Genomic DNA, 61,794 nt, shown 5'->3' with positions numbered 1-61,794 from the left:
GTCTCTGAAGTGGAGAAATCGGCAAATTAGTTGAAACCTGTTGCGTGACATTGTTTGGTTGAAGTAGGGTGTCGCGATGAGGTCATCTGTCGACCAGTACATGACAAGCTCTGGCTTGTGGACAATAGCTGTCAGAAATAAGATACCTAGGAATGCTTTCATCTCATGCAGGTTGACAGGTTTCCATTTCAGAGCTCTGGCATGTGGCAGACTCTCAATCACAGTGGCAATGCACTGTTGTGCATATAAGTTTGTTTGTACAACTATGCCCTCCAGGAGCTCATCTGTGAGGAAGAGCTCGAGGAAGTGGACTGGATCTGTAGAGTCCAGATCAGCAGCAGGTCCACGAGGTCCAGGGTGTGCAGTGAAGGGGATCTCAGTCGGCCGCCAGTTCACCTTACTGAAGTCAGAATCCAAAACTCGACCAGGCTTGCTTCGACCTGTAAATTATCGAAATACATAATTACTATAAAATATATATTTTTTTATTTGTGTGGTAAGTGTGCAGAAAAATAAACTTCTGTCCTTACCCCTCTTGTCACTTGCAACAGGTGGTAACCTGGGGGCCTCCTCCATTTCCTCCTCTTCCTCTTCTTCTTCCTCCTCCTCCTCCTCCTCCCCCTCCACCTCATCTAAAAAACACAGTAATAAAATATAAAAGTTTGGTAAATAAAAATATGTCTCAGGCTGGTCCATGACTTTATGATGTAAATAATAAGGTAAAATTATTCTTACCTCTATTACTGCCAACACATGGACCACTAACTCCAGAAGTACCAGCCAACTCCTCCTCCTCCTCCTCCTCATCTGAAATCACAGACAGAATCATGTCACAGGTAGTTGGTAGTTCATATACAAAATCAAATCAATTTACAATTTAGGCATTTAGCAGATGTTCTTATCCAATTAGACTTACAAAAAGAAGTACATGCTTTTGTTGACAATGAAAAGGGAAAAATCCTTTGAAAATAGCAGATCTACAAGCTCACAACGCACCCGTTGTGAGCTTGTAGATCTGACATTTTTTGGGGTGATCTTTTTGTGGGGGTAGATCAAAGGTAACTATGGTCAGGATCACAGCGAGCTTGTAGATCTGCTATTTTTGGGGCGATCTACAAGCTCAAAGTGAGCTTGTAGATCTGCTATTTTCAAATGATTTTTATACATTTTATACAATAGCCTACATACAACCCCCACAAAAAGACCATGCCAAAAATAGCAGATGAACTATATAGCAGATGAATAAATAAACGCTCGCACACCAGGGCTCAAACTGGTTGTAGATCTGCTATTTTTGTGGCGGTCTTTTTGTCGGGGTAGATCAAAGGTAACTACAGTCAGGCTCACAGTGAGCTTGTAGATCTGCTATTTTTGTGGCGGTCTTTTTGTCGGTGTAGATCAAAGGTAACTACGGTCAGGCCATGTCAACAACAACCACCCAACAACAACAACGAGTGATCCTGTTGATATAACCTGACCTTCTAGTTCTTTGATGTATTTTATTATTACATCGCATGCAGAGGGGGGGGCTTCTGCACCTGTCCAATCCCCCTCCAAAAATTCTTTTTTCTTTTGGCCTCCCCAACATCCCTTTTCATGGCTACTGTCTCAATCTCTCTCTCTCCATTTCCACAACTCCAATGTCATACTTGACTCGCTACACTGCGTAGCTACAAAATTACCCTTTTACGTGAGCTTTCAAAGTGAGCTTGATTTTTATACATTTTATACAATAGCATACATACGACCCCCACAAAAAGACCACGCGAAAAATAGCAGATGAACTATAGCAGATGAATAAATAAACGCTCGCACACCAGGGCTCAAACTGGTGCAATACAAAATAGCAGATCTAGCTCACAACACGGCGGCGCAAGCGACGCGTTGTGAGCTTGTAGATCTGCTATGTTTTATTGCGCCACACAATACATCACATGCATAGATACAGTATATAAATACATTCATTTGATTTGATCTCAAACACGATACAAATATAAATCTTCTTACCACTAGCAATCTGGAAAAGAATAGGACCAGCGTCCTCCCTCAACAGAGGTTCCCAAAGTTCCTCCGATTCGGCGTCCGATATATCCGAGGACGGCTGAGAATTATACTCCGACTCCACAGCCTCACGTACACGGTCAATGCCTGTTCTGCTACTTCGGCGTAGTCCTGTAGCAGTCACGGTACCTGCAGTCTCAGTCCCAAGTACAACAGGTGGTTTATTCTCTGGCGGTTTACTCTCTTGTGGTTTACTCTCTGGTGGTTTACTCTCAGGTGGTTTACTCTCTGGTGGTTTATTCTCTGTATCAATCTGGTGATCCTCACCGATTGCCTCAATCTTCACACGAGTGGTGGGTTCCTCATCAGAGAGCTCACTATCAGTCTCAGGTAGAATTCGCTTCTTCACACTGAACGCCATTGTCTCCTCCAAAGTTTGCTGACGACAAAACGGTCCCGTTTCGCCAGCTGCTGCTCCGGTCCTGCTGCACGAACCGCGACGGCCGCCACGGGGACGGGGTCCACGGGAAGGTTGTCCACGACCACGAGACGGGTGTCCACGACCACGAGAAGGGGGTCTACGGGAAGGGGGTCCACGAGCACGCGAAGGGGGTCCATGGGAAAGGGATCCACGGGGACAGGGAGTGGAATTGCCCTGGGATCTAGGCATGGCTCAAACTAAACTAAACTGATCAAACTAAACAAAATATATCGACACGAAATCTACTACTAAATATAACTACTACTAAATAAAACTACTACTTACTACTAACTAACTACTACCAAATCTCAACTGCTTGCTGCATGTGTCTCAGTACTGTCTGTCTCGATCGATTTCTCTTGCCACAACACCAATGTCATACCTGACTCGCCACAAGATTGGCCACAAAATGACCTTTTTTTTTCTCTTTTTTTTTTGTCACGTGATATCTCGTGTTCTACATGACCCAGGAGGCCCAGGTTTTGGCAAAGGCTGGGGAACAGCGTCATCTGGTGGAAAACCACTGAAAACCCAAAAGTTCCGTTTTCCCGTCCACGGCCATTAGAGCCTTAGATGAAACGGACGGGAATTCCCGTCCGGGGCAGTCAAAGAGTTAAGAGTTCTAACACGAGGACGCTGTTCACGGCTTTTTTCACAACGCCACCAAGTCGTCTTTCAGTGGCCTGCAACAACTTTTCTTTGTCTCTGTTCAAACAGCTGACAAAAAATAACAGTCGCAATGTTTTCTACTCTCCTCTCAGCATCTCCTCCTCTCTGGCCATGGTGTTGCTGGGAGCCCGCGGCAACACAGCCACCGAGATGACAGAGGTCCTGCACTTCCACAAGTCTGTGGATGACGTCCACCTGGACTTCTCTAAACTTATGAGTGACCTAAACAAGCCAGGGAAGTCCTATGCCCTCAGCCTGGCCAACCGCCTGTATGGAGAGCAGACCTACCAGTTTGTCGAGGAGTTCTTAAAAGCAACCAGAAAACACTATGATGCACAGTTGGAGTCTGTGGACTTCAAGCGCAATGCAAAGGGAGCCACGCTGAAAATCAACAGCTGGGTGGAGAAGCAGACACAAGGTAAAATCAAGGACGTGCTTGCCTTGGATGCGGTGGATGAATCGACCAAAATGGTCTTGGTCAATGCCATCTACTTCAAAGCCAAGTGGGTCAAGTCATTCCATGAGGACAGCACGGTGAATGCTCGGTTCAGACTCAATAGGATTGAAAGCAAGCGGATCAAGATGATGTACCAGATATCCAAGTTCCCTCTTGCTTTCATCCCTGAGGTCAACTGTCAGGTCCTGGAGCTGCCCTACACGGGGAAGGACCTCAGCATGCTCATCTTTCTGCCCAATAAGATGGAGGACGATACGACAGGCCTGGAGAAGCTAGAAAAGGAGCTAACCTATGAAAAGTTTGTGGACTGGACCAATCCAGGCATGATGAATCAAATGAAGGTTTTCCTGGGTCTGCCTCGTTTCAAGATGGAGAAGACATATGACATGACAAAAGTCTTGATCAAGATGGGCATGGTGGACGCCTTTTCCGATAGACAGAGTAACTTCTCTGGGATGTCTCCATTCAATGACCTGGTGCTTTCTAAGGTGATGCACAAGGCTTTTGTGGAAGTGAACGAAGAGGGCACTGAGGCAGCGGCTGCCACTGCTGGCATTTGTGTCAAAATGTCATTTGACCATTTTGCAGAGACCCTTGCTCACTTTGTGGCTGACCACCCCTTTCTCTTCTTCATCCGGCACAACCCCACCATGAGCATCCTCTTTGCAGGCCGATACTGCTCTCCTACTTGAGCTGGCTCTCAAAACTCAACTCTGGACCTAAAAGTAAAAAGTACCAGAAGGTTTTTTTTTAACTGGCAGTCTTGACTGAGGGGTCGAGATGGTCCGGTTGAGGGGGCGACGCCCCTTGACGCCCCCCGTGACGCTGGGCTTGCTAATGACCCTCTTTAGGGGAGCCTTTTCTAATAGACATGCTTTTGTCTGCTGTTTAAAAGACCTCAGATTGGGGTTGGATAGGAATCATGTAGGACGTGTCTTGCAGCGGCTCCGCCTGAATGTGACTTTAAAACTACCTTTTTGCACTATTTTTTGACTGATACAAATCTGCATTAGTTCTTTTTTTCCCTTTTGATACATTTTTCATCTAAGAACGAGCAACAACTAGAAAAAGTGCTACTCGGAGCACAGGTCTCCGCCAGGTCAGGTACGTTATTGTGGCCTCCTGGTGGCGCTATAATAGGCCAATGGGAAAAGGGTGCCATTTGTTCAAGGGCTTTTCACTGCAATCGGACACTGCATTCATGATTTGAGGCATTTTGTTCCAAAAATGTGTTTTGCAAAATTAGACCTGCTGGTGGCGCTATAACAGGCCCATGTGAAAAGGGCGGCATTTCTTCCTCTGCCTAATAGAAATGTGCGTGTGAAATTTCAAGGAAATCACAAGCTACGTTCATGATTTGAGGCATTTTGTTCAAAACGGACCAATCCTGCAAACTTTGGAAGCCAATCTTAGGCAATCAGAATGGAAAATGGGAAATCGGATACATTTGTGTTGATCACATGACTATAGAGATACTGTGTACCGATTTGTGTGATGTTTGGACAAAATCTGTAGGAGTAGTATCAATAAGTGTGTGTTGCACATATCGGCCTCCTGGTGGCGCTAGAACAGGCCAATCTGAAAAAAATCTTACTCCTTCAGATTCTGTCCAAAAAACATGCAAATCGGTCCACAGTATAGTCATGTGATCAAGATGGATGTGTCCGATATTTCATATTCCATCCTACTTGCCTAACATTGGCTTCCAAAATGTGCATGATAGGTCAGTTTTGAACAAAATTCCTCAAATCATGAACGCAGTGTGCAATTTCCGTGAACTTTTGTACGCACATTCCCACTAGGCCGAGGAAGAAATGTCCCCCCTTTCACATTGGCCTGTTATAGCGCCACCAGCAGGTCTAATTTAGCAAACCACATTTTTGGAACAAGATGCCTCAAATCATGAATGCAGTGTCCGATTGCTGTGAAAGGCCTAAGAAGAAATGGCACCCTTTTCACATTGGTCTATTATAGCACCACCAGGAGGCCAAAATAACCTACCTGACCTGGCGGAGACTTGTGCTCCGAGGAGCACTTTTTCTAGTTCACCTTCAGGTACACCAATAAAAGGCAGTGCAACAAACAAAGAAACTGGCCAAAAATAAGAAAGAAACACTCAAAAGTTAACTAAGGAAACACAACAAACCAAGAACTCAAGATAACTGAAAATCAGGCTATGCCTTCCACGAAGGCCCTCCTGGCAGCTCTCCCTTGGTGTTGTTACTGAATCTCTAGCCCAAGTCTGACTGAAGCTCTTCACCTGGAGCCTCCATTTTATAAAAGATGGGACAAACTATTAACAATTAGTAATTGGCAACTCCTTAACTAAAACCCACCTTCACCCATGAAACCAAACACCCCTCCTCCTCTACAGTACTTGGCACCTTCCAATTAACACGTTTAAAATATTTGCAGTACTTCAACAATTAACAATGCATGCAGTATGTACAAATGTTAATGTCTATAGGGCACAGGCTGCCCTGTGACCATTTCCATTGTGAAGAAATACTGTGGAACCTTGGGCTTACAATCTGCTGAACAAATAAACAGAAACTTGACAGAGAAATTATGAAGCTACAAGTTTTATTTAGAAGAAAAAAATGCACTTTGTAGTTTGTTTGTTTTTTACCCATACAGCCTTGCATTATCCTCATCATGCATGACTGTGTTTCAACAAAGAATGATAAGAGTGGATTATTTGTCCAAATTAACATTTGATTAGCTTGTCTTTCAGTGAATTGTTACTTGGAATGAGGTGGGGGGGGCAGGAGTAGACAATAGATGAATAGGAAGTGTTTTACAAACACAGTGGCCCTCATTTATCAACGCAGCGTATAAACCGGCTTATATTTTTCCATATATTCGGCCGTACACCAACGTCGAAGTCACATTTATCAACGAATCCTACACAGCTGATCCGAACCTACATTTGGTCCCAGGCTTGATAAATGTCACGGCTGAAACCTAGCGTCATTTAAATAACACGCCCTTAAATATTCTCAAAACGCCCCGATTTTACGACATGAAGAAGGACCAGAATACGACCAAAGACATCAAAAGCCAATGAGAAAGAGTTTCCCCCGCCTGCCTCGCCACACACGCACACGCCCCCTCTCTCTCTCTCTCTCACACACACACACACACACGCCCGCCCAGCTGTGTTTTTCATGTATTGTAATCCGTACCGTAGCGGTACAATCTTTGTCACGTAGGCTTGTAGCCTACATGAATGACATATTATGATACCAATCACATCGCCATGAATGGAATACGTTTGTATATTAATTTATTTAACCCATACCGAGCAGTGCACAAGCAGTCATGTAGGATATTCCCCGTGAGACGGCAGTGGTTTCGGTCCGTCCCGTTAATAAGAGATTGGAGCGTCGGTTTTATATCCTTAACCCATCCAGGTTGTAGTCTTCAAAACTCTCTATGACATAACTCCATAACATAGGACAAGCTACTGTAAGTTTGTACACCTCACTGTCCATGAAAAGATCGTCGGCAGTCCCGACCGCGGGACTCCCGAGTCCCGACGCAAAAGCGCTTGTAGACTATATTTTGAAAATAGCAGATCTACAAGCTCACAACACGTCGCGATGCGACCCGTTTTTGAGCTTGCAGATCTGCTATTTTAAAATAGCCAATGCAACTGAATGACTGTTAAAGCAGTTTGTTTAAATTACTTTATAAAATGTGATATTTTCACAGGGATTATTTATTAGTGTGTAGATATACATTTAGGAGTGGATTATGTGTCATGATGCCTGTCAGACAGTCAGACAATGCTGCTCCGCAGGTCTAGAATGGAATAAACGGGCGCAGCCAACGTCAACAACTGGTCTCGACCAGACGTGAGATCTCAGCGTATGGTAGGATGAAGCCCACGTCAGGATATATTGATAAATGCCGAAAGGTGCGGTGATCTCGCCCTACGCCCATTATTTGGGCTGCACCGCGTTGATAAATGAGGGCCACTGTGTGTAGCCAATAACTGAGCATCCTCAGATGCACATTATAAAACCCTCTATACATTTATTAACAGGGAATGGCTATAAAACAACTATCATCTGACAATCATGAATATGTGTTCTACATGAAGAGTCTTGTTTTTATTAATGTAGCTTATTATCTATTATTATCGTCTAGTTGGTTTAGAATGTTTATACTGCAATACTGGCTTCAGAATTGGACCAGTATGTGATAATTGTCAAGTCTATTTAGCTTTTCATATGGTGAAGTCCATTCTGCCACTGTGCCGTATCCTTTGATTAATTGATAGATTTATGTTTTTATGAACAACAAATGCATACATGACCATATATTTGTCCACACCTGTTTAAAGGACACAAAAAGACACTAGAGCTTATTTCCTTTGAGTGCAAAATGTGTGTGTAAGGGCACGGTCACACCGCACTTTTAGTTTGCATTGACAAAGCATTGGCAGATTCCGCCCCAGAGGAAAAATAAAAGTGCGGTGTGACCGTGCCCTAAAGTACCTAGATCATATATGTATATATATATGCATATTTTTACACCATACAAATACATAAATACACACACACACAATATCCAAACATTTATGACAGCACTCACCAAATAACTTGAAAAAAAAGGACAGAGACAATGCTTCAGTTTCACCGATTTATTTTTGGAAACATACAACTTGTTTTGCTTCGATGTAATAATAAAGAAACCTTGAACATTGGAAACCTTGAAAATAGCACACACATGTTCAATTTGGCCCACAAATATATAAACTTTGCCAGTGCAATGAATGGAGGAGTTGGATTCACCTTTCCAGAGTAAAAACCTATTTGGTACTAAACCCATACTTCAAAAAACACTTTGAAAAAAAAAAAAAAAAAAAACTCAATGAAATTATTTGGTTAAAAAAACCAATACAACTGTCTTAGTGTGAAACTTGAGCTTGTTTTAATGAACACAGAGTTTGTATCCTGGCTGAGATCGATGACAAGCAGACACGGAGCTCCTGGTCAACTGCTCTCAGGTTCTCTCTGTGTTTATTTTTTATGTAAGTCAGGCTTGAAAAGCTGTGCTCACACAGGTAGGTTGTAGAAAAGGGGAGCAACACTGCCATTGCACTGTCTGAGATGGCTGGAAATTCTTTTCCAACAGTCAACCAAAAACTGTCCAAGCTTAGATCCCTGAATTTCATTTTCAATCCAAGGTTCTCCCTTATTTCTACTAGCTGCTCTTGCTCCTCAAATGGGTTGTTCTCGTTTTCAGCAGACTCGCTGAATGGGTCACGGACCCAGTCCAAGTCTTTGGTGGAAGCTGCATCCAACACAGCTGACAGGTCTTTTGGTAAAGTATTTGCAACCAGCGCATCACAGTGTAAAAAACAGTGTGTACCCATGACGTCAGGATTCTTCTCTTTCACTCTGCTTACAAATCCCTTGTATCGCCCGGTCTTAGATGCGACCCCATCAGTGCACACACTGACACAGTTTTCCCAGCTTAAGTTCCATTGCTCGAAATACTCCGATGTCACCCGGAAAACTTCCTCTCCTGTTGTTTTCCCAGGCAGTTGTTTGTAAAACAGATAATTCTCTCTGATGGCGTCACCATCAATGAATCTCACGTTTGTCAACAGCTGTGTGTGTCCACTTGCATCTGTTGATTCATGAAGCTGCAGTGCAAATTTTACACTAGTCAACATTTTTTGTATGACAGCACTCTCAATGTCTGCAGACATGTCTTCAATGCGTCGGCCAATTGTCATGTTTGAGAGCGGCACCTTATCGAATTCCGTTGCAGCATCTGGTCCCAACATTACGTTAGCCATGATTTTGGCTCCTGCCGCTATATATGTTGCCGCTGTATGTGGCAATTTTAACTTCGCCACAAGCTCTGCAATTTGGTAGCTAGCTTCCAGAGCTCTGTCATTAACCTTGGTGCTGGTGGTACTGCGTAACAATGCAGTTGTCTGTTTTGCGTTCTGTTTCGCCTTACTAGCTTTCAAACTCACGAAATAGTCTTTGTCCTTTGTGGCGATTTCTCCATGGTGGGGCTCAAGGTGACGTTTCATCTTACTGGGAACCATAGCACTGTTTGCGAGCTTGTCTCCGCACACGATGCACAGTGGAATAGCATTAGATGGGTCCCCCATAAAAGTGAAGCCAAACTTCATGTAGTCATCACGGTACTGTCTGGCTTTAGTCGTCTTGCTAGTCGCGGTTGTTGTTCCCAGCGGCACGGCGATGATGCTGGCGGCGGCGCTATGTGTGCTGCTGGTGCTGTCCTTTGCGAGCAGCTCGTCGGCAGGTCCAGGTGGGCCGGCGGCGCTGTGTGTGCTGTTGGTAGGTTCTGGTGGCGTCTTGCTGGCGGCGGCGAAATGTAGTGTCTTCTGGATGCATCTCTTCTTTGCTGGTGGTGCTTTCATTTTGTAGTTGTAGTACAATATGAGTGCCAAAGCTACTCACTGTGCCCTTTTTATACAGTACCTGCCAGGCGAGTACAGGTGATGGCCCCATGTAGACAAAGCCATACATTTGCATTCCTATGGGCGAGGGTCGCTTCACTGAATGAACTCGGTGGCGATTGGCTGTGTGCCCGTGACGGACGATGAGCCAATGGGCGGCAGCTCATGTGTCTATTGTTGTCAGGGGGTGTAGGGGTTAAAGAAAAACCTTCTAAATAAAAAATATACCTACATAATTTCTCTGTCAAGTTTATCACTTTCTTACATTAATATAATTAATGCTTGTTGAACAGATTGTAAGCCCATGGAACAATGGAAACAATCAAACAAAAGGCACTAGGTATCGAACACATTGTTAAATACACTACAATAAAACAAGACACATGTTATAATATAGATACAAACAAATCAAAATACAACAGTGACCATCAAACATAATGACAACAGCGTCGGCTACAGTGACACATTCTAATGATGTTGCTCATTTTATTGTCTTTGCTGCAAGTATGGACATTGCAGTTTTTTGTATTCAATTACATTTCCTAGCCAAAATAATATGAATATTACTTGTGTTTTGTCAGCTGCAGGTGATCACCACATTACATTAACCAAAGCCTGCATGCATTGTAAATGCACATTGTAGAACAAACCAAATGGCCCAATGCACTTCATACTAAATGGTTTGGAAATGCACTTTTATTGTGTATTTGACTTTTGAAAAGCTCATTTCAGTTTATTATCATTAGGTGTTGATCATAATGTAGTGGGTTGAGCTATACCCCCTAGTGCTACTACCGCTAATCAACCCTATTCTGTATACAGACAACCAAAATACAACAGTGACATTCAAGCAAAACTACAGCAGCATCAGCTATAGTGATAAAGAAGAACAATGCATCATGATATTGATTATTTTATTGGCTTGGTGGCAAGTTCGCAAGTTCCAGTGAATTGAATATGACAAATTTAGTACAGAATAGTCTTCCAGGTAATCCATGTGTGGATAGTGCATTTTTTGTATTCAATTAAAAGTTCCGAGCCAAAATAATAAAGTGACTTGTTTTGTCCAAAGCAAAGTGTAGCAGCTCGTTGTCTGATTTCAATGGTTGAAGAGAAATGTGGGGGGGAAATAATCATTTGCATGCAAAGTGAGATGACCTGAGACAAAGATGGATGCAGAGGTGATCATCACATTACAGAGAACAATTAGCACAGATATTGTAAGAAAAACAAACCATTAGGAAATGGCACAATGGACTTCTCCATATGAAAAGCTAAATAGACTTGACAATTATCACCTACTGGTCCAATTCTGAAGCCAGACAATTATCCATTAGCAACCTTATTGAAACTAATTTCACACACCTGAGTGCTGCAAATTCCTTCAGAGCAATAGAATATTCCTTCATTGTCTTGTTTTACATTTAAATGACTCCATGCCTTGAATAGACCACATTTGTTTGTTTGGCTGATTTGTATCTTCTCAGTGGAATTGATAAATAGTTACTTAGCTTAAGCTCTGGTGACATCTGCTGGACACGTTACGATCTTACACAGAACTCAGTGGAACTTCACTTTGTGAAATAAAGATAAACCAAATATAGAAAAACAGAATACAACAGTACCTCAGTTTTAAATGATTACACATAGTATTGCAGATACAAATAAAATGACCAGACACAAAAGAAAAAACACAATTTATATGTATCTAAGAATATAATTAACTCTTTAAATTCCATAATTATTATTTGTCATTATTTTGTGTTTTATTTTCATTATTGTCAATATTATGTTTCATGGATGTTGGTTTGTTTTGTGGCTGACCCAGAAACTTTATACGATTTTTCTTTACAATCTTTACAAGAGAAGTGAAGCAGGAGAAAACTATAAGGTTTGTTTGTTCTAACTTTAAATGTTCTATATTCTATTGTTATTGAATGAAGGGGAATATATTGCAGTCTGTTTCGTGGATACCTGGTTTAGGCTTTATCACATAAAGCAGACCATTGAGTTGTTTTTATGTGTTGTTCTTTTTGTGCCTTAGGTTTGTGAAGTTGTTTGTTGTGCAGTATTAAACCCATTTATATGTTGACGGTTTTGTTTCTTTCTACCATAATATAAATACTTTATTTTGTATATTTTTATGTATTAACAGTTCGTGTATTGATAAGGATGATATGATTGTGCCAAAATAAATCCATCATAGATGAAGAACAATAAATTGTGTTGTTTTCCCTGGAATGGGGTGATACACTATCTCACCTCTCTGAGTGCTGCACCCTGCTTATATAACAATAGAGCAGGGACACAGGAAGGGGGGGGGGGTTGAACATACTCAATACCATTGGGGGGGGTATCCTCCTCACTTTCGGTTCTAAAATGCCCTCTAACTCCCTGCAATAGAGGATAACCACACCCACACGCTTTGCATAAAGACCATTAGGTTCTCAACTACGTCCTCACACACAGTATAAATAACACACAGTGTAGTACTAGGCCCACACTACACTGTAGCTACTTGCAATGAGTGAGCCACCGAAAAAGAAGACGTTTGTCCAAAGCAAACTTAGCTTCGTGAAGAGGCCAAGACCTCCACCAGTATCCCTGCCAGTGGAAGCTCTGCTGTCAGATGTGGAGGAGAAACCACCACTACTGGAAGACAGACACGATGATGACGACAACACAACCAGAAAAGGGAAAATAGCATCAGTTCTTCAGCTGTCTGAGGAAACAATCAGCAGCAGCACAGAGGCAAGTAAAACATCAAAAAAAGTCATTGTGTTTGGTAATACTTCCTATGAAGCTGTTATACATGTATAATGCACTATAACATTGTATAACTGTTATACTCATAAATACTCATAATACTTATAACAAGCATAACACATACACACATTTCTTAATATATATATATAATAATGACTTAAAACACTCAATCACCACTTATTGGGAAATATAATCACAAGACATCTAAATCTCTAAATTACATTAACAGTGATTATAATGCATACAAAATAATACAACTATGAGAATTATAACACTATGATCCTCTGCATAAGAAAGTCTGTGAGTAATTATGAGGTAATCAGTATTGTGATACTTGACCTTAAATGTCATTAAAGCTTTATAAAAACGCACTTAAGGCAATATGTCGCTTTGCAGCGCCTGCTAAATGCCTTAATGTTGATGCTGAAGCAATAGCCTATATTGTGCCGCCCCAGTTTCTAATGGTATCGAATGTTTATTTATTTTTTCAGCAGAGAGATAGCCACACACCTGAAGTGAGCATTCCTCTACCCTCATCCTCCACTACGATTCCTGCCTCTAGCACAGGGGATGGAAGCTCACCATTTGCTATATGGACAGAGGCGATGTGGGCCAGAAAAAAGGAGGCATACCCCTGGATCGACTGTAAGGATGGGAAACTGGGGTGCAAAGTTTGCTCATCCATTACGGATCTGTCTGCCTTCAAAAAACAAGGTTCACAAGTAGGATATGAATGGCATTTCTACACCATCACACCCAGCGGAAAAGACAAGAGAGCATCTCTTAGGAAAAAAATAATTAGACACCAACAGTCAGATGGTCACATTGCTGCACAACGCAAAAAAACTGTGACAATAAGAATGCGTCATTCAAGGCCACATGTAACGTGTTCAGATCAGTACACTACTTGGCATATAACAACATGCCATTTTCAAAACTTGACAATTTACTGGATTTTCTAGACTTACTAGCTGGGTCTGAGATTGGCACAGGCTTGCGCTCAGAATACAGCGGAGCACAAATAGCCAACTACATAGGTTTAGAAATGCGTAAAAAAATCTGCCAAAGAATCCAAGCCATAGAAGGTAACATTTCAATTCTCATAGATGAAACAACTAGCCTGGGACCTGGAACTACACTGATTGTGTACAAGGCTGAAGCCTACAAGAGCTGTGACCCAGAGTTTCTGTTTCTAGATTTGATTGACCTTCCCAACCAAAGAGCTGACACCATTATGGAGTATCTGTTAAAATGTCTCTGTGTACATGGCTTTGATGATGCATATCTGAAGCAGCACTTAGTTTCATTTGCAAGTGATGGTGCCAGTGTCATGTTGGGGCGGAAAGCTGGAGTAGCTAAACACATGTCTGAACTTTATCCTGATATAGTGACCTGGCATTGCTTAGATCACCGATTAGAGCTAGCAATGGAAGACACTCTGTCTGACATCAGTGGTGTGAAGAATTTTGACAACTTCACGTATACTATATACGACCATGACCATGAGTATGCTGACGAATGGAAACAAGTGGGAAAAAGTGGCCATTTGTTGATCAAGAGCTATGACAACATATCCTTTCGCACAGTGTCTGCAGTTTGGGATGATTTTGAGTCACTGTGTGCTCACTTCAGCTTTGCAAAGACAGATGAGAAACGATCAGCACACGAAAGGAATGTCTTCGAAGGTCTGTTAAAGCAGCTGGCTTCAAGGCAGTTTTTGTTAGATTTAGCGCTCATGTATGACACGCTAAACGAGTTAGACACGCTATCAAAACGTTTGAAAAATGTAAAGTAACCTGTGCAGACAAACTGATCAATTGTAGCTTTCAGGTCATTGCTGGAATGGGAGAACGACCAGGAGGACCCAAGGTACGTGCAGTTGAAACTGCAGTATCAGAAGGCCGGTTTGGTACAGTTGCGCTGACAGACAACCCAGAAATAGTCTCCCTCAATCGTCAACAGTTTCTCAGAAGTCTCAGCAATAATCTAAGCCATAGAATGTTCACTGCATCGTTTACAGAGTCATCAGCCACCTCACAGACTGAGTCAGACTCACAATGTGTCCATTTGATTTCACAACTGAAAGTTCTAGAGCCTGAAAATTGGCCACCAGCACAGAATATGCATCTTGGATTTGGAGAGGTGGAAATAAGGAAACTTTGCAAAAGATTCAGGCTGCCAATTAAGGAAACTTCACTTGTAATTGATGCATTCTGGGCCTTTATTGAGTGCAATGGAGAAATCACACCCGATGATCTCAGGCCTTTACTGAACTGCATAAAACTCATCCCATGCAGCACTGCAGTGTGTGAAGAAGCATTGAATGAAATGATCACCTCTGATTATAACTTACGGATTGAACAGCTATCAGCCTTGATGTTCATCAAGTTAAACGGGCCACCTCAAGATGTGTTCGATCCAACAGGTTATGTGACAACTTGGCTCAGATCCCATCACTCAGCTGAGGAGAATGAGACCTGCAGCTGAATCTCTGAAAATCTGTTTTTCTGGAAGTTGACATGACTGTTCATTTGATTGTTTTGAAACCACTTACGATGATGTGGTTGTTCTTCAAACTTTTTTCTCATTGTTTCCTAGAGATAGTAGTTCAAGTAAACACAAGTGGATTATCTTTCATGCTGGCCGTTATCTAACTGCTGTTTTGACTGTTTCATGTTTTGAAAAGTTGTAATTTGTATTGAGAGTTTGAATCTTGCTTTTTTCAAGTGGTCCAAGTAAACACAAGTTGTCTGATTTTTTTTCTTTTTTAAAGTATGTGTGTCAGGGCTATTATAAGAATAAAACTAAAAAGGCAGAAAATAATGTCATTAATAGAAACAAGGTAAACATGACTAAGACTAAAATAAATATAATATATATATATATTCATCACCCCCACCACAACTACTGCACTACAAAGCCTGAGTGCTGAGTGTAACTACATTTTGGTTGAAATAATTTAGTTTGTCAGCCATCATGATTTTTGGGAGATAAACATTTACCACATGAATACCTGTACACTTGGTGACAGGTGTTGTACATCTGCCGGGTAACACTTGCCATGCATCCCATGTCATAATGTGTTATTAACATACTTATAATGCATTTTAATCCTCTTATAACACTACATAATTATGGCGATAAGAACTCATAATAAATAATACTCAATAAACAATAATCATAACACGTGGCAATTTATTGTCTCCGCCAGGCCGTAGGAACAGCTAATCTCCGGCACCGTTGGCTTGATCGAAGTGAAACTGTGCACACACACTCCCTGGATGCCAGAGCAGAACATCTGCCCCACATTTTTCAGTTTGTATCCTGGCTGAGATCGATGACAAGCAGACACGGAGCTCCTGGTCAACTGCTCTCAGGTTCTCACTGTGTTTATTTTTTATGTAAGTCAGGCTTGAAAAGCTGTGCTTACACAGGTAGGTTGTAGAAAAGGGGAGCAACACTGCCATTGCACTGTCTGAGATGGCTGGAAATTCTTTTCCAACAGTCAACCAAAAACTGTCCAAGCTTAGATCCCTGAATTTCATTTTCAATCCAAGGTTCTCCCTTATTTCTACTAGCTGCTCTTGCTCCTCAAATGGGCTGTTCTCGTTTTCAGCAGACTCGCTGAATGGGTCACGGACCCAGTCCAAGTCTTTGGTGGAAGCTGCATCCAACACAGCTGACAGGTCTTTTGGTAAAGTATTTGCAACCAGCGCATCACAGTGTAAAAAACAGTGTGTACCCATGACGTCAGGATTCTTCTCTTTCACTCTGCTTACAAATCCCTTGTATCGCCCGGTCTTAGATGCGACCCCATCAGTGCACACACTGACACAGTTTTCCCAGCTTAAGTTCCATTGCTCGAAATACTCCGATGTCACCCGGAAAACTTCCTCTCCTGTTGTTTTCCCAGGCAGTTGTTTGTAAAACAGATAATTCTCTCTGATGGCGTCACCATCAATGAATCTCACGTTTGTCAACAGCTGTGTGTGTCCACTTGCATCTGTTGATTCATGAAGCTGCAGTGCAAATTTTCCACTAGTCAACATTTTTTGTATGACAGCACTCTCAATGTCTGCAAAAGTATTTGCAACCAGCGCATCACAGTGTAAAAAACAGTGTGTACCCATGACGTCAGGATTCTTCTCTTTCACTCTGCTTACAAATCCCTTGTATCGCCCGGTCTTAGATGCGACCCCATCAGTGCACACACTGACACAGTTTTCCCAGCTTAAGTTCCATTGCTCGAAATACTCCGATGTCACCCGGAAAACTTCCTCTCCTGTTGTTTTCCCAGGCAGTTGTTTGTAAAACAGATAATTCTCTCTGATGGCGTCACCATCAATGAATCTCACGTTTGTCAACAGCTGTGTGTGTCCACTTGCATCTGTTGATTCATGAAGCTGCAGTGCAAATTTTCCACTAGTCAACATTTTTTGTATGACAGCACTCTCAATGTCTGCAGACATGTCTTCAATGCGTCGGCCAATTGTCATGTTTGAGAGCGGCACCTTATCGAATTCCGTTGCAGCATCTGGTCCCAACATTACGTTAGCCATGATTTTGGCTCCTGCCGCTATATATGTTGCCGCTGTATGTGGCAATTTTAACTTCGCCACAAGCTCTGCAATTTGGTAGCTAGCTTCCAGAGCTCTGTCATTAACCTTGGTGCTGGTGGTACTGCGTAACAATGCAGTTGTCTGTTTTGCGTTCTGTTTCGCCTTACTAGCTTTCAAACTCACAAAATAGTCTTTGTCCTTTGTGGCGATTTCTCCATGGTGGGTCTCAAGATGACGTTTCATCTTACTTTAGCATTAGATGGGTCCCCCATAAAAGAGAAGCCAAACTTCATGTAGTCATCACGGTACAGTCTGGCTTTAGTTGTCTTGCTAGTCGCGGTTGTTGTTCCCAGCGGCACGGCGATGATGCTGGCGGCGGCGCTATGTGTGCTGCTGGTGCTGTCCTTTGCGAGCAGCTCGTCGGCAGGTCCAGGTGGGCCGGCGGCGCTGTGTGTGCTGTTGGTAGGTTCTGGTGGCGTCTTGCTGGCGGCGGCGAAATGTAGCGTCTTCTGGATGCATCTCTTCTTTGCTGGTGGTGCTTTCATTTTGTAGTTGTAGTACAATATGAGTGCCAAAGCTACTCACTGTGCCCTTTTTATACAGTACCTGCCAGGCGAGTACAGGTGATGGCCCCATGTAGACAAAGCCATACATTTGCATTCCAATGGGCGAGGGTCGCTTCACTGAATGAACTCGGTGGCGATTGGCTGTGTGCCCGTGACGGACGATGAGCCAATGGGCGGCAGCTCATGTGTCTATTGTTGTCAGGGGGTGTAGGGGTTAAAGAAAAACCTTCTAAATAAAAAATATACCTTCATAATTTCTCTGTCAAGTTTATCACTTTCTTACATTAATATAATTAATGCTTGTTGAGCAGATTGTAAGCCCATGGAACAATGGAAACAATCAAACAAAAGGCACTAGGTATCGAACACATTGTTACATAACACTACAATAAAACAAGACACATGTTATAATATAGATACAAACAAATCAAAATACAACAGTGACCATCAAACACAATGACAGCAGCGTCGGCTACAGTGACACATTCTAATGATGTTGCTCATTTTATTGTCTTTGCTGCAAGTATTGACATTGCAGTTTTTTGTATTCAATTACATTTCCTAGCCAAAATAATATGAATATTACTTTAACCAAAGCCTGCATGCATTGTAAATGCACATTGTAGAACAAACCAAATGGCCCAATGCACTTCATCATATACCAAATGGTTTGGAAATTCACTTTTATTGTGTATTTGACTCTTGAAAAGCTCATTTCAGTTTATTATCATTAGGTGTTGATCATAATGTAGTGGGTTGAGCTATACCCCCTAGTGCTATACCGCTAATCAACCCTATTCTGTATACAGACAACCAAAATACAACAGTGACATTCAAGCAAAACTACAGCAGCATCAGCAGCTATAGTGATAAAGAAGAACAATGCACCATGATATTGATTAGTTTATTGGCTTGGTGGCAAGTTCGCAAGTTCCAGTGAATTGAATATGACAAATTTAGTACAGAATAGTCTTCCAGGTAATCCATGTGTGGATATTGCATTTTTTGTATTCAATTAAAAGTTCCTAGCCAAAATAATAAAGATAAAATGTGACTTGTTTTGTCCAAAGCAAAGTGTAGCAGCTCGTTGTCTGATTTCAATGGTTGAAGAGAAATGTGGGGGGAAAAGAATCATTTGCATGCAAAGTGAGATGACCTGAGACAAAGATGGATGCAGAGGTGATCATCACATTACAGAGAACAATTAGCACAGATATTGTAAGAAAAACAAACCATTAGGAAATGGCACAATGGACTTCTCCATATGAAAAGCTAAATAGACTTGACAATTATCACCTACTGGTCCAATTCTGAAGCCAGACAATTACACATTAGCAACCTTATTGAAACTAATTTCACACACCTGAGTGCTGCAAATTCCTTCAGAGCAATAGAATATTCCTTCATTGTCTTGTTTTCCATTTAAATGACTTGAATGCCTTGAATAGACCACATTTGTTTGTTTGGCTGATTTGTATCTTCTCAGTGGAATTGATTAAAAAATAAAACGTGTAGTTACTTAGCTTAAGCTCTGGTGACATCTGCTGGACACGTTACGATCTTACACAGAACTCAGTGGAACTTCACTTTGTGAAATAAAGATAAACCAAATATAGAAAAACAGAATACAACAGTACCTCAGTTTTAAATGATTACACATAGTATTGCAGATACAAATAAAATGACCAGGACACAAAAGAAAAAACACAATTTATATGTATCTAAGAATATAATTAACTCCTTAAATTCCATAATTATCATTTGTCATTATTTTGTGTTTTATTTTCATTATTGTCAATATAATGTTTCATGGATGTTGGTTTGTTTTGTGGCTGGCCCAGAAACTTTATACGATTTTTCTTTACAATCTTTACAAGAGAAGTGAAGCAGGAGAAAACTATAAGGTTTGTTTGTGCTAACTTTAAATGTTCTATATTCTATTGTTATTGAATGAAGGGGGATATATTGCAGTCTGTTTCGTGGATACTTGGTTTAGGCTTTATCACATAAAGCAGACCATTGAGTTGTTTTTATGTGTTGTTCTTTTTGTGCCTTAGGTTTGTGAAGTTGTTTGTTGTGCAGTATTAAACCCATTTATATGTTGACGGTTTTGTTTCTTTCTACCATAATATAAATACTTTATTTTGTATATTTTTATGTACAGTTCGTGTATTGATAAGGATGATATGATTGTGCCAAAATAAATCCATCATAGATGAAGAACAATAAATTGTGTTGTTTTCCCTGGAATGGGGTGATACACTATCTCACCTCTCTGAGTGCTGCACCCTGCTTACATAACAATAGAGCAGGGACACAGGAAGGGGGGGGGGTTGAACATACTCAATACCATTGGGGGGGGGTATCCTCCTCACTTTCGGTTCTAAAATGCCCTCTAACTCCCTGCAATAGAGGATAACCACACCCACCCGCTTTGCATAAAGACCATTAGGTTCTCAACTACGTCCTCACACACAGTATAAATAACACACAGTGTAGTACTAGGCCCACACTACACTGTAGCTACTTGCAATGAGTGAGCCACCGAAAAAGAAGACGTTTGTCCAAAGCAAACTTAGCTTCGTGAAGAGGCCAAGACCTCCACCAGTATCCCTGCCAGTGGAAGCTCTGCTGTCAGATGTGGAGGAGAAACCACCACTACTGGAAGACAGACACGATGATGACGACAACACAACGAGAAAAGGGAAAATAGCATCAGTTCTTCAGCTGTCTGAGGAAACAATCAGCAGCAGCACAGAGGCAAGTAAAACATCAAAAAAAGTCATTGTGTTTGGTAATACTTCCTATGAAGCTGCATGTATAATGCACTATAACATTGTATAACTGTTATACTCATAAATACTCATAATACTTATAACAAGCATAACACATACACACATTTCTTAATATATATATAATAATGACTTAAAACACCCACCGCCACTTATTGGGAAATATAATCACAAGACATCTAAATCTCTAAATTACATTAACAGTGATTATAATGCATACAAAATAATACAACTATGAGAATTATAACACTATGATCCTCTGCATAAGAAAATCTGTGAGTAATTATGAGGTAATCAGTATTGTGATACTTGACCTTAAATGTCATTAAAGCTTTATAAAAACGCACTTAAGGCAATATGTCGCTTTGTAGCGCCTGCTAAATGCCTTAATGTTGATGCTGAAGCAATAGCCTATATTGTGCCGCCCCAGTTTCTAATGGTATCGAATGTTTATTTATTTTTTCAGCAGAGAGATAGCCACACACCTGAAGTGAGCATTCCTCTACCCTCATCCTCCACTACGATTCCTGCCTCTAGCACAGGGGATGGAAGCTCACCATTTGCTATATGGACAGAGGCGATGTGGGCCAGAAAAAAGGAGGCATACCCCTGGATCGACTGTAAGGATGGGAAACTGGGGTGCAAAGTTTGCTCCTCCATTACGGATCTGTCTGCCTTCAAAAAACAAGGTTCACAAGTAGGATATGAATGGCATTTCTACACCATCACACCCAGCGGAAAAGACAAGAGAGCATCTCTTAGGAAAAAAATAATTAGACACCAACAGTCAGATGGTCACATTGCTGCACAACGCAAAAACTGTGACAATAAGAATGCCTCATTCAAGGCCACATGTAACGTGTTCAGATCAGTACACTACTTGGCATATAACAACATGCCATTTTCAAAACTTGACAATTTACTGGATTTTCTAGACTTACTAGCTGGGTCTGAGATTGGCACAGGCTTGCGCTCAGAATACAGCGGCGCACAAATAGCCAACTACATAGGTTTAGAAATGCGTAAAAAAATCTGCCAAAGAATCCAAGTCATAGAAGGTAACATTTCAATTCTCATAGATGAAACAACTAGCCTGGGACCTGGAACTACACTGATTGTGTACATCAAGGCTGAAGCCTACAAGAGCTGTGACCCAGAGTTTCTGTTTCTAGATTTGATTGACCTTCCCAACCAAAGAGCTGACACCATTATGGAGTATCTGTTAAAATGTCTCTGTGTACATGGCTTTGATGATGCATATCTGAAGCAGCACTTAGTTTCATTTGCAAGTGATGGTGCCAGTGTCATGTTGGGGCGGAAAGCTGGAGTAGCTAAACACATGTCTGAACTTTATCCTGATATAGTGACCTGGCATTGCTTAGATCACCGATTAGAGCTAGCCATGGAAGACACTCTGTCTGACATCAGTGGTGTGAAGAATTTTGACAACTTCACGTATACTATATACGACCATGACCATGAGTATGCTGACGAATGGAAACAAGTGGGAAAAAGTGGCCATTTGTTGATCAAGAGCTATGACAACATATCCTTTCGCACAGTGTCTGCAGTTTGGGATGATTTTGAGTCACTGTGTGCTCACTTCAGCTTTGCAAAGACAGATGAGAAACGATCAGCACACGAAAGGAATGTCTTTGAAGGTCTGTTAAAGCAGCTGGCTTCAAGGCAGTTTTTGTTAGATTTAGCGCTCATGTATGACACGCTAAACGAGTTAGACACGCTATCAAAATGTTTGAAAAATGTAAAGTCAGTAACCTGTGCAGACAAACTGATCAATTGTAGCTTTCAGGTCATTGCTGGAATGGGAGAACGACCGGGACCCAAGGTACGTGCAGTTGAAACTGCAGTATCAGAAGGCCGGTTGGGCACAGTTGTGCTGACAGACAACCCAGAAATAGTCTCCCTCAATCGTCAACAGTTTCTCAGAAGTCTCAGCAATAATCTAAGCCATAGAATGTTCACTGCATCGTTTACAGAGTCATCAGCCACCTCACAGACTGAGTCAGACTCACAATGTGTCGATTTGATTTCACAACTGAAATTTCTAGAGCCTGAAAATTGGCCACCAGCACAAAATATGCATCTTGGATTTGGAGAGGTGGAAATAAGGAAACTTTGCAAAAGATTCAGGCTGCCAATTAAGGAAACTTCACTTGTAATTGATGCATTCTGGGCCTTTATTGAGTGCAATGGAGAAATCACACCCGATGATCTCAGGCCTTTACTGAACTGCATAAAACTCATCCCATGCAGCACTGCAGTGTGTGAAGAAGCATTGAATGAAATTATCACCTCTGATTATAATTTACGGATTGAACAGCTATCAGCCTTGATGTTCATCAAGTTAAACGGGCCACCTCAAGATGTGTTCGATCCAACAGGTTATGTGACAACTTGGCTCAGATCCCATCACTCAGCTGAGGAGAATGAGACCTGCAGCTGAATCTCTGAAGAAAAAAAATAATCTGGAAGTTGACGTGACTGTTCATTTGATTGTTTTGAAACCACTTACGATGATGTGGTTGTTCTTCAAACTTTTTTCTCATTCTTTCCTAGAGATAGTAGTTCAAGTAAACACAAGTTGATTATCATTCATGCTGGCCGTTATCTAACTGCTGTTTTGACTGTTGCTGTTTTGAAAAGTTGTAATTTGTATTGAGAGTTTGAATCTTGCTTTTTTTCAATAAAGTGGTCCAAGTAAACACAAGTTGTCAGATTTTTTTTATTTTTTAAAGTGTGTGTGTCAGGGCTATTATAAGAATAAAACTAAAAGGGCAGAAAATAATCTCATTAATAGAAACAAGGTAAACATGACTAAGACTAAAATAAATATAATATATATATAAATTCATCACCCCCACCACAACTACTGCACTACAAAGCCTGAGTGCTGAGTGTAACTACATTTTGGTTGAAATGATTTAGTTTGTTTATTATCAGCCATCATGATTTTTGGGAGATAAACATTTACCACATGAATACATGTACACTTGGTGACAGGTGTTGTACATCTGCCGGGTAACACTTGCCATGCATCCCATGTCATAATGCGTTATTAACATACTTATAATGCATTTTAATCCTTATAACACTACATAATTATGGCGATAAGAACTCATAATAAATAATACTCAATAAACAATAATCATAACACACGGCAATTTATTGTCTCCGCCAGGCCGTAGGAACAGCTAATCTCCGGCACCGTTGGCTTGATCGAAGTGAAACTGTGCACACACACTTCCTGATGCCAGAGCAGAACATCTGCCCCAAATTTTTCACATGGACCTGTTATAGTGCCACCAGGAGGCCGTTTTTTGTGTAATGTAACACATTATTACATTATGCATAAAATATATATTACTTTATGCGCTCATGATCTTATTATATTATGAGCTGATTATTACATTATGAGCAGTTATTACATTATGAGTTGCTACAGGCCTTCAAAAATAATGCCGTTAGACAATAATATCTAAAGGGTACATATGCCATTTTAAACTTATACACCTCTTACATACCTGTAGTACTTTGACCCACATAGAATGAAGAGGTGCAATTATTTCTTGTCTATATAGTTCTAAAATCATCAAACGTAGTCTTTAAGGGAGGGAAGTCAACTTCTCACCAACTTTTTTTTATGATAGATAATAGATGTTTGCATCTCTGACTGGATCTATTTTAATCTGGCAGAAAACTGAATCTATTACTACTAACAAGGTGATCAAGTAATTAAAAATATCCATATTCGTATCGTTATAAAATACACCGAAAATGTATTATTATCTAATTTCTGCTTCTACGTCTTGGTGGCACCGCGACCCATGATGGACTTCTTAGTGTTTCTTTCAGGTTTCAAAATGATTATATAACACTTAAGTCCAAACAGTGCCACCAAAAGGCCAAAACTGGATGCTAAAATAGCAAATACTTCCACTACATCTGCATATTTGCCTGGAGAGCTGATATATGCTGGGATGAAGGCTATCCACACGGCACAGAAGATCAACATGCTGAAAGTGATTAACTTGGCTTCATTGAAGTTGTCTGGAAGATTCCTTGCCATGAATGCTAGGATGAAGCTGAGGAGTGCCAGTAATCCAATGTAACCTAGTAACACTGCAAAACCAACTGTTGATCCCACATCACATTCATAGACTATTTTATCGCTGTGGTATTGTGTGTTTTTATGAGGAGTTGGTGAGGCAGACACAAGCCACGCTATGCAGATGATTACCTGAATTGAAGTAAGAGCCAGAACTGTTCCTCTCTGCTGCATAGCACCGAAAAATTTCATAATGTCTGCACCCCCAGGCTTGGAGGATTTGAACACAGCCAACACCACCATAGTCTTTACCAGGATACATGAGACACACAGCACAAAGCTGATCCCAAATACTGCATGCCTCAGCTGACAAGTCCAGAGCATGGGATGGCCAATGAATAGAAGTGAGCACAGGAAACATAGTTTGAGTGACAACAAAAGTTGGAAGCTGATTTCTGAGTTGTTGGCGCGTACCATGGGCGTGTCTCGATGATAGATGAAGATCCCCAGGACAATGGCACAGATAACTGTGCCCAGCAATGAGATGGTTGTCAAGGAGATACCCAGGGCCTCATGGTAGGAGAGGAACTCCACGCTTTTAGGGACACAGTGGTCTCGCTGGGGACTGGACCAGAAGTCCTCTGGACAACTGGTGCACTCTGTAGAGTCTACCAAAGAGGGCAGGGTTAAAGGGACAGACAAGTACAGTATCAGCCTAAAGATAACCTACTGCTACATGATGTGAACCTACCAGTCTGATTGCTGATCTCTCCACCAGAACAAGCAATGCAGTCAAAGCAGCAGACAGGTTCCCCTTTCCTTCTGGCCACACGGGTTCCAGGGGAACAGCTCTCACTGCACACTGACCGAGAAGGCTACAGAGGAAAGTAACAATGTGCATTTTCAGTCTAAACTAAATTACATTCACATCCACATCACGAGCTCAACACTAATTATTTTAAAAAGCCAAAGTGACCTTTTTGGTTTCAAAGTTCCAGAAGATTCTCTCTTCATCAAGGATGAGTTCTTCACCTGCGGAGGCTGACTTCTTGAACATACCTACATACTGATTCTTTGTGCTTCCATCAGGAAGCCACACCCAGTTCATGATATCACAGATTGGTAAGGCATCACTATTCTCATCAAATAATACTTGATCACCAAATGATGTGGTGAAGTTGATCTTTTCCAGGTAATACACTAGCTATAAATGGTGATGAGGAAGAGAGAAAGAAAGAAACTACAGTGTACAATATACACAATAGGGACACTGACATAGACTGTTTACAACACAATTTATATTTATATTTTGTCCCAAGCTTCTGTGCCTTGGAGAATGGGAGGGCTTCCACTTAATACAATATACAACACGTAAGTCCCCATCCCATGTACAATTTCATCCCAGTTTGTAAGTTTGTTACTTTCATGCCATATTTACATATATCATGTCATATTTACATATCATGCCATATTTACATGTTTCTAACTGTTAATTAATTAAAAAAACACCTGCCATGGCTGTATTGTCTGCAAACTGGCACAGCTGTGCCCACTGAAAGGCCCTCTTCCTGGCACACATTGCAACATGTCATTGAGGGCATGGGCCACAGCATACACAGCCTTGTACACATTATACTCTGGCCTGAGGTTAGACACATCCAACAGGGTCGTTTCTGTTGTTCCAAGGTCCTCTTGTCCAGTACACACCCGTCCACCAGCATCCACCCACTCTGATGGAAGGGGAGCAAATTTACACTGAAATGTGTTCTCCCAAAACTGCTTCACCTGAAGAAACACATTGAAGACTTAAATATAAATGTAATACCTTAAAAATATTTAAAAACTGAAATCAGAATGAAATTGCAGCTTAAATGCTAAATTGATCTCGCAGACATCCAAACGCATCAGCGGATGTGATCTTTCCTCCGACCAAGACTTATACGGCGAACGCTGTGTCAGCAAAGCTCACAGAATTCTCAAAGATCATGGTCCCCCCAACAACCACGGATTGTTTCAGAAGATGCCAAAAGTAAGGTGGCTCCACAGTAACGAGGCCACTGGCAGTAGACTGTTAAAGAGCTTCTTCCCCAATCTCACACTTGAACAAACTAGCTTGAGAAAAATGAATCTCTCCAGACAGATTCTGCTAACAGTAGAATCTGTTGGCGCTGCCGCCCTAAACATGTAATGTTGTCGTTAGTAGGAATAAACACACTACTGCCTTAAACATGTAATGTTCTTTGTAGGAATAGGTTCATTGGTTCGGGATTTGTAGTGCCCCCCCCCCCCCCCCATCCAGTTATTACACTGGGCCGGGACGGAGTCCGTAGAAAAAGAAAAAAGAAAGAGACGAGAAAAACATAGGAGAGGACAAAGAAGACTAGATTATAGGACAACAAGAACTCAGTTCCACTGTCAGTGCAGTCAAAACAGGAGAGTAGAAACAACACACACACACACACACACACACACACACACACACACACACACACGCGCGTGTGTGGAGTCTTCATGTACAACTGATTGTTAGATCTGAGTGACCTGGTTCAGGGAGATTGGTTTGGCCAAACAAAAACATTTTTACTCTTAGTATACCTGCACTCACTATGATGTTTTCATGGCTGTTGTCACGGTCATTGTCAGGATGTATTTTCAACAAAAAGTCCCTGAGGCCTGGTATCTCTCCACGACGGACTGCAATACCCAGGGTGCCTCTCAGGTAGGGCATGTAGCGAGGAGTCTGGAGGTTTAACTGTTCTATGAAGCTCACATCAGCGATCCACTGCAGTCCTGTCACATCCTGCTTTACCACCTGTTGATTGTGATCATCAACAACAACAACAACAACAGCAATAATAATAACAGAATGAAAATGGCTTTTCAATTAAACAAAATGCTCTCAATTAAATATCAACCTATATTTGTCTTGTCTTCGCTTCAATATAACACATTTCAGATTCCTTATAATTATGAGTTCCTAAATCAGCATGGATCAGAACCCCAACCTCGTCCATGAGTTTAATCGTACGGATCCCATATTCAATTACAACAACCACATGAGCTGTGGATTTCTTCATCAAAGAGACAATCCTCTGGAGTTCAGCCGGGTCGCTGTCCCAGGGCAAAACCTCCACATACGCCAGGCAACCCCAACCGGACTGGGCCAGCTCAGACTGGAAGATTTGGGCCGCATCGCGGCCATAGGCATCATAACTGAACAGCAATCCTGCCCAGGTCCACTCAAACCGCCTCATAATCTGGAGCATAGCTCTCACCTGATTGGATAAAGAATGGAGGGATAAGTGCTTAGACTAGATTATTCAATCTAAATCAGTGAATCTCCTACGCACATTCTACAATGAAAAGGTCTAATAATTTTCTTTTGATACTGTCAACAGAGACCTTAGGCTCCAGCAGTAATACACACAAGCAAATGAGAGGTTATATGCAATATAAATTCCACTCACTAGTAGAGGGAATGTCAAGTGTGTGGAACACTACTACTCAGAAGTTCACCTGGATAGTATTACTTATGACTGTTCTGAAGAAGGAAGGGTGCTGATTCCGGTCACTCAGACAGGAGCACATGGCATAGTAACTTATCTGAAAAAGACATAAAACATCTGTTCTTTAATATAAAACATGTTCTTCTTTTTTTTGGGCTCATTTTCCCTGTAAGCAAACCATGTGAGTGGAGTGATGACTGACCAGGCTCATGTTCCACTCAACCGCCACCAATCAATCAATCAATCAATCAATCAATCAATCTCTCAGTGATCTGTCTATCTCTCTCTCTCTCTCTCTCTCTCTCTCTCTCTCTCTCTCTCTCTCTCTCTCTCTCTCTCTCTCTCTTTCTCTCTCTCTCTAACATCTCTTCAATTGTTTAAAACTGTGCTGTCCTCTCACCTTGAGATTATCTGTTCATGTTTTCACTAATTGTCAGTATAACATCTATGACACAATGATTCATATTATGTGCTCTGTGTATTGTTGTTGTGTTATTGTTTTTTCTTTCTTTCTTCTAAATACATGTATTATTATGTATTCTGTAATTGCGGACCCCCTTGAAAACAAGATGGTTCATCTCAAGGGGTTATTCCAAATAAAGAACTTTCAACACACAAGACCAGCCTGACTCAAGGCCTTCGGATTCTTACTCTCAGGTCCAGGTGAATCAAACTTCGAACACAGATGTATTGTGCTCTGACCTTATGAAAACCTACCTCATCTACCTGTTCCGCTCACATGCTCTGCCTGCAAGTAAATATGTTCTATGTATTTCAAGCTTTAAAATAAAATACCATACATTGTTTTGGTAAAAGGGGGTTCACTTAAGAAACTCACCTGGGGCACTCTGTACAAACCTAATACACTAGATATGGCAATGTTATGAGCTGAGGAACCGTCACCCACAATTCCGAGCACTGGAGGAGACCCAACACAGCTCTCATCCACATGAAACTGCTCCTCTCTCCCACTGACCAATGACAACGCTGCACGGAATCCAACTCCCAGCACGGCACAGGTATCATAGAAACTATACCCCAGAGTCACGTTGGGTAGCAGGCTGGGGTTTCTGTTGATCTCTGTGACGGCAAAAGCCATGGTCTGGGCCATCCTGAATGCGTCAATGTTGAAACTAACACACAAGATGTTTTTTTTTGTTCTTTTAAGTTTGTAGAAAACATGCAACATCAACAAATCCCCAAGTCCCTGTTCTCTTGCTTGCTATTGTATTTGTGATGCTCACTAGGGCTGTGAATCGTCTGCTATCTCATGATTCGATTCCGATTCTCGGGGTCACGATTCAATTAAAAATCGTTTTTTTTCAAAACAAAACGATTCTCGATTTAATTCCGATTCTTGGGGTCAGGATTTGATAAAAAATCGATTCTCATTAAAAAATATATTCCCGGTCAGTTTAATCCAAATTATTATATTGTTTTCATCTTGACTTTAACAACCAAGCGTAGCCTAGTTATTTCCGAAAGCTCAAACAAAAACATATATAATACCAGAGACGGTCGTGTAAAGATTCTTGGCTTTGATGGAATCTTAGATTAGGTGTAGTTCTATTCGATGCAGAAACACAACATAATTGCTTTGCACAGTGACACACACACCTCAGCTGTGCTGAACTGAAAGTGACTGGAGTTAGTTTTTAAAAAAAAGCCCTTGAATATGATTGAAGACATGATCATGTTTACTGTGATTATGGTAAGCTTACATTTCATATCACAAACACCATACAGTAAAAACTCCTGTAACTTTAACCAGCATAGATTTTTTAATTCGGTTTTCCGAAATTGTGAATCGATTTTGAATCGTTGATAATAAGAATCGCGATTCTTACATGAACAAATTTTTTCCAACACCCCAATGCTCACCCATAGCAAATGGGGTCCTGTTGCTCGGAGATGAAAGACAGATCAGGGAAGACAGAGGAGAGGTGGATCTCAAACAGGCCACCCAGAACCAAGTCCCCAGGCTTGTAAATTCTGTTGAGATTAAACAGTGCCTGCAACTCACAAGAAGAGGAAGGTGAGGAAGACAAAGGAGAGAATGAAATGAACAATATCAAGTACGAAAGCAGGTTTATGTCTAGAGAAACCCTCATGACTGTCCTCCTCTGTCTAACACCCCCCTCCCTTCTCTAAATCTATTGTCCAGTCGTTACGTTTTATACACAGTGCTGTGCCATCCCCTGTGCCACCTTACCCATGGCATTACGTAATCTTTCACATGTACAAAACACCCATCTGAGCAGAGACAGAAGTTGAGGCAGGGCTTAACGTACATTAGTAACACTTTCATAATGTCATACTGTATGTAAATGTTTTGTGTGTCCTGCGTGTGTCAATGACACTATCTCACCAGGGCCACAACAAAATGAAGAAATATACACCTACTTGTAGGTCATGAAATGCATTGTGGATTTTAGAAAACAATTTACTTATAATTAAAAATACACTCAAAAAGGTGGTGAAAAAGTACGTATTTTATGGGTCTGGAAAATGAGTGGGGCAAAATGTCTCAATAGTGCCCCCTACAAAATGTCAAATATGAAACCCCACTTTAAAGTTCTGTGTGTGTGTGTGTGTGTGTGTGTGTGTGTGTGTGCGTGCGTGCGTGTGTCCGACAGCTACCAGGAAAAAATCTCTTGCTTAGCCTGGAGCTCTTGGCTGTAAGGCATCTCGGGCGTTTCCCATTTCGTGTCATCACAAATAGTTTGTTGCTAGGATGATGTTTTTCCTTCATAAGTTATTTTTGCCCTGCTCAAGCACCTGCTCCCGTAAATGTCCTGCAGAGACGAGAGAGCTCCCATGCAGAGGTGCGTTCAGCTGCTTTCTCTCTCCACTGGCCCTCCGTTGATCAGAGGACACGCGTAGGACTTGGTCTTGCCGACATTCAGAAAGGGGCTGTTATCCTCACACCATTTTGTCAGGCCTGCTACCTCCTCCAGGTGGGCCCTCTAATCGTTGTTAGTGGTAGGGCCCACCACCACTGTGTCGTCAGCAAACTTAACAATGGTGTTTGGGCTGTTCTTGGCCACACAGTCATGGGTGTACAGGGAAGACAGCAGTGGGCTCAGTACAGAGCCCACCCTGACCACTTGGGGTCTGGCAGTCAGGAAGTCCAGTACCCAGTCGCACACTAGTAGGGCTCAGACCCAGGTCTGCCATCTTGCTGGCCAGCTTGGTGGGGATTATGATTTTAAAGGCCGATCTGTAATCAGTGAATGGCAGCCTTTGACATATTTCCCCTCTGTTGTTGTCAAGGTGGGAGAGGATGGCAGGTAGGACCTGGGAGATGGCGTCGTTGTGGATCTATTTGGGCGGTAGGCAAACTGCAGTGGGTCTAAGGTGCTGGGGAGAGAGGAGTAGTCTTTTACTAGCCTCTCAAAGCACTTCATGACCACTGAGGTCAGTGCAGTTGTGTTGATGTTGTATTGATGTTGTGTAGTTTTGTTCATGTTGTGTTGGCATTGAGTAGTTGTGATGATGTTATTTTCATTGAGTGTAGTTGTGTGGATGTTATGTAATTGTGGTGGTGATGTGCTAGTGAGTAGCATTGGTGCACCCCAGGGTGCAGTGCTGTCACCCTTCTGTTCATCATCTACGCCTCTGACTTCCGCGTGTGTCACCACCAGATGTTCTCTGATGACACAGTCATTGTCAGCTGCATCACAGGTGATGGAGGACTTCACAAACGTAACATCCGTTCTTGCGAGGCGCACCAAAATACTGTTCAGGGGACTGTAAAGAGAATAGTCACACCAGGGGCCCGGGGGCCAAAGGCACACCGTTTTTCCAATCTTCACCAAACTTGGCACAAACACCGTTCAGGGGTCTGCGATGACAATACTCACACCAGGGGCCATGTCGTAAAACGACATGGCCCCGACAAGCTTACTGACGCCAGGTGTCCCTTAGGGCCACATGTGGTATAACCAAGCTTACTGCTCCTCCAATCAATGTAGATTGGCTACTACCCTAAATAAAGGAACATGTTTTCTTTTTGTGAACTTGTAAATCTGCTTTCTTGTAAACAACAATCTTGTAAACATTTAGAAAAATCTATCCTTCAGACAGTCTGCAGGCAAATACATATCAATAGATATTATATTTGTAAAAAAATGTATATATATATCGACAAAAGGTGCTTATCCCTGCTGTCCAAAATATAAACTTTTCAGGAAATGAAAAACACAACAACACTATAAAAATACTGCCTAATCAAAGTTGGTATGGTAACTTACATGGTCAGATCCTTGAATATGTCCTTATATTATCATCATTTTACCCAAATCCAGCTTAAGTAGAGTTAGGAGCTTTTTGACAATTCATGTGGAGATTTTTATTTTATTTTTTATTTAAAGTTGAAAAATGGAGATGGCGACGATATACATAACCATGTATTTGTATATCTGTCAAAAAGATAAAGCACACACCAAAAAAAGATGATTTCCATTGTGGTCCTTTGTAATTTGTATTGATTTATTGATTGATTGGATACTTTATCATTCAGTTAGTAAAAAGTACAGTTATACAATATAAATGTAGATTTAGTTATAGTTATACAATAACACTAAAAGGATAACACAAAGGCCTGAGGGCTCGTTTCCATTGTGATCCTGTGTATTCAATTTATCAAGACATACATGTATAAAGACATACAATACTATTCAAGAGATCATCAAGGAGCAGTAAAAGTATTTACAGAAAAACAGTGGGGGGTAATTTATTTTGGCAAGCTAGAAGACTTGTGTAGGTCCAGTTGCAAAATGCAGACATATGCTCTTTTATGGAGGTTTTGATGGCTGATGGTAGGGCATTCCACATTTTGGTGGCATAATAGTAAAATTAATTCATCCCCATGTTTTTGCCAAATCTGGGGGGAATGAGATCAGTGCATTTGTACCCGTGGGTATTAGTCACTTTGCTTATTCAGATCATGTGCCTTATTCAGATCAGCAGACTATACCCAGGTGTGTGTGTGTGTGTGTGTGTGTGTGTGTGTGTGTGTGTGTGTGTGTGTGTGTGTGTGTGTGTGTGTGTGTGTGTGTGTGTGTGTGTGTGTGTGTGTGTGTGTGTGTGTGTGTGTGTGTGTTTACCACTGATGACATATGGCCCAGGGCTGAAGAAATACTGTCTCAGCAGGTGCAATGTTGGAAGTTAATTAATTGTCTAATGAGGGAAATGTCTCTGGAGATCTTTTCAAAACATGCTCTAATTAATTAACATGCGAGTGCCATATAGGGATGGGCAACAATACAGTACATCACAATGGTTATATATACCCCAAATGTAAATATCGTCACTGTCTGGGGGGGGTGGACCTTGTATGTCCAAAACTGTTACTTCTCACTGTTACTTCTCAGGATAACCTGATGTGTTCCAATGGATTCAATGTAATTATTTAGTCACAAGCTCTAAAACTTTTCATTGGTTCAATGTTTATAAAACTCACAGACACTGTAAAGTGACCGATTGGCCAAGGCTCCAAAAGTTCTAGAAGTTCTAAAAAAACAGAGATGCAAAGTTTGGGGGGTTTATTTGTACCCAACCAAATCGTCCACCAACAGTTATAGTGCAGCAAATAAGGGAAAGCCTTAAATAACAAAAATAATACTTTACAAAAATATGGAAAATGAACATAATTGACAGCAAACTATAAAGAAAACAATCCAGGAACTTAAGAAAGTTAAACAGGCGACACCCTTAAACAAGGGCCCTGGTAGCTCTCCCCTAAGTGCTTACAGCTTGTTGCTCCAAGTCTAACTGAACTCTCAATACCTGTAGCATGCCTGCCTTTTAAACAGGTGGGATAAACCAAGCACTATGAAAGTAATTTGTATCCAGTATCTCAAACCAGGCAACCCAAGACCCCATGAGTTAATCTACAATTACATAAATGCTTCTTAAACATATTGTCAATGAATACCCTTCAATACATATTTCAGGCACCAAACACATACCAGCAAAATGCTAAATAACATTAGCAAACACCCCTCCTCCTCTACCTCTACACAGTACTTGGCACGTTCCACCCCTTCTTAAACTAAATGGACTGGCCCTGGTATGTTTCGGCAGTTACAAGTAGTGATGGGCCGATACCACATTTCTTCAAGTCGATACGATACCGATATTTTTGGGGCCAATTTTCCGATACCGATACCGATACCGATACCGGAACCGGAAACAGAAACAAACCGGAAACGGGACCGAAAATGGCCGTAAACCGGAACCGGAAGTACATTAAAAAGTATCGATATTTTTTTTTAAGTATCGATACCAAACGATATTCAGACAATCGATCGATATATCGATACAAGTATCGATATGCCCATCACTAGTTACAAGTCAGATTCAGAGGGTGCCAGTACTGCAGAGGAAAGACCAGGTGACAAACAAACATTTCAGATCAGTTCTAATAGACAGTGTTAAAATAAACATAAAGTTTGAACCCCTTAGACACAGGTGTCACACTTTGTCGTGTTGCTGTGGATTGATTGTGCGAGCGTGCATCTTCAAGTTCTCCAAGCAGCTGGAGTTGGCTGTCTTTCGCATCCAGTTCCATTTTCAGCTTCAAAATTTCCTGCTTCTGTTGTGCCAATCTGTCATTTTTTTTTGTTCCTCTTCATGTGAGATGGTGTGCCTCTTTAATAGTCCAAATGACCCAAAAGAAGAGCAGCAAAAGAAGAATTTCATAATATGTTTAATGTGTCTTCCTTATTACAGCTTCCTCTCATCAGCACAGCTGGACCAATACCACCTGCAAACCAGCCTGGCGATTTCCCTTTACCTTCACAACCAACAGATGACTGTGCAGTGCTGAATAAAACTGACATGAATTGTTACAGTAAAATGACTATTACTTTGTCTGAGTCAATAGCTCTAGAACATGAAACCAGACATCAGAACACTTACTATAGATAAGACTTTAGAGTCTAAAGTTTAGACCAAAGAAATGAACCATGGCAATGAAACGAGTGATAGACCTTGAGTCCACTGCAGCAATGCAGTACTCTGAGGTCATAGGCAATTTAGTTTTCCCATGTGGCTTTGTGGTAATCCTCATGTTCCACACCTTGGCACTTCACCAGACAGGAAAGTCATAGAGAGGGGTGATAGTGCAAGCTATGGACTTTTGGAGATCAAGAGACACCATCACAGTGTCTCTATCTCAAGAGGCAGGCAGATGGTAGCTACACGCTCAAGGAGAGTCACATGTATCACTACAAAATTGTGGGGCAGCTGTGACTCACAGGCATCGCCTTGACAACTTGTAGATCAGCTTATTTTGGCAAGCGAGTCCCTCACGCGATGGATCGTTATAAGTAATAGCGTGTAATGATGTGGTCAATATGCTATTATAAGCACGACATTGGAGTTGGCATGAAACGTAAAGCCCAATAGCGAAACTGTGGCCACACTTGCAGAAACAGCGGTTGAATTTGCATCATGTCATGTCTATAATATGCATAGAAGCAATAGATTGTTGATTTTTTCTTTCTTTTTTATGTGTTGACAAATGTTGGGCACATATATATTTTATTTGAGGTTTTGTAATGGATTTTGCATGAAGAATAAAGCAATCTAAAGACATATGCAAGCTTTGATCCCATGTAAGTCAGCCTCGGAGCAGACTTAGAATATGCGGACCTCCCGCCAAATTAACCGACAGAAAGAGATGAATGAATTGTGTGACTCGTAATGTGGGAAGTTGCGTAACTTCCTTTACGTTCAAAATATGGGCGTAAACAGCTTAGTGAATCAGGCCTATTGTCTCCCCTATAGTAATACATTCAAGCCCCTCGCAGGGACCCCCTTAGTCTATACATTTATGGAAGGATGATTGTTATTGCTTAAACATGTAACTTTAATTTTTTTTGTGGGACATATGCTATATAGTTGTTAAAAAGTAATATAGTGCTGCTTTAAGTTTTCCCTTTTAGTTTACTGATAGCCCTTGCACGCATGCACGCAGCACGTGCACACACACACACACACACACACACACACACACACACACACACACACACACACACACACACACACACACACACACACACACACAGTAAGTAGACTTAAAATAAAAACTTGAGTTTACTTAAACTACTTTATTTAAAGAAACAAGATTCAAAGATTCAAGTTTCAGCAACAACCGCATTACATCATCTAAGTGGTTTCAACAGTCAAATCAATCACATGAACTACCAGCATGGTAATAAGACAATTGAACTGCATTACAACATCAAAACAGTTTAAAGTCTGAAAATGGGTCAATTGCGGGCAGGTGCTCTTCTATGATGGTATTGAATAAAGATTTTGGATCATCTGATTGATAGGATTTCACCCAAGTTTCCCAAATCCAAGCTTTCACATATTCTGTTGGATCCCACATGGCTAGAGTTGGTCCATTTAACTTAATAAACATCAAGGCTGATACCTGTTCAATCAGTAAGTGTTTATCTGAGGTGATAATTTGGTTCATCTGGCTGAATAACCTTTCACACTCTGCAGTGTTCCATGGGATGAGTTTTATGCAATTCAATAAAGACCGGAAATCATCAGGTGTAGTATGTTCCCCATTGCACCTCTTGAAGTCCCTGAATGCATTAATTACACCAAAGCTTTCCTTATGTGGCAGCCTGAATCTTCCGTCACACAGTTCAAACAATCCCTCCTCTCCAAAGTTGAGCCGCCTATTCTGTGCTGGTGGCAAATGTTCAGGTTCAAGAACTTTCAGTTGTGAAATCAAATTGACACATTGTGAGTCTGACATTCTATGGCTTAGATTATTGCTGAGACTTATGAGAAACTGTTGACGATTGAGGGAGACTATTTTTGGGTTGTCTGTCAACACAACTGTGCCAAACCTGCCTTCTGATACTGCAGTTTCAGCTGCACGTACTTTAGGTCCTGGTCGTTCTCCCATTCCAGCAATGACCTGAAAGCTACAATTGATCAGTTTGTCTGCACAGGTTACTGACTTGACTTTTTCTAAACGTGTGGATAGCATGGCTAACTCGTTTAGCGTGTCATACATGAGTGCTAAATCTAACACAAACTGCTTTGAAGTCAGCTGCTTTAACAGACCTTCAAAGCGTTTCCTATCGTACGCCGGTCGTTTCTCATCTGTCTTTGCAAAGCTGAAGTAAGCACATAGTGACTCAAAATCATCCCAAACTGCAGACACTGTGCGAAAAGAACTGCCTACATATCTGGTGCTCAGCAAACTGCCAATTTTCCCCACTTTTTGCAATTCAGCATACTTAAATGTAATGTTGTACACCATATACAATTTGTCCATGAAGTTGTCAACATTGTTCACACCACTGACATCAGACACAGTGTCATCCACAGCTTGCTCCAGTTTGTGATTTAAGCAATGCCAGGTCACTATTTTAGGATACAGTTCAGACATTTTTTCAGCTACTCCAGATTTCCGCCCCAACATGACACTGGCGCCATCACTTGCAAATGCAACTAAGTGCTGCTTCAAATATGCATCATCAAAGCCATGTACACCGAGACAATTCAGCAGATGTTCTATAATGGTGTCAGCTCTCTGGTTTGGCAGCTCAATCAAATCTAGAAACATTAGCTGTGGTTCACAGCTCTTGTCTGTTTCACACCATTTGAGGTACACCATCAGTGTAGTTCCAGGTCCCAGGCTAGTTGTTTCATCTACAAGAATTGAAAATTTACCTTCTTTGTCTTGGATTCTATAGCAGATTTCCTTTCGCATTTCTGAACCGATATGGTTGGTTATTTGTTTAACCCCATTTTTGTTTGGTAAATACTGTAATCCACGTTTATCTGAAAATGGCATGTCGTTTTGTGCCAAGCCGTATACTGAACGGAACACGTTACACATGGCCTTCTCAAGTAGATTGTCTGTTGGATCATTCTTTGGATTGTCTTGTATGCGTTGTGCAGAAATGTGACCATCTGACTGTTTGTGTCTCATTATTTTTCTCATAAGAGATGCCAGCATTGCACTCTTGTATTTTCCTCTAGGTGTGATGGTGTAGAAACGCCATTCATGTTCTGTTATTTTCTTCCGCTCTTGTTCTTTGAAGGTAGAGAAATCCATAATGGATGAGCAAACTTTGCAGCCCAGTTTCCCATCCTTACAGTCGATCCAGGGGTATGCCTCCTTTTTTCTGGCCCACATCTCCTCTGTCCATACAGCAAATGGTGAGCTTCCCTCTCCTGTGCTAGAGGCAGGAATTGTAGCGGAGGATGGGGGTTGGGGACTGCTAATTTCAGGTGTGCAGCTACCATCTCTCTGCTGAAATAAACACAAAAAAACATTAGATACCAATATACCATTAGAAACTGGGGCTGCAAAAAAATAAGCTTCAGCATCAACATCACAATGAATGTACATGTGAAACACTACCCCATGCAACTACCCATGAAGCCCATCACGCATTCTTGTATTATCATTTACTTATAACAATGTATAATTATAATTGCATCTACTAACACGCTTAGATAATGCTTTATCTAACATTCATAACAACTTATAAACCATTGTATAATAACACACAGTCAAGTATAAAAATCGTATCATAATTTAGGCATTTAGCAGACAGTCTTACCCAGAGTGACTTAAGTGTGTTTTTATAAAACTGTAAAATTTGAGTTATGAGCACTCATACGTCCCTTATAATTACTATAATTACTAATAATTACTACGGTCAAGTTCACACAATGAGAATTACTATGAATCATGCAAAAAACATATCGTGGAGACAAGTATTATATAATACTTGAAGTCATTATAAATGCTTTATAATGTTATCCTTGTTATAAAGAATTTAAACAGTGTTATAGGCAGATTATAATGCATTATAAAGCATTCTTCTAATGCATTGCAGACATGGGCTTCATAGGAAGTGTTAACAAATAACACAATGACTTAACTTTAACAGTAGTTTTACTTGCCTCTGTGCTGCTGCTGACGGTTTCATCAGACAGATGAAGAACTGATGCTATTTTTCTTTTTCTGGTTGTGTTGTCATCATCATGTCTGTCCTCCAGTGCTGGTGGTTTCTCCTCCACATCTGACAGCAGAGCTTCCACTGGCAGGGATACTGGTGGAGGCCTTGGCCTCTTCACGAAGCTAAGCTTGGTTTGGACAAACGTCTTCTTTTTTGGTGGCTCACTCATTGTAAGTAGTTACAGTGTAGTGTGGGCCTAGTACTACACTGTGTGTTATTTATACTGTGTGTGAGGACGTAGTTGAGGACCTAATGGTCTTTATGCAAAGCAGGTGGGTGTGGTTATCCTCTATTGTTATGTAAGCAGGGTGCAGCACTCAGAGAGGTGAGAGAGTGCATCACTCCTTCCAGGCAAAACAACACAATTTATTGTTCTTTATATATGATGGATTTATTTTGGCACAATCATCCTTATCAATACACGGTCAAACTGTTAATGCATACAAATATACAAAATAAATTAGCATTAATATTATGGTAGAAAGAAACTGTCAACATAATAGGTTAAAACCCTATATACACAATAAGAACTACACTTCAAAACATCTTATTGTTCACTGAGCTGATACAACTGTAAGGTAGGTGTCCATGAAACACACAATAATACAATGTATTCCCCTTTATGCAATAACAATAGAACATAATAGAACATTTAAACTTAGAACAAACAAACCTTGTAGTTTTCTCCCGCTTCACTTCTCTTCAAAAGGAGTGTAACCACCTAACTGGTCCTCCTGACAACACATCTTATAGGGATTTCCAGGCTGGCCACAAAACAAACCAACATCCATTAAACAAATAGCCTAATATATAGAATAATGCAAATAAAACAAATAATAATGATGGAAGTTAAAGAGTGAATTTTATAATTAGATATAAATTGTGTCCGGCTGCCGGCCTGAAAATTGAGGGGACAAATTGTGTCTAATTATTTGTGTTCAGTCCTGGTATTTTCGTGTACTGGTTTGAAACTGACATACTGTTGTATTCTATTTTTCTTATTTGGTTTATCTTAATTTCGCACAGTGAAGTCATGATGAGTTCTGTGTAGAATCGTAATATGTCCAGCAGATGTCAACAGAGCTCGCGCTAAGTGCCCGTTTTTAAATCAATTTCAGTGAGAAGATAGACCCCTTAACACACGACGTCACACTGATAAGAACCAGTATGCGTGCAACCAGTATGCGCGCAATGAAACCCATTCTGTCAGGTCTCGCTAGGACGCGCCTCTCTAGCCAACACACAAGAGGGGGTTGGGGTGTGCTGAAACCAGCGCACCCCAAAACAACAGGTTGGGAATTGATTGCGTGAAACAATCACCTGTGCGTCCAGTCTCAATGTTAGTAAACAAATAATTGGTCTATACACATCAGCCAAACAAACAAATATGGAAATATAGAAAACCAGGATAATTATGAAAGAATTTGGAGCACTTGTCTGAAACTAGTTTCAATAAGGTTGTGATTGTGTAATTAAACTCTTCTTAATGTTGTTGTTATATCAATGAGTTTCCGTTAGTAATAATATATTTGTATTAATTCATTATAATTATTAATTCATTATATTGTTATATGCACATTATAGTGCCTTATAACATGTTGATAATATGCTACATATAGACACAGGATGAGGTGCTACCAAACTCTTTATTATCAGTAACTTCCAATACTGGCTGCAATGCTGCTTCAGAATTGGACCAGTAGGTGATAATTGTCAAGTCTATTTAGCTTTTCATATGGAGAAGTCCATTGTTCCATTGCCATGGTTTGTTTTACAATGTGCTTTTACAATGCCTGTGCTATTGTTTTCTGTTATGTGATGATCACCTGCAGCTGCATCCAGCTTTGACTCAGGTCATCTCACTGTGCCTGGAAATGACCCCCCCCCTCCCACACACACACACACATTTCTCTTCAACCATTGAAATCAGAAGATGAGCTGCTATACTTTGCTTTGGACAAAACAAGTCACATTTTATCATATCATTTTGGCAATTGAATTGAATACAGCATCCATACATGATTACATGGAAGGCAAGTATGTACTGTATATCACTGGAACTTGCCACCAAGCCAATAAAATGAGCAATATTGTTAGAATGTGATGCGTTGGTCTTCTTTATCACTACAGCTGATGCTGCTGTCATTTTGTTTGAATGTCAGTGTTGTATTTTGATTTGTTTGTGTCTGTTTTGTATATTTTAACACGTCTTGGTTTAATGTATAATAATGTGTTTGGTACATTTCCTTTTGTTTTAGTTTCCATTGTGAAGAAGCACTGTGGAACCTTGGGCTTACAATCTGCTGAACTAATAAAGCTTCACTTAATTATACTAATGTAGAAACCACAGTGATAAACTTGACAGAGAAATTATGACGCTACAATTTTTATTTCGAAGAAAAAATGCACTTTGTAGGTTTAAAAAAACATACAGCCTTATCTTCATCATACATGACTGTGTGTTTAATTGTCCAAATTAACATTAGATTAGCTTGTCTTTTAGTTAATGGTTACTTGGAATGGGGGGGGACAAGAGAAAACAAGAGATGAATAGGAAGTGTTTACATACACAGTGTAGCCAATAACTGAGCATCCTCAGATGCACATTATAAAACCCTCTACACATTTATTAACAGGGAATGACTATAAAACAACTATCATCTGACATTATGAATATGTGTTCTACATAAGAGTCTCGTTTGTATTAATGTAGCTTATTATCCTTGACCTTTTCCATTGTCCATTGTGCCATATCCTTTGATTGATTGATATATTTATGTTTTTATTAACAAAAAATGCATAAATGACCATATATTTTTCCAAACCTGTTTAACGGACAGGACACAAAAAGGCACTAGAGCTTATTTCCTTTGAGTGCAAAATGTGTGTGTAAAGTGAGTTTCATGGCATTCCACACAGGTGAACAGCATCTCTTGCACCTACGACCCAACAAACCACCAGACAAACACAGGCCAGACAGCTACACTAATGGCCGGGTGCGGCCCCTTTTTATTCAGCCGTCAGCCAGGTGTCTCAGCTGTCCTGAATGTGTGTGATGAGGGGGCGTCGCATGACTAAGAAAGCTCAACCCTACTTCAGTCAGACAACTCTTGGATTGGATTAGAATATATATTTATTGAGCATATTTGAGCATAAATATAAGCCGCATATATATGAAGCATAGCCCTGCAGGCTGTAGGGGTTAAATAAAAAACGTCTAAATCAAAAATACAGCTTCGTAATTTCTCTGTCAAGTTTTTCACTGTGCTGTGTAGGCTACTGTTCTTACATTAATATAATTGAGAGATGATTGTTTAGCAGATTTGAAGCCCAATGTTCCAGAGTGATTCTGAAGTCCCTGAATGCATTAATTACACCAAAGCTTTCCTTATGTGGCAGCCTGAATCTTCCGTCACACAGTTCAAACAATCCCTCCTCTCCAAAGTTGAGCCGCCTATTCTGTGCTGGTGGCAAATGTTCAGGTTCAAGAACTTTCAGTTGTGAAATCAAATTGACACATTGTGAGTCTGACATTCTATGGCTTAGATTATTGCTGAGACTTATGAGAAACTGTTGACGATTGAGGGAGACTATTTTTGGGTTGTCTGTCAACACAACTGTGCCAAACCTGCCTTCTGATACTGCAGTTTCAGCTGCACGTACTTTAGGTCCTGGTCGTTCTCCCATTCCAGCAATGACCTGAAAGCTACAATTGATCAGTTTGTCTGCACAGGTTACTGACTTGACTTTTTCTAAACGTGTGGATAGCATGGCTAACTCGTTTAGCGTGTCATACATGAGTGCTAAATCTAACACAAACTGCTTTGAAGTCAGCTGCTTTAACAGACCTTCAAAGCGTTTCCTATCGTACGCCGGTCGTTTCTCATCTGTCTTTGCAAAGCTGAAGTAAGCACATAGTGACTCAAAATCATCCCAAACTGCAGACACTGTGCGAAAAGAACTGCCTACATATCTGGTGCTCAGCAAACTGCCAATTTTCCCCACTTTTTGCAATTCAGCATACTTAAATGTAATGTTGTACACCATATACAATTTGTCCATGAAGTTGTCAACATTGTTCACACCACTGACATCAGACACAGTGTCATCCACAGCTTGCTCCAGTTTGTGATTTAAGCAATGCCAGGTCACTATTTTAGGATACAGTTCAGACATTTTTTCAGCTACTCCAGATTTCCGCCCCAACATGACACTGGCGCCATCACTTGCAAATGCAACTAAGTGCTGCTTCAAATATGCATCATCAAAGCCATGTACACCGAGACAATTCAGCAGATGTTCTATAATGGTGTCAGCTCTCTGGTTTGGCAGCTCAATCAAATCTAGAAACATTAGCTGTGGTTCACAGCTCTTGTCTGTTTCACACCATTTGAGGTACACCATCAGTGTAGTTCCAGGTCCCAGGCTAGTTGTTTCATCTACAAGAATTGAAAATTTACCTTCTTTGTCTTGGATTCTATAGCAGATTTCCTTTCGCATTTCTGAACCGATATGGTTGGTTATTTGTTTAACCCCATTTTTGTTTGGTAAATACTGTAATCCACGTTTATCTGAAAATGGCATGTCGTTTTGTGCCAAGCCGTATACTGAACGGAACACGTTACACATGGCCTTCTCAAGTAGATTGTCTGTTGGATCATTCTTTGGATTGTCTTGTATGCGTTGTGCAGAAATGTGACCATCTGACTGTTTGTGTCTCATTATTTTTCTCATAAGAGATGCCAGCATTGCACTCTTGTATTTTCCTCTAGGTGTGATGGTGTAGAAACGCCATTCATGTTCTGTTATTTTCTTCCGCTCTTGTTCTTTGAAGGTAGAGAAATCCATAATGGATGAGCAAACTTTGCAGCCCAGTTTCCCATCCTTACAGTCGATCCAGGGGTATGCCTCCTTTTTTCTGGCCCACATCTCCTCTGTCCATACAGCAAATGGTGAGCTTCCCTCTCCTGTGCTAGAGGCAGGAATTGTAGCGGAGGATGGGGGTTGGGGACTGCTAATTTCAGGTGTGCAGCTACCATCTCTCTGCTGAAATAAACACAAAAAAACATTAGATACCAATATACCATTAGAAACTGGGGCTGCAAAAAAATAAGCTTCAGCATCAACATCACAATGAATGTACATGTGAAACACTACCCCATGCAACTACCCATGAAGCCCATCACGCATTCTTGTATTATCATTTACTTATAACAATGTATAATTATAATTGCATCTACTAACACGCTTAGATAATGCTTTATCTAACATTCATAACAACTTATAAACCATTGTATAATAACACACAGTCAAGTATAAAAATCGTATCATAATTTAGGCATTTAGCAGACAGTCTTACCCAGAGTGACTTAAGTGTGTTTTTATAAAACTGTAAAATTTGAGTTATGAGCACTCATACGTCCCTTATAATTACTATAATTACTAATAATTACTACGGTCAAGTTCACACAATGAGAATTACTATGAATCATGCAAAAAACATATCGTGGAGACAAGTATTATATAATACTTGAAGTCATTATAAATGCTTTATAATGTTATCCTTGTTATAAAGAATTTAAACAGTGTTATAGGCAGATTATAATGCATTATAAAGCATTCTTCTAATGCATTGCAGACATGGGCTTCATAGGAAGTGTTAACAAATAACACAATGACTTAACTTTAACAGTAGTTTTACTTGCCTCTGTGCTGCTGCTGACGGTTTCATCAGACAGATGAAGAACTGATGCTATTTTTCTTTTTCTGGTTGTGTTGTCATCATCATGTCTGTCCTCCAGTGCTGGTGGTTTCTCCTCCACATCTGACAGCAGAGCTTCCACTGGCAGGGATACTGGTGGAGGCCTTGGCCTCTTCACGAAGCTAAGCTTGGTTTGGACAAACGTCTTCTTTTTTGGTGGCTCACTCATTGTAAGTAGTTACAGTGTAGTGTGGGCCTAGTACTACACTGTGTGTTATTATCTTCTTAATGTTGTTGTTATATCAATGAGTTTCCGTTAGTAATAATATATTTGTATTAATTCATTATAATTATTAATTCATTATATTGTTATATGCACATTATAGTGCCTTATAACATGTTGATAATATGCTACATATAGACACAGGATGAGGTGCTACCAAACTCTTTATTATCAGTAACTTCCAATACTGGCTGCAATGCTGCTTCAGAATTGGACCAGTAGGTGATAATTGTCAAGTCTATTTAGCTTTTCATATGGAGAAGTCCATTGTTCCATTGCCATGGTTTGTTTTACAATGTGCTTTTACAATGCCTGTGCTATTGTTTTCTGTTATGTGATGATCACCTGCAGCTGCATCCAGCTTTGACTCAGGTCATCTCACTGTGCCTGGAAATGACCCCCCCCCTCCCACACACACACACACATTTCTCTTCAACCATTGAAATCAGAAGATGAGCTGCTATACTTTGCTTTGGACAAAACAAGTCACATTTTATCATATCATTTTGGCAATTGAATTGAATACAGCATCCATACATGATTACATGGAAGGCAAGTATGTACTGTATATCACTGGAACTTGCCACCAAGCCAATAAAATGAGCAATATTGTTAGAATGTGATGCGTTGGTCTTCTTTATCACTACAGCTGATGCTGCTGTCATTTTGTTTGAATGTCAGTGTTGTATTTTGATTTGTTTGTGTCTGTTTTGTATATTTTAACACGTCTTGGTTTAATGTATAATAATGTGTTTGGTACATTTCCTTTTGTTTTAGTTTCCATTGTGAAGAAGCACTGTGGAACCTTGGGCTTACAATCTGCTGAACTAATAAAGCTTCACTTAATTATACTAATGTAGAAACCACAGTGATAAACTTGACAGAGAAATTATGACGCTACAATTTTTATTTCGAAGAAAAAATGCACTTTGTAGGTTTAAAAAAACATACAGCCTTATCTTCATCATACATGACTGTGTGTTTAATTGTCCAAATTAACATTAGATTAGCTTGTCTTTTAGTTAATGGTTACTTGGAATGGGGGGGGACAAGAGAAAACAAGAGATGAATAGGAAGTGTTTACATACACAGTGTAGCCAATAACTGAGCATCCTCAGATGCACATTATAAAACCCTCTACACATTTATTAACAGGGAATGACTATAAAACAACTATCATCTGACATTATGAATATGTGTTCTACATAAGAGTCTCGTTTGTATTAATGTAGCTTATTATCCTTGACCTTTTCCATTGTCCATTGTGCCATATCCTTTGATTGATTGATATATTTATGTTTTTATTAACAAAAAATGCATAAATGACCATATATTTTTCCAAACCTGTTTAACGGACAGGACACAAAAAGGCACTAGAGCTTATTTCCTTTGAGTGCAAAATGTGTGTGTAAAGTGAGTTTCATGGCATTCCACACAGGTGAACAGCATCTCTTGCACCTACGACCCAACAAACCACCAGACAAACACAGGCCAGACAGCTACACTAATGGCCGGGTGCGGCCCCTTTTTATTCAGCCGTCAGCCAGGTGTCTCAGCTGTCCTGAATGTGTGTGATGAGGGGGCGTCGCATGACTAAGAAAGCTCAACCCTACTTCAGTCAGACAACTCTTGGATTGGATTAGAATATATATTTATTGAGCATATTTGAGCATAAATATAAGCCGCATATATATGAAGCATAGCCCTGCAGGCTGTAGGGGTTAAATAAAAAACGTCTAAATCAAAAATACAGCTTCGTAATTTCTCTGTCAAGTTTTTCACTGTGCTGTGTAGGCTACTGTTCTTACATTAATATAATTGAGAGATGATTGTTTAGCAGATTTGAAGCCCAATGTTCCAGAGTGATTCTTCAAAATGGAAACAATAAAACAAAAGGCATTATACCAAACACATTGTTATATTACATATAATAAAACAAGACACATGTTATAATTTATAAAATATAGATACAAACAACAGTGACAATCAAACATAATGACAGCAGCAACGGCTACAGTGATAAATAAGAACAATGCATCACATTCTAATCAATTTATTGTCTTTGCAAGTATGGACATGGCAGTTTTTTGTATTTAAATTGCCTAGCCAAAATAATATGATAGAATATTACTTTTTTTTTGTCAGCTGCAGGTGATCACCACATTACATTAACCAAAGTCTGCAGGCGTTGTAAATGCCCATTGTAGAACCAACCATTAGGAAATGGCCCAATGCACGTCATCCTATGATACTAAATGGTTAACCTTTATTGTGTATTTAACTTTTGAAAAGCTACTTTCAGTTAAGTTTATCATCATTAGGCGTTGATATTAATGTAGTGGGTTGTGCTATCCCCTAGTGCCACTACGCCACCCTATAATCAACCCTATATTCTGTATACAGACAAACGAAAATACAACAGTGACATTCAAACAAAATGACAGCAGCATCAGCTATAGTGATAAAGTAGAACAATGCATCACATTATGATATTGATTATTTTGTTGGCTTGGTTGCAAGTTCCAGTGAATATGACTTATTTAGAACAGAAAAATCTTCCAAGTAATCCATGTGTGGACAGACAGTGCAGTTTTTGTATTCAATTACATTTTCCTAGACAAAATAATAAAGACAAAATGTGACTTGTTTTGTCCAAAGCAAAGTGTTACAGCTCATTGTCTGATTTAAATGGTTGAAGAGAAATGTGTGGGAAAGAGCATTTGCATGCAAAGTGAGATGACCTGAGACAAGGAAATGGCACAATGGACTTCTCCATATGAAAAGCTACTGACAATTATCACCTACTGGTCCAATTCTGAAGCTAGACAATTACACAATAGCAACCTTATTGAAACTAATTTCACACACAGAGTGCTGCAAATTCCTTCAGAGCAATAGAATGTTCCTTCATTGTCTTGTTTTTCATTTCAATGACTCAATTTGCCTGGTTTTCCACTTTCGCATAAGTGTTTGTTTGGATGATTTGTATCTTCTCACTGAAATTGATTTGTTTGTATTTTTTTTTATTGTAGCCTACTTACTTAGCTTGAGCTCTGGTGATATCTGCTGGACACATTACGATTCTACACAGAACTCGCCAAATAAGAACAATAGAACACAACAGTATGGCAGTTTTAAACGATTACACATCGTACTACAGATACAAACAAAAGAACCAGGACTGCACAGAAACACAAACAAATAAATAAATGCAGTCAAAACGAAAAAACATTCAGTGTTTCAGTGCAACACACATTTTATCCTTATATTATTTGTTTCATGGACGTTTTGTGGCCAGCCCGGAAATCTTCATGAGATGTGTTGTCTGAGGACCAGTTAGGTGGTTACACTCATTTTGAAGAGAAATGAAGTGGGAGAAAACCATGTGGGGAAACTAAGGTTTGTTTGTTTTAAGTTAAATATTCTATGATGTTGTATATTGTTATTGCATAACTGGGAACATATTTATTATTGTCTGGTTCATGGACACACTTGGTTTAGGCTTTAATACCTTACAGTTGTACTGCAGCGGTTTGCAGCCAATGAGATGTGTTGTTGTTTATGTGCATACCGGTAGGTTTGTGAAGTTGTTAAATCCATTTATACTGTATAAGTTGACAGTTATGTTTCTTTCTACCATAATATTAATGCTCATTTATTTTGTATATTTGTATGTAGTATTTGTATGTAGTAACAGTTTGACCGTGTATTGATAAGGATGATATGATTGTGGCAAAATAAATCCATCAGCACATGAAGAACAAGAGTGTTGTTCACTCTCTCACCTCTCTGAGTGCTGCACCCTGCTTACATAACAATAGAGGATAACCACACCCACCTGCTTTGCATGAAGACCATTAGGTCCTCGTCCTCACACACAGTATAAATAACACACAGTGTAGTATTAGGCCCACACTTCACTGTAGCTACCTACAATGAGTGAACCACCGAAAAAGAAGAGGTTTGTCCAAAGCAAGCTTAGCTTCGTGAAGAGGCCAAGGCCTCCACCAGTATCCCTGCCAGTGGAAGCTCTGCTGTCAGATGTGGAGGAGAAACCACCACCACTGGACAGACATGATGATGAAAACTCAACCAGAAAAAGAAAAATAGCATCAGTTCTTCAGCTGTCTGATGAAACCGTCAGCAGCAGCACAGAGGCAAGTAACACTATATACTGTTAAAGTTAAGTCGTTGTGTTGTTTGTTAACACTTCTTATGAAGCCCATGACTGTAGTCCATTATAAATATGCATTATAATCTGCTTATACCACTGTTTGGAAACATTCAGCAGCACAGAGGCAAGTAACATTACTGTTAAGTCATTGTGTGTGGTAATACATATACGTATAATGCACTATAACATTGCATATGATAAAAATACTCACAATACTTTTAACAAGTATAACACAATATGTATAATGACTTAAAACACTCAATCACCAGTTATAGTGACATATAATCACACAATATAGTCTCTAAATTAAGAGTGATTACAATGCATACAAAATAATGCAATTTTGAGAAATATAACACTATGATCCTCACCATAAGACCAGTATTTATGAGGTATTGTGATACTTGACCTTAAAAGTCATTACATAGCTTTATACTAATTGCACTTAGGCTATAAGTAGCTCTGCAGCGCCTGCTAAATGCCTTAATTGTAATAAGATTACAATGCATTGTGTCATTATATATTATTATATATTATATATAAGTTCTTATGATTGTTTTATTATTTATTCTAATAAATTAATACATTTAGCAAATAATAATACAAGTTGTAGACATTTTAGCATCATAGCAGTGTTTGACATGTACATTGTGATGTTGATGCTGAAGTAATAGCCTATATTGTGCAGCCCCAGTTTCTAATGGTATCGAATGTTTATTTATTTTTTCAGCAGAGAGATAGCCACACACCTGAAGTGAGCATTCCTCTACCCTCATCCTCCACTAAGATTCCTGCCTCTAGCACAGGGGAGGGAAGCTCAACATTTGCTATATGGACAGAGGAGATGTGGGCCAGAAAAAAGGAGGCATACCCCTGGATCGACTGTAAGGATGGGAAACTGGGGTGCAAAGTTTGCTCATCCATTACGGATCTGTCTGCCTTCAAAAAACAAGGTTCACAAGTGGGATATGAATGGCATTTCTACACCATCACACCTAGTGGAAAAGACAAGAGTGCATCTCTTAGAAAAAAGATGATTAGACACCAACAGTCAGATGGTCACATTGCTGCACAACGCAAAGACTGTGACAATAAGAATGCCTCATTCAAGGCCACATGTAACGTGTTCAGATCAGTACACTACTTGGCATATAACAACATGCCATTTTCAGAACATGACGATTTAGTGGATTTATTTGACGAAGTTGGGTCTGACATTGACACCGGCTTGCACTCAGAATACAGCGGAGCACAAATGGCCAACTACATAGGTTTAGAAATGCGTAAAAAAATATGCCAAAGTATCCAAGCCATAGAAGGTAAAATTTCAATTCTCATAGATGAAACAACTAGCTTGGGACCTGGAACTACACTGATTGTGTACCTCAAAGCTGAAGCTTACAAGACCTGTGACCCAGAGTTTCTGTTTCTAGATTTGATTGACCTTCCCAACCAAAGAGCTGACACCATTATGGAACATCTGTTGAAATGTCTTGGTGTACATGGCTTTGATGATGCATATTTGAAGCAGCACTTAGTTTCATTTGCAAGTGATGGCGCAAGTGTCATGTTGGGGCGGAAAGCTGGAGTAGCTAAACAAATGTCTGAACTGTATCCTGATATAGTGACCTGGCATTGCTTAAATCACAAACTGGAACATGCTGTGGATGACACTGTGTCTGATGTCAGTGGTGTGAACAATTTTGACAACTTCATGGACACATTTTACACTGTGTACAACAGTACACATTATGCTGACAGATTTAAACGACAGGGAAAATTCGACAATTTGCTGAGCAAGAGATATGAAGGCAGTTCCTTTCGCACAGTGTCTGCAGTTTGGGATGATTTTGAGTCACTATGTGCTTACTTCAGCTTTGGAAAGACAGATGAGAAACGACCGGTGTACGATAGGAAATTGTTTGCCGGTCTGTTAAAGCAGCTGACTTCAAGGCAGTTTGTGTTAGATTTAGCGCTCATGTATGACACTCTAAACGAGTTAGCCATGCTATCAAAACGTTTACAAGAAGTCAAGTTGGTAACCTGTGCAGACAAACTGATCAATAGTAGCTTTCAGGTCATTGCTGGAATGGGAGAACAACCAGGACCATTTTCAGCAGTACGTGCTGCTGAAACTGCAGTATCAGAAGGCAGGTTTGGCACAATTGTGCTGACAGACAACCCAGAAATAGTCTCCCTCAATCGTCAACAGTTTCTCATTAGTCTCAGCAATAATCTAAGCCACAGAATGTTTACAGAGTCATCAGCCACCTCACAGACTGAGTCAGACTCACAATGTGTCGATTTGATTTCACAACTGAAAGTTCTAGACCCTGAAAATTGGCCAGAATATTACGAGAATATGGATTTTGTATTTGGAGCGGTGGAAATAAGGAAACTTTGCCAAAGATTCAGGCTGCAGAAGGAACGTTCATTTGATGAACTAAACCTACTTGATATGTTCTGGGACTTTATTGAGTGCAATGGAAAAATTACACCTGATATTCTCAGGCCTTTACTGAACTGCACAAAACTCATCCCATGCAGCACTGCAGTGTGTGAAGAGGCATTGAATGAAACGATCACCTCTGATAAAAACTTACGGATTGAACAGCTATCAGCCTTGATGTTCATCAAGTTAACTGGGCCACCTCAAGACGTGTTCGATCCAACAGGTTATGTGACAACTTGGCTCAGATCCCACTCAGCTGTCCACTCAGCTTGGGACAGTATAATGAGACCTGCAACTGAATCTTATCCTGATTCTGATTCTGATTCTGATTCTGATTTTGATTCTGAATCTCAGAAAATCTGTAGCGGATTTTGGAAGTTGACGTGAGTGTTCATTTGATTGTTTTGAAACCACTTACGATGATGTGGTTGTTCTTGAAACCTAACAAAAAAAAATCTAAATACAGTAGTTCAAGTAAACACAAGTTGATTATCATTCATGCTGGCCATTATCTAACTGCTGTTTTGACTGTTGCTGTTTTGAAATGTGGTTGTTGTTGAGAGTTTGCATCTAGCTTTTTTTCAATAAAGTACAAGTTCAAGTAAAACAAGTTGTATATTTTTTTGTGTGTAAAGTGAGTTTCATGCATTGGGGGTAGGGTGTTAGAGGGTAACAGAAAGGGTGGGCATCAAAACATTCTGGGCACTAGGGAAAACTGGGCACGTTTTTACTGAGGTTAGGTTAGGGTTAATGTTAGGGTTAGGTATAGTTTTACTAAAAGGTGCCCACTGCCCAGTCTTCCGGAAGCCTGGGCACCTCTAGTTCCCACCCTTCTCACACAAAGTGCCCACTCTTCCTGTGCCGACTCTTTTCTAGTGACCAGCCTCGCCCAAAAAATTGTGCCCAGATTTCCCAAGTGCCTACCCTTCCTGCATTTGTACATATTGGTGCACCACCAAGTCTATAGGCTATGTGTGCCCAGCCTTGCTGGATGTGCAGCATGCTATGTTTAAATCAAAGTCCTTTATAGGTTTGAGCCAGCTCTGTCTCTTCTGTTTACAATCCCTCAGCCCAGCTACAGCATACTACTGTAAAGAGGAGAGCTCTATATCATTCTTTGTTGAAACATGTCCATGCATAATGAGGATAAGGCTGCAGGGGTTAAAGTAAAACCTTCTAAATAAACACATATAGCTTAATACTTTCTCTGTCAAGTTTTTCACTGTGCTTTCTTACATTAATATAATTCAGAGATGCTTGTTTGTAATATCAATAATATTAATGCTCATTTATTTTGAATTTAAAGCAAAAGTAGCAAGTCTACAAGCTCAAAACACCCAATTTGCACCACGTTTCGTAGATCTGCTACTTTTGATACGTTTTTGTGACGCTGTAGTATGATCAAGTAGGGCATTGATTAAAAAAAAGAAAACATAATAAAAAATGGAGATAAGAGGTTTCTGCCCAACAGCAACGTTATGCATTACTAAACCTAATAAAACAGAAAAAATCAGAATCAGACGCTGGTGTCTAAAAAGCATATTGACAGAAAAGAAGCAAAGGAGAAAACGATGAGATCAGCTGGCACGCTGGGGCATCAAGTAGACGTCGCCGGGTAAGCCTGACCCCCGAAATAACCAAGGACCGACCCGTACCCGGCTCGGTCTCGGGTCCATTCTCAATAAGTGATTCCTGGTCCGGTTCTGGTATAGTAACAGTTCTATATGGGTTCGGGTCCGACAGCTATCAGTACTGTTCGGGTCCGGAAATCAGATTTCTAAAAATAACATGGGTCCATTCGGTTCCTGGTGTGTAGCCCGCTTTACGTTGTGAGAGTCACATGAAATGCATCACCCCCCACCACAACTACTGCACTAAAAAGGCTGAGTGCTGAGTGTAACTACATTTATGTTGAAATTATTTTATTTATTTATTTGGGTGAAAGGTCAAATCAGCCATCATGATTTTTGGGAGAAGCATTTACCACATGAATACACTTACACTTGGTGACAGGTGTTGAACATCTGGATAACACTTTCTATTCATCCCATGACATAATGCATTATTAACATACTTATAATCCGCTTATAACACTATATAATTGTGGCTATAAGCACTCATAAATACTCAATAAATAATAATCGTAACACATGGCATTTGCTTAATTTTTTGTTCTTATTTTACTACTACTACTACTACTATTATTATTACTATTATTACCTATGTTGCTGCATTGTCTGAAGCCGAACAAAAATCATGTTTTTGTCTCAAAAACATGCAGTAATCCTGGTCTCTGTACTGCCTCCCCCTGGTCAGCCGGGTGCCTGATGGAGGGGAAAGGAACTGGTTGGAATAACGTTTTCCTTCCACAAGCTACGCCCAACCGGGGAAACTCCCCCCTGTCAGGTGATAAGAAGGCATGTTAGCTCTCATGCATTGAAGGAGGCATGAGCTCGGTTCTGGGCTCTCCCTAGGCTGGCAGAGGGAGTGTAGCGCCCAGGATTATTTCTTAGACAATTGGCACTGGGTGAAAAAAAATTGTGTTGCAAAATCATGGGATAAAAATGTATATACAAATAAATAAACAAATAAGTTTTACTCTTATGTACCTGTACACAAGATGTAACAATAAAACACAACCTTGAACATTGCTCTTTAAAAAAAAAGTGTTATACAAATGAAATATTATTATATTATGATCATTTGCAGTGTGGTAAACATTAATAGCATAGGAAACATACAGTAATACAATGTATCATTAAGCACTGATGTAGTGTTATTAACAGCGTAGGAAACACAATAAACCCCTTGCTGTTTATTGATATGAAGTTTATTTGATAACCGGAACGGTGGGCCCCAGGTATTTCTGGGCACCATTTTTTCTCGTAAGGCTGTGCACCACTGAGCCGAGTGTTCCAGAACACTCCGCCCTTTAGAACAGTGGGCACCAGCGGGCGGGGCCGAGTGTTCCCGGAACACTGGTCACCTTTGGGTGAGAACAGTGGGCACCGACGGGGCTGAGTGTTCTGCAACTCCTTTCATGCCTTTTCATGCCACCTTTCAACTATATCTCTATGATGGTTCCTAAAATAATTCTCAGTGTTTAAGCAGCAGTACAAAAAGGTAGGGATTCATGTGGAATGGGAAGAAACCCCCAATTAGTTTGATTTAAGCTGTTTTCCACTAGAGAGAGATGAGGACATTGCCAAACATTAGTCAGGGAGTGGTTCACATTTGGGTGGATGGAGATTAAGTATTAAGTAAGTCACTTACCACCCCTTTTAGATGTACAGATGTAGAGGAACAGTACTACAATCACAATCCCCTCAAGAGGGCAATATTATACACGTTTGCTCGTCTCAATATAGCCTCGCCAACCAGGCTCTGTTACACTATCGTTCTGTCTCAATATAAACAAGGTTTATATCAGGTTTAGGTAAGAAAACAGTATGCTGGAGCATGTGGCTCAATTGTTGATCTATTCCATTATAAAGTTTATATAGGATCATTGTAATTTAACTGATATAGGGATTGTTTTGGAAATACCAACAACTACGGAGTTGTGTACAGTCAGTCATAATATAAAACTGGACAAAAGTGTATTGCAATGGTTTTTATTTTATTTTATTTTATATTTTAGTAATGGGAGAATATAGCTGGCCAGCTAGGGATAAGAGTAAATGTATACATTTTGAAGAAGAACAGTTTGAAGATTCTGTGTGGGAGGAGATAGTTTAAATTAGTTTAGCAATTTATGAGAAAAAGAGGACGACGACTTCCTAATTCCTACTACTTACAGATGGTTGCAACTGCAAATACAATCCACAGAGGGACACAACACATTTGATTATATATCTATAAAACAACAAACAACAAACACTGCTTCAAAGCAGAGGACCAAAATTTAGACTGCTTATCTTCATGCCAAAATATAAAAAATATGCTTTTAACAAGCACAAATATATAGCTTACACATGTCGCCGGGGACGTGCATGACGAGTTTGAAGTCGGTCGGTCGGACAGTCCTCCATATACACGAACTACAGACTGACACACAAGCAGAGATTTTGTGCATTTATAGTATAGGATTATGATTCAATTAAAATCCTTTTTCACGTTAACCTTGACAATCCAGGTTAGTGGGCGACCATCTGTTCTACAAATAAATGCATAAAGTCCAAGAGGGTGTTTGATTGCAAACTAGAAAAAGTGCTCCTCGGAGCACAGGTAAGTTATTGTGGCCTCCTGGTGGCGCTATAATAGGCCAATGTGAAAAGGGTGCCATTTCTTCTTAGGCCTTTCACGGCTATCGGACACTGCATTCATGATTTGAGGCATTTTGTTCCAAAAATGTGTTTTGCTAAATTAGAGCTGCTGGCGCTATAACAGGCCAATGTGAAAAGGGTGCCATTTCTTCCTCGGCCTAGTGGGAATATGTGTGCAAAATTTCACGGAAATCGCACACTGCGTTCATGATTTGAGGCATTTTGTTCAAAACTGACCTATCCTGCAAACTTTGGAAGCCAATGTTTGACAATTAGGATGGAATATGAAATACCAAACACATCCGTCGTGATCACATGAGTATAGAGATACTGTGTACCGATTTGCGTGACTTTTGGACAGAATCTGAAGGAGTAATAGCAAAAACAGACAGGGTGCAAAACATAGTCTCTGCCATGCCTTTCGGCCTGGCGGAGACAATAAAAAGCAGCATATGTGTGATTTCAATAGACATCCTGAACCTGTTCACTAAGACTTGCTAAATGTGCACGTTTCTTACATTCCACCCAGTAGAATAAAAGACATCACCAGAATAAAGGTAACATCTGATGATATCAGTATAGGACACAATACACATGCCCATACTGCATCTAGATGACATGTAAAACAGAACATTCTCTCTGTTCAGTTGATGTTGGTACAGAGACCTAAAGAGATGTGGGTTGCAGAGCAGCAGGTGTTCTTTGCAAGGCATAGTTATTTTGGCAGTGGTGTAAAGTAACTAAGTAAATTTACTCAAGTACTGTACTTAAGTACAATGTTGAGGTATTTTTGGGCGGTGAAACCGCCCCTATAAGTGAGGTTTGGATATTTGTACAACAAATCCTGCGCTGTGATTGGCCAAAAATGTACCCCGCCTAACCCTGCACTGTGATTGGCCAATCACAGTCTATTCAGGACTGTGATTGGCCAGTGTCACATGACACATGTGCATAGCCCTATATAAGAAACCATAACTTTAAAAAAAACCATAAATTTGTTTTTTTTTAAGTTATGGTTTCCACCATCATAAAGAGTGTTTCAATAAATGTATTTATTTTTTGTACATGATTGGTTGACTCCATTCAGTATTGTGATTAGCTAGCAAGACACCGCCCACTTCACACAGGGTGTGATTTTTTACTTTACTGGAATATTTCCAATTTTCAATACTTTTACTTCTACTCCACTACATCTCAGAGGCAAATATTGTACTTTTACTCCACTGCAATTATTTGAAAACTTTAGTTACTAGTTACTTTGCAGATCAGCTATTTTCACATTTTAGTACTTTTACTTTTGGTACTTTAAGTACATTTTGATACCAAAACTTTTGTACTTTTACTCAAGTAATTTTTGAATTCCAGACTTTTACTTGTAACAGAGTACTTCTATATTGCAGTATTGATACTTTTACTTAAGTAAAACATTTGAGTACTTTTTCCACCACTGTATTTTGGTTAGGTTGAAGCTTGAAGGTGGTGCATTTGTCATTTCTTGGTACTAAACAATATCTACAGCCTACTCTGTGACCACATCCTCTCATCTTGTGCCATCCTGCTCTATACACAGAAAGGTGTTAGCTCCAGTTTCATATGACCAACATGCACAACCCTTAACTTTAAAATGAAAAAACAGTGATTTCCTGTTGTAACCTCACACGCAATCAATGTACGCAAAAATACAACAGCAATGTCAGCAATGCCATTGTGGTATCAAAAGAACAAAAAACATATGTGGGAAGAGATAGGTTCAATAGTTTATGAGAAAAAGAGTGATAACTTCATAATTCCTATACAAACTCAAAACATCTGAACATTTCTGCTCACATGGGCCTACATGTACGACACTAGACGTACGACTTATTTGTTATGAATGTTAAAAAGTTTTAACTTTGGACAGTAGCACCACCATTTAGACTATTGGCCCACAGTGGCAGTTTAGGAAGTGCATGGGAAGGCAGATTTCCTGATTGGAAGAAAAAAAAAATAAGAATCAGGAATAGGCACCGGCAGCATACCTGCCCAGCCCATAATGACAAAAAATTAAACAAATAAACCTAAAATGAAAACATTTTATAACCATTTAGTTGCTGCATTGGGTCACAAATAGGTGATCATCACCTGTCTTTCTGTAAATGTTTTCCTCTTCCTTGTGATTTCCTAGTTGCCACATTATAGTTTCAGATAACCTTTTTGTCAAGCCCTTCAAATGCAAATTTAACTAGGATTCATATAGGATACAAAAGTTAATATACATTTCTATAGAGTAAAATATGACATAGTAAGGTACCCCATCAGAGACCTAAAGCCTGGCACATCCACTTAACTTGGCATTCACTTTGGTAGAAAAAGCAATGTGTCCCGTATTAGAATTAGAACCAATCAAATCTACAACTAATTAATGTGTAATCCAGTATCAGAACTGATGATGGTTTAAAAACAGAAGGAACATGTAACATACTTCGCCCTGCCGATCCGACCGATGTGCCCATATTTATTATGTGTAACACCCAGGCCGAAATAGGGATTATTAAATACTGAACTACTCGACTACGTGAGTTGGATTCAAACCAACAAACCAATTAAGGCTTTAACTTTAAGAAAAGAGGTTTGTATAACAGAGCTTTAAGACTGAGTAAGAGGCTCAGTAATGACACCATAAGAAAAGTAGACATTTTATGTTCAAATTAATTGAACACAAACAATTGAAATTTAGACCAAACTTCTGTCTGTCCGTCTGTCTGTCTGTGTCCGTCTTATGCCCATATATGGAGATATTTGTATTTGTCAGTCCGTGTCCTTTTTATGCCCTTATATGGAGATCACGGATGTCATGAAGGTGGATCAGCGGCTCTGGTTAATTGGATTTCCGTATGTCTATAATGGACATATCAGTCGGATCGGCAGTTCTGGACAACCACATATCCGAATGACTCGACGGTGGGCACTGCACTGCCTCGAGTCCTCGAGTCCTTGGCGATGCGCGCTCCAAGTTTGAAGTTGGTCGGTCCCATATATGCACATGACCATATATGGATATAGCGGTTGAATCTGTGCCTCTGGACAACCAGATATCCATAATATGCCTGTATATGGATCCTTATTTAATTTGTTTGAGTCTGATTTCATGACAAAATGGTTTGTTTGGGTCTGATGTCATGCTGTCACAGTCAGCATGGCACATGCCATATTTGGGTGTAGCTGCAGTGGGAACTCTGTATATTGTAATGTCTGAGTCATAGTGAATTCTGTAAATGGTTATATCTGAGTCATGGCCGGTCCGCCGGATATAGTGTGGAGGGTGTCAGCACCAGCAGGCCTAATGCATTGAACTTTGTCCTGGAGTGAGCTGGGGTGACTCTAGCAGAGCCTGCAGTGTGGTATGATGCAGCAAGCACCACACTGTACATAAAATACTAGCAAAAAACACATTCCCTTAACCCATTAAGACGCATCTGTGTAGCCACTTTAACCATTATTGGCTATTCAAGAATAGCAAATAGCAAGCTCATAGCGCGGCAGCGAGTGCCACGCTATGAGCTTGTAGATCTGCTATTTTTTTTAATCGTTAAAATGTGTGCAAATCTTTGAATATATAATTTTCAAAGCAAACATTTGTAACTCAAATCTTTGCTTCTGAGGGGTCCCTGGAACAACATATTTTGAGATCGGTCCACGGCCAAATACATACAATTTGGGGGGTCCTTGACATGAATAAGTTTGAGAACCATTGATTATAGCAGCATACGTTTTTTCAAAAAACTGTTAGGATTTAGAAGACATTTGTAAAATCCCCAGAAGCAAAGATTTGAGTAAAAAATATATATATATTCAAAGATTTTCACGAAATTACAGATCTACAAGCGCTATAAGCTTGTATATCTGCTATTTTTTAATAGCCAAAGAAATCTAAAAATGACATAGATTCTTTCCCGGTCTAAATGGGTTAATGCACCACACAGTGAAGAGAGAGTTAAGCTTACATGGTAAAATACTCGAAGGAAAACATCAAGCTTTCTGTACATGTTTTCCATGTCAGGAGTACTAAGGTTCTACAAGGGAGACTTAATGGACCACTATTACAGACATGTTAAATGTAGCAATAATAGCATATTCATACGTTTTTGTAGCTTGGAAACTACGCCTTGCCAGGCTATAGTTTCTGTACGCAGATGTGGTCTATGCGCCCCCCCCCCCCACGCACGCACACACACGCACACACACGCACACGCACACACACACACACACACACACACACACACACACACACACACACACACACACACACACACACACACACACACACACACACACACCTTTGATGTGAATTTCACACATTTCTTGGTACTAAACATGATCAACATCCTACAACATCTTCTCAACATCCGCTCCTCTCGTGCCCTCCTCTACACAACCACAGACAGGGCTGGTCATTGAAAATAAGTATATAACAGTACTGCAATACCGTATGATCATTTATCTAGAAGGAAAGAGGTCTGTGGCACTTTTTCTTGTTTTCATTTTCGTGGCTTTTTTTGTGCAGTGCACCTGAAACCTTCTCATTGGCATTATGATGAAAAACGTAATTAATTCTGCTTCTGATGTGCCTAATGCCATCATGCGCTTCACCAAGAAACAGAAGGCCGCTATTAATTACATTTTGATGGTACTTCTGACCATCGGCAGTGAGGCAGCCTTGTCTTGGGTCTCCTTTCAGTGCCCCTGCAACTACCAACAGAATTTGGACTATGGGATGATATTCTTGCTCGGCCCGGCTGCAGTGCTTCTGGTTCTTGGGCTGGTCTTCAACATCTCAATGTGGAGGTTCTGCACTGGGTTTTGTCGTGACTGTGAAACCCTAAAAGAACTATGCTGCAGACGTGGCTATGCGTATCTCAATCAAACTACCCAGTGATGAACGCACAGAGCTGCTGCAAAGGCTCAGGACACAGTCACAGGTAAGCATTGCTCTAGTGTGTGTGTGTGTGTGTGTGTGTGTGTGTGTGTGTGTGTGTGTGTGTGTGTGTGTGTGTGTGTGTGTGTGTGTGTGTGTGTGTGTGTGTGTGTGTGTGTGTGTGTGTGTGTGTGTGTGTGTGTGTGCGTGCGTGCGTGCGTGCGCGGGGGGGGTGGAATGAAATGTGAACTTGTTACAAAAGAAGCACAAAGACAATATTTGAGTAACTTTATCCGCATATCATTTCTGTTATTCTTATATTTGATTTGATTTAAGTGTCAGTGCTTTATGTGAGTGCATGTTCTTAATTTTCTATGCATAGATCATTGGCACGATTATCATCATCACAGTTGGCCTCATTGTTTTGGGGGCCACTTGCATCGCAAACTGCTGCTTTAAGGTGAGCTATCGGGAGCGCACATTCTGGAAACGCTATGAGCAGATTGAGGAGGATACATTTGAAACTGAGACTGACGAGTATGCCAAAAAATTGGCCAAGAGAAACATTGAGAGTTTCTTTAAACAGACGAAGGACAGTGAACTATTCGAATTACCTCTGTACAAGGAATGGGAGGCCATCTCAGGTCCTTATTCCCCCAAATTCTCCCAACTCGAACCAAGGCATTATAGCAAGCTACACGAGTA

The 61,794-nt window shown here is 40.3% G+C and overlaps 2 protein-coding genes across 2 annotated transcripts; one reads left to right on the top strand and one right to left on the bottom strand.

Moving 5' to 3' along the window:
• Positions 1-3,055: 3,055 nt before the first annotated feature.
• On the top strand, positions 3,056-4,300 carry LOC308083463 (leukocyte elastase inhibitor-like; the record flags this gene model as incomplete). The annotated part of the gene is made up of 1 exon (XM_080425777.1): positions 3,056-4,300. One exon carries the CDS (start codon positions 3,056-3,058, stop codon positions 4,298-4,300), a length of 1,245 nt encoding a protein of 414 aa, XP_080281903.1.
• Positions 4,301-24,559: 20,259 nt separating this feature from the next.
• Positions 24,560-31,488, bottom strand: LOC308083462 (extracellular calcium-sensing receptor-like; the record flags this gene model as incomplete). Its single annotated transcript, XM_080425776.1, has 8 exons — positions 24,560-25,473; positions 25,557-25,680; positions 25,782-26,009; positions 26,315-26,590; positions 27,411-27,617; positions 27,811-28,080; positions 29,150-29,391; positions 31,410-31,488. 8 exons carry the CDS (start codon positions 31,486-31,488, stop codon positions 24,560-24,562), a joined length of 2,340 nt encoding a protein of 779 aa, XP_080281902.1.
• Positions 31,489-61,794: the final 30,306 nt, after the last annotated feature.

Source organism: Gymnoscopelus braueri, assembly GCF_963280865.1.
Source record: "Gymnoscopelus braueri genome assembly, chromosome: 4".
NCBI lineage: Eukaryota > Metazoa > Chordata > Actinopteri > Myctophiformes > Myctophidae > Gymnoscopelus > Gymnoscopelus braueri.
This window is presented reverse-complemented; position numbering and strand designations above follow the sequence as displayed.